Source organism: Lacerta agilis, chromosome 13, assembly GCF_009819535.1.
Source record: "Lacerta agilis isolate rLacAgi1 chromosome 13, rLacAgi1.pri, whole genome shotgun sequence".
Taxonomy (NCBI): domain Eukaryota; kingdom Metazoa; phylum Chordata; class Lepidosauria; order Squamata; family Lacertidae; genus Lacerta; species Lacerta agilis.
This window is the reverse complement of record NC_046324.1, coordinates 50732079-50803304: the sequence shown is the minus strand read 5'-3', so window position 1 is coordinate 50803304 and position 71226 is coordinate 50732079. Positions and strand designations below refer to the sequence as shown.

Here is a 71226-nt window from a genome sequence, read left to right as displayed (position 1 = left end):
TGCACTGGGTTTTGGCTTCAAAACAATGTGGCCTTAAAAATTATCCTATATATTCTTAAGTCAACAAGCAGCCTAAATTTTAAAGAAACAGTATCATTGGTTGCTGTGTGCGCACGCTGCCTTAACAGCCCAGTTCCACCCCGATTCTACGTCAAGACAAATATTCATCAAAAGTATTTATTAAATCCTGCTTTGCTAACAAATATTGAACTCTGTGGATGCTCACAACAGCTAGCAACGATTCTGAACAAGGAAGAAAAGTTCATCTATCCAGGACAATATATAAGCAAAAAGCAAGTTACCCTAAAGTCAGCACGTCAAAAGTTTGGGAATTTTTTAAGCTTTAAACTGGCTCCTAAAAAGCTACCACTGTTATGACCTACATGCCACTCAGTCATGCTCAGAACAGACCCACTGAAATCAATGGATGTGACAAACCTAAGACAACTGATTTAAATGCACCTGAGTATGGTTTAGTTCAGGGGTCCCCAAACTAAGGCCCGCGGGCTGGATACGGCCCGAACGAGCCAATTATCCGGCCCACGACAACCACCACCGCATGCCCTTACCGGCGTTGCTGCCCATCTCCGGGTCGGCAGAGCACCGGAAATATCTTGTGTGCATGCGTCATTTCCGGCGCACTTCCGGGTTGGAGGAGGCCCATGCGCACAAGCTATTTCCGGATCTCCACCGACCCGGAAGTGCGCCGGAAATAGCGCGTGCTCCCCCGCCCTCCGCGCGATTGGCGCCGGAGGAACCGGCCCAAGGCCGGGTAAGTTTGCCGACCCCTGGTTTAGTTGGACACACTTTAACATAGGGGCCTGATGAACAGTGGTGGTCAGGGAGAATATTTCGAAACGAGAGTAACGTGGCAAATTCCCCACTCCCCTTCCAAGCCACAATGAAAGCAAATTCCCCACTCCCCTTCCAAGCCACAATGAGAGATCAGAGCTGGGTTGCAGCCCACCCTGGATCCAAGTGGGCAGCTGTCAAAAGAAAGGTTTCCTTACTTCTCTTTCACAGTTTCTAATTTGAAAATGTGCACTGTCTCCGTGTTACTGGATGCGGACAGAAACATGCCGTCCATGCTGAAGGCCAAAGAGGAGATGCTCACACACCTGGAGGGAATAAGCAGAAAAGAAAACGGCCAGTCAGTTCCCACATCCCAACTCTGGAGCAAGAAGAGGTGCCAGCTAGACAGAGGCAGCTGCTCCCCATTCTCCAGTGGCCTAGGCAGGGTCCCACCCATTTAACTGCTGGGGAATTCTGAGGCACCCAAAAACTTGCTCACTGCTTCCTGCTGCAAAACAAAGGTTTCGCCCTTCTGCAGATTTTGGATTCCCCCCGCCATGAAGAAACACAGCTACCTATGACACAGGTTCAACTGCTGTGGAGTAGGGGGGAACTCCTGCAAAGAGCAAGCTTCTCAGACTGAGCATTTTACTTCACCTCTTCACACCCCTTCGGAATTCAAAGAGTTTCTGTCCCTCTGGAATGGAAAATACCCGGATCACCGTCCCCTGTTGGGAAAAAGGAGACTTCAGTGTCCAAATTAAAATAGCTGCTGCAGAGTCCCAATATAGTTCTAGAGCAAAGGGGCTGAACCTATCTGGCTCTGGGAGAGAGATCTTTGGCTGTCTCCACCCTGTGGGCCAGGTAGGTCAACCTCCCTGCCTGTCAAAATTCTCTTGTGTGGGGTTGTTCCCAACTGTGGCAAGCACAGTGGCATGGGGTGGTATGAGCCCTGTGCTCTGGAGGCCTCCCTACGCTTCTCCTTTCCATCCCCAATGTTGGAGATGGAAATGGAAGAAGGGGCTGGGAAGGCTTCAAATAGCAGTTTTGATTTAATGGAAACCGTTTCCTCCTCCTTGAGCAAGGCCTGCTTCTGCCTTGTTCCAACAGAAGGAACAATCCGGAGCCCACTTCCAGCTCCTGGGTGTTCCCTTGAAGTCCCAGCCTTGCCCCTCCCGCACCATCACCTTTGACATCAGGTACAGGGGTGTGTGGCTTCTCCACAATGGCCTGTCAAGCAAAATGGGGAGGTCTGGTATGCCACCTTTGACTCATAGCCCAGAAGTTCCCCATCCCGGTTATACAGGGAGGAACCAAAATGGCTGGGGTCGAAATAACAATTTTTAGATCCTTGACCGTGTCCACTGGGGTTTAAAACCTTCATGCAGAACACATTCACAGCGTTTTTTATTTATAAGACTAAAGCTGTGCACAGCGCAACGTAAGGATTGCCATAAGGATTGCCTGATCCCCTATTCCTTTTCCCCTTCCCTTTTTTTCTGAAGAAACCCTTCTGGGTCCCTACATTAAAATTCCTCCCTGGTCTCCCTACTGGCATAGCATGACTAACCTGGCCAGCTAGCCCTGGGGATCCCACTGATATTTGTTTTTTATGCTGTTTTTTAGCTGTTTTAAGTTGTTTTAATCATTGTCTTATATTTGTTGTTAGCTGCCCTGAGCCTGGTCTTTGGATTGGGAATGGCGGGGTAGAAATAAAAAAATTATTATTATTATTATTATTATTATGAAACCAACACCAATGGAATTAAAAACAAAACGGTAAATTAAAAGCAAACAGATTAAGAACAGACTGGTATTCATTGCCAGCAAAGACTTGGAACGATAAATGAGATTTACCCTAGAAGCCCCTGTCCCCACACCAGATCACAAGCTGCTTGCTTTGAGGAAGACTTATTCGTTCCCTAACAGTTTGCTCTGTGGCCCTGGAAGGTGGGGCTTCCTGCCCCAGACACACAAACCTTGAATGTGCAGGGCTGCTTATGGAGCGCTTTGGACTCAGGACAATAAATTGAATTGGAATCACATAAATGAAGTATCCTGGAAGACTGAATCAAATACATTTCAAGGTGTGATTTGAGATAAGGTTACCAGATTTTTTTTTCAATGAATCCGGGGACACTTTTCAACTTCAGCTGAATTCAGTGTATTTTGTCAGGAGACTGATTAAATCTGGGGACTGTCCCCGGGAAATGGGGACGTCTGGTAACCTTAATTTGAGAGGATAAGCAAGCTTGGAAAGTGTCGGACTGTCACCTTCTTTGGAGGTCTTTAAGCAGAGGCTTGACAGCCATCTGTCAAGAATGCTTTGATGGTGTTTCCTGCTTGGCAGGGGGTTGGACTAGATGGCCTTTGTGGTCTCTTCCAACTCTATGATTCTATGATTCATCAACGTCATACCACATCACAGAGTCTAATTCCAAGATACAGCACTGTACCTGCTGTGGGGTGGCACAGGGCAAACAGGAGGAGAGAATCTCAATTGCCTCTTTTGAGACATTTGTACGTGTTATGGATTATATCCCTTCCGGTTGTATGTATGTATGTATATATATATATATATATATACACACACGATTGAATACTTTCGCGGTTGCGATATTTGTATACATCCTGCAATTTTACCGTGTTGTCTGTTGTTTGTTGATACTTTAAAAGGTGGAGAGAACCCCACCCGATAAAAAGAACCAACGCACAGCTTAGCACGATAGGGTGTTAATAGCTTGGACAGCAGCTCAAGTCCTAGGTTGGAGGGTGAGAGGTTTGTGCTGACATTTTGGGTTATTCCCAAGCAGAAACACTGCAGGAGGCTTCTGGGCACTTCAACTCACTCTTTCAAAAAACCCACAGAAATGCTGCCTTTGTTCCCGTTCAAAACAGAAGTCGGTGTATCAGGCCCTCACCTTTTCTGACGCCGTGGCCAGTTTTGTGCCGCTGGCATCGAAAGCTATCGCAGCCAAAGGACTGTCATGAGCAGGGATCATGTTAGCAGCTCTCTGCAGAAGAAAAAAAAGGGGGGGCACAAGAGCTTAGCACAGGCGTAGCCAGCACCAGACAGGGAAGATCTCCTTGGGCACAGGAGCAGGAAAGAAATGCGCGGAACCTCACCAGATTGATGGTGTCAAAGACCTGGACTTCCCCAATGGTGGCACTGCCTGGGTAGGCCAGGTAGCAGTTGTCGTTGTTTATGGACAGCGCACACAAGCCTAGGGACAGAGAGAAAAGGAGGGCATTGCCTCAGGCTACAGACACGTCAAGGAGGATCGGGAAGGGAAAGCAGCCGTCACCGAGGCTTGCAGGACAGGGTTTGGAGTTCCTATGGGTGACAGGGAGCATTTTAAGGTGGCCTTGTGGTTGGGACTCAAGGCGGTTCTCACGGACAGCACAGGTGGTAATAATAAAAATATTATTATTATTATTATTATTATTATTATTATTATTATTATTATTATTATTATTATTATTATTATTATTTGTACCCCGCCCATTTGGCTGGGTCTCCCCAGCCACTCTGGGCGGCTTCCATCAAATATTAAAATACATTTAAAATATCACAGTTTAAAAACTTCCCTAAACAGGGCTGCCTTCAGGTATTTTCTGAATGTCAGGTAGTTGTTTATTCCTTGACCTCTGATGGGAGGGCATTCCACAGGGCGGGCGCCACTACCAAGAAGGCCCTCTGCCTGGTTCCCAATAATAATAATAAGAATACAAAATAATACAAAAAGCTAAAAACAACACAGCCTTTTCCTTAAAAAACAGTCAGTTCCCCAAGGCCTGTTGTAGCAACCACTTGCCAGCAGAAGGACAACGGGGAGGGAACCAGCACATTTATGTCTGCATTCATATGCTGCTGCCCCCGGAAGAATGTGCAACCAGGAGGGTCAACTATGCAAACAAAAATGTAATTCTTGATTGAGCTGCCCTCATAGCAAAGAATCACAGCTGGGTGGTGTTTTCACTGTGTCAAAGATTATCTGTGGGAAATAGAGAATGGCCTCCCTTACCTGCGGGGTTGGGGGGCGTCTCCCTGATGGTATGCAACACTTTCATGTCCCGGATGTTATGAATGTACAGAGATTCTTCTAAGCACACGATCAATCGCTGAGGAGGGAAATAAAAAAAAGGAGAGGGAAGAGAATGAAGAGAAAATCCTGAAGTAGCGTAAAGCCTTCAGAGTGAAGCTTCCTAGAGAAGGAAGTTAGCGACTAGTGAAGGCAGTTTTAAAATCTGCCAGCCTGGATTATATTGATTTAGGAGCACAAGGCAAAGCCTCCTTTCCCACAACGTAGGCGAGGCAATTGTGATCACCTGTTATTAGGAGGCCTCACCTGATCCTGACCTCAATCCAACAAAGATCCTGACTGTTCTTCGCCCTACAGGCAATGTGTGTTTGTGTTCTGGGACAGAAGGAAGTGCAATTATCACCTCGCCCTGCACAACGAAAATATCTGTGCTCAAAATAAATAAGGGTCAATGAGAATGTCCTGCAGTCAATCGAGGGACAAAATACTAAGCAAGATTCCAACAAAAATTCCATGATAATTCTTTATTGGATTGGATCAAGTGACTGACTACTCAACAGTCACCCTGTTAAGCTAGAGCTAGTGGTGCTATGTTCTAGTGTGAGAATGGAGGCCTGGAAAACAGGCACTTGCCTGGTTGCTATCAGCAAGCAAAGCCTGCCTCCAGGGAAATTTTACCAAAGTAGTCCCCCACCCCCCTTTCCAATGCCTCTGATGCTACAAAAATCACTAGACGAAACTATGCATGGCCAGTATGAGCATGTCACAGGGACAGGAGGAAATTCATCTGCATGAGCCTCTACCTGCAGCAGCCGAATCCAGAAACAAGGTCAACTCCTATTTTGCTGTCTTTCCTGTACACAGAAAACTAGTATATAATATTTCTCTTTCTATGCGATATATAGTTTTTTGTTTGTTTGGTGCAAGGAGAAGTGTTCAAGTCACAAGAGGCCCCTGTCAGCTGCATAAGTGTGTCCAGAGAAAGAAGTTTCACTGTCCCTTCTACTGTTAGAAAGAACCAGTGCCACAAAACCCACCCACTTGTGACCACAGTTTCAATCTTATTCCTAGACCAGGCTTCCCCAAACTCGGCCCTCCAGCTGTTTTGGGACTACAATTCCTATCATCCCTGACCACTGGTCCTGTTAGCTAGGGATGATGGGAGTTGTAGTCCCAAAACAGCTGGAGGGCCAAGTTTGGGGATGCCTCTCCTAGACACTGGAGTAATCACAAATAAATAGGCCTTTTGTCTTTTATGCTTTACATTTCTGATTCTTTGTTTTCTTTCTTTTTGTTACGGTTGCTCTTTTCTGTCGTTGCTGTGGTTTGTATCCCGCCTTTCCTCCAAGGAGTTCAAGGTCCCTGACATGGTTCTCCTGCCTATTTTATCCTCACCACAACCCTGCGAGGTAGGGTAGACTGAGAGCAAGTGAATGCCCCAAGGTCACCCAGTGAGCTTCATGACCAAGTGGGGATCTGAACTCTGGTTAACCAAATCAATAAAATACTAAATATGAATGAAAAACCAACAAAAGAGGCCCGAGATGACTCCAAAGCATCACAACTCACCTGCCTGTTAAGCTTGACAGCCAGGATTGTATTGGAATAGCTGTAGTTGCAAATCTCTGTCCCCTTCTTGAAGTGGCAAACTTTCAGCTTGCGGGGGGCTTTGAGGCTCACGATGGCCACCAAGCTACTGGAAAAGAGCCTCTCCACGATGCACACATCTTCTGTGTCAGCTGCAGGGGTGGAAAGGGGAGATGTAGGGAAAAGTGGGCAAAATGAAGGATGAAGGTGTGCGAAGGAGCTGTTCAGACAGCAATTTGAAATCAGAATTTCAAGTCACTCCTCTTACTGCTGACCTGCCCCATTCTCCTGCCTCATCTGCCTGCGCCTCCCACCCCAGAACCAGCAAAAGCAAAGACGCAACACGAATCAAAAGACAGTAATTAAGAGTCATAGCCCCTTCTTAATGTGTCTGGAGACGCTGTGGTTTCAAAACTGTGTTCAGGTGAACCTTAGGGTTCCCTGGAACCCTTTAAGGGTTTAGTCATTTTTGACAAGCTTTGCTGAAAGAACTTTGCAATTTGCAGTTGCTGGGGAGCGGAGCATGTTCTGGGTCACCTTCTCCATTCACAATGGAGATGCCCAATAAGCCTGGCTGTGGGCCTACATCTTCCAGTCATCCCCCCCCATATATATATATAGAATCCTCTGTGGCACAGACAGTGGCTGATCAGATGGGAAGTCTATATGTAAAGGATTCCCTGAGGGAAGGGAAATCTGAAAACCATTTGCTGACAAGAGGGCCAACCCTAAAACGCTCATATCAGATTGCTAGACTTACAAATAAACTCCATGGAAATCAAAGAAAGTGTGGCTAGGATCAAGGTGTTAAGATTGCTCCTAAAGGTCTCCCATCCAAAACTTTAGGCATGTATGGTCACAATTACCTTATTTTTTATTTAAAGAGGCACAGGGTTTGAGGGTTTGAACTGGGTGAGAACATGCAGGTGCTTGGCTAAACTACAGCTGGCTAGAGCTTTGCTCCTCCCTGAGGATCAATAGATTGACATATCTGAGGCTAGGCTGGCTGTAAATAGACCTTAATATTGCAGCAGGAAGAGCAAAGCTGCTAAGTGGGGGAAGACAACAGAACGGGAGGGAGCCCAACCTTCTGCTTGCTGAAGATGAGCAAGCTGTAAATAAAGAGCCTGCTAAAAGCATGTGTCACAGAACAGATTTCAAGCAGCTACGGAGGCTTCCTGGCCAGAACCATTAGTATAAATCTTAACTGTATCAAGCAGGGCAACGGTTGACATTTGCCAACTAGGAAAACTGCCAGAAGTTAAAGCCTGAAGGGGTTCTGGTTCATCTACTGGGTCTATCAAGCAAACGGCGCCATTTCCGTTACCAAGGACAATTCACTCCTTTCAGACTCTCTGCTCCAAAAGCGGAGCGAAAATGAAAAAAAGAAGACAAACTGTACTTGTGTGATTCAGTGGGTGGATTTCCCCACACTAAGCAGAGGTGTGAGTTGGGGGCGTGTGTGCGGGTGGGAGCTCATCAATTCCTAATCAATGGCTGCCCATCGAATGAGCCGAAACACACCCAATTTACCCAGCAGAGTGAAACACAAACAACAGCACCACACAGGCATTTTGTCCTTTAGGACAGTACCACACTTTTATGTGACAAGTTTGTTTTCTGCACAACACACACGTTGCAGGCTGTGATACAACCATGTCTCTTAGGTACATGTATATGGCCATTTGTCGTCATGGTTTGCGCTTGATCTGGGAAAAAAATCTGTGTACAAACAGCAAACATGTTTTCCCATGTAAATTACAAAGCCATCCTTGAACTTGGGTACCTTCGCACCCATGTTCAAAGAGCTGAGCATGATTCATCTCGCATTCCTGCACAACTACATAAAATGCTTGGTAATGTGAGAAGATTTCAATGCTCCAGCCAAGGCCACACCATGCAGCCAGATATCCTCTTTGTGCTGAAAATGGGTGGGGTAATGTCAAAAACACCTTGGGGGAGCAAACAGCATAAGACACCCAAAAGGTGGCAAGAAGGGACACCCTCCACCCTCTGTTCAGAATCAAAGCTTCCAAGTCAGAAAGAACTCAAGACTCACATTGCAAATAACTCAAGAGAGTCACATTTCTTCTGGTTTGATGCAAAGCATGATGTGAGTTGTGAAAAGGCAAATGAGACCTCCCAGTTAGAGAAAGGCTGGGTCTGGTGGCTGAGCCATATGGACACAAGCTAGGAACAAATTTGTGCCAGGAAAGGGGGAGTTGGGACTTAGGGAATTTGAGCTGTTCACATGGGGCCAGGGCAGCATGTAAATGGACCAACTGCAGATCATGGGAATGCAGAATGAAGGATCTGCTAAACCCATGTTGAGGCCAAGTCGATTTTTTTTAATGAAGGTGCAGAGTGGGGCAGAAGCAAGCCACCTTTGACCCCCATTAATCACAGATGCATTGTCTTCTTGGAAGTGGCAGAGCTGCCACAGGGACCCCAATAGACCACTTGTGGTTTATTATCTCTCACTGAAGTCATGAACCACAACCCTGTAGGACAGGTTCGCTGCTTGCCAGCAGTTCAACAGCAGCTGCCCCCAGCAGCTGGCACCAACTGGAAATCTGCCTGCAGTCAGCAACGCACTGCTGAAGATCTTGCATGTGCTGGGGCTAGAGACTACCATTTTAGGTGGCCCAAACACCTCTCTCCCCCTCTTTTGCTTTGGAGGCTTCTGGAATAAGAGATGCAAAGGGAACTTTTTAGAAAGAAGCTCCAAAAAAAATAATACCAAACATACAAGCTCGGAATTTGGGGTCAAGGAGTTGGCCGCTGTCCTTGCAGCTAGGAGGGCAAGCCCAGGGATCAAGTCAAATAGGTAGTAAGGTTACTAGAGCAGGGGGCAGCCAATTGGAGGAGAAGACGGGTTCCTCCCAGAAACTATCTGCTCAGTCCAAAATGTGACCACAACATAAAGATGGAAGGGGACATGGGGTGGGGTAGAAGGGGAATCAAAATGTACACTTACTGCATTCATAGATCTGCTCCAGTTTATCCACAGAAGAAAGGGAGAAGAATTTGTAACCTGATTTGCTGCCAACAGCTAAGGACCTGCAAAGCAAGACATGAGGTCAATGAAGCATGGGAACGGAACAAACTCGCCATTTCACACAGAAAACCAAGCAGCAACGTCCACCAACCTGATGCCCTCCCAGAAGTATTGGACTATATCAGCCCCAGTGAAAGTGGCTGTGCTTGCTGGGGCCGGTGAGATTCATGCCCAAATTATCCAGAGGGCACCAGGTTGGCAAAGATTGCAACAGAGCACCCCAAGCTCTCTCACTCTCTCACAAGCGAGTTCAACTTCACAGTTTGTCCTGGATCATCACGTGCTCACCAATTTCATCATCCAAGTACGTGGCTGCTTGCAAAACCAAAATAGCAGCCCCAGTCTTTTCTGTATTTGCCTTACTGCAGAAATAAATGCAGACCAAGGTTCAAAAAGAGCATGCTGCGAGGAGCAGTAAGAGCTGAACACAGAACTATGTGCATATTGATAATGGCTGTGTGATTTGTTTGCACCCGTAAGATAGTGCTTTCTTTGCATACTGCATTCCCGACTTGGGGCAAACTGTTTCTCTTTGAGTGGCCTGGGGAGGGGGGGGGTGAAACTTAAGTGCTTGCTTTTTCCAAAGTTATTGCTAAGGCATGTCCTCAAGAGAGAGTCAGATATTGACCAGACCAAATAACTGACGCATGAACACAAATCACATGACAATTCATTTCCCCTTAAGAGACACAACTCTTTGGGGAAGCTGAAATGCTTGGTTGTAATGTGGGCCATAGCGAAAGCCTTTATTTTTTAAGGCATTTGTTGTTCTGAGGTTTGTGCAACTTGCACTGCCCATTGTCAATTGTATCAGACGCTAAATCAAATGACCAAACCCCACAACAAGCTGTTGTGCTGATGACCTAGCAAAAAGGCCTGATTTTTGGAGAGTGGATCAGCGATAATCCTGTCATTTAGAAGCTGGGGATAGTAAGCAGAGAAGTACTGTGTCATTTTTATTACCTGCCGGGGAAATCACTCACTTCAATTTGGCATGCCTGTGCATTTTCTTGCACTGGAGGTCACACAAAATAGCTGCATGTTGTTTTGACAGGTAATTCAAATAGACATAACAATGTAAGTGTTTTCTGCAGCAAAAAAAGGGAGAATGGAAGGTGGACTACAGAATGTGTTGTGCACACAATGTGACAAAAGCACAACTGCCTCAATCTATATATAAGCCCTCATGTTGACACGGCAAACTGTTCAGGGGATTCTTTTTTTGGGGGGGGGGGAGGACAGAACTCCGGCCTTGCCCCTGCTCCCCAACAGAAGGCTGAACCTATCACTGAAAGCTGCTTCACACTATGTCAGACCTTTGGGTCTGTCTCGCTCAGTAATGTCTCCACTGACTGGCAGTGAGATTGCAGGGTTTCTGGCAGGGATGCCTCCCAGGAGATGCCACTGGGACTGAGCGAGGGACCGTCTGCATGCAAAGCAGATGCTCTGTCATTCAGCTGTGGCCCTTCCCTATTTAACCAAAAGGATGCACGTTCAATCCAGTCTGTAGCTCACGCTGGCATGCCCTGTTCCCTGTCCTGTTAGGGATGTGAACTTCCCTCTACAAGTATGTACCTAGGGGGATCGAGGCAAACATCTTGCTATGGCATTCTCCTAAAGCAGGCACGTCCAACTTCCAAGAGACTGCGATCTACTCTCACTATTAAAAAAAAAACTGGCAGTGATCTACCTGTTGGATTGACCAGAGTTGTTGAGGTTCGATCGACCGGGATCAACCAAGGACACCTCGCGATCGACCAGTAGATCGCGATCAACCGGTTGGACATCCCTGTCCTAAAGAACTAGGGATTCTGATGTTCATGGTATAATTCTGCCCACTTTCCATCTCTCCTCGCCCCTCCTTAGGATCTCTGAGCTAGCAAGGCCATCGTGCTGCCTGCGAGAACAGCAGCTACGAACAGAAAATGAAACAGGGAGAGGGGGAGATTATTCATGCAACACCCAGACCCCATTTTGAGGTCTGATCGGCAGAACTGGCTTGAAAGATAAACAGCCTCTTCCTGTGCACTCACACACCATTATCCTTCCAAACAGCACCAAAGATCGATTACTAACATGCTGTGATATGTGGTTGTAAATAATTAAGACTACACTTGTCAGAAGACAAAACACACACTGTGGTTGCAAAACTCTTCCTTTGAGCATCTTCCACAAGTCTCTCAACAGCAGGTACTCTGAGTATAAGGAGGAGGCTCAGGATCTGCTGGCAGATCTCTGGGTAATTTGTCGCAGGTGAGCAAAACTCCCAATGTTTTAAACGACAGCAATTTCCCCCACCTAATTAGGTTGCTGACCTGAGGAAAGCAAACAAAGAGTAGACTTTATAGATGAAAGGACTGAGAGTTTGGTCCTGTTCAGTTCTGGTACTAAATACAAATTCCTAGGCTCAGAAAGTGCTCAGAAGTATCATGTTGTAACTGAAAATCTTTTGCACCTAGCTCTGGTTGGTAAATATTGAGGTACTCATTTTAAAAAACATACACTAAGCAGATCTGACAAGCCTTAAATTATTATTATTATTATTATTACTATTATTAATGATGATGTGATAAGTGGGGCTGTGGCATTCTTCATACAAGACCAGAATACAAGAGACCACAACATCTCTTTCAAGATAACCCCTATATCCACCTGAAACACAACACTGTTCTTCATATCAAAACCCTTCTTTTTATTGTTGCTCAAGATGTACTCACTGCTGGGGAATTTATCAACAATAATCACATATATCAATTCTTTCACTCCACACACTTTTACACTTTTATTTCAGTGTGAACCTACAGCAAATGATATCCACAAACCTCTGTACCACAACAGGAAGACCTAGTTTCACATTCCTGTAATGAAAAGGGGGGGGGGGGGTAGAGCTCTGCCTAATCATAAATTCAGTGATTTTATTTAAATAAGTCCACACCACAGTGCTAAAATTCCCAAGTTTTGTCACTTCCACTTTCTGTAATTTAATTTTATCTCCAGTACTAGTGTGTTTTGTGCAGGGGTTAAGATGGTGCAACCATGCAAAAACACATATACCAGAACCCATAGAACTCCCTGCTCCTTGTGACCATCCTTACCTTCCAAGCCAGACAGCGTGTTTTTCAGCACCCAAGCTTCCTTACCAGGCTCTGGGATGCTCTCAAGAACTTGTGAGAGGACCCCAGCAAAAGCTCTTAAAAGCTCTTTCTCCAATGGAAAAACCCTACCCAAAAGGCGCCTTTAGGCTCTCCACTTTGTGTGCAATTTATCTGCAAGATTTCAACCAGCTGGCTTTCAGTCGCGTAAGGCTGAAATCACACAAGTCAATTGCGTGCAAGGTGCGATCATACTATATTTAATATCATTGTACTGGGCTGCAGAATTTCCTTCTCTCTAGGGATATGAACTCGGATCACTTTCTTTCACAGAGAGAGCGGTTTTCTATTACACACACTGACTAAAGAATTTCATACACTGGCCAAACTATCCAAGCCTATTTGTGGAAGGGTTGTGGTGGGAAGGAGTCAAGAGAGCCAAGCTTTTGAGGAAAGGATCAGGCTACTAGACCTTTGGGCCCTTCAATCTCAGCGAGTCACCCAGCATCAAGAAAAGGAATTCTGTGTGGCTTCCCTTGTACACAAAGGAAGCAGTCATTCCAAAAACAGCCCAACGGCACAGCTCTCCTGATCATTTCCTCTTATTCACTTCCCACGGGTGATGCTCCTCCCTGCAAAATGGCCTAGTTATCACTGCCCTGTCAATCGCCTCTTAAGCATTTCAAAACCCTCGCACTCTGACTACATACTCTGACTTCTTTCCCATGCACTTCAGTGTGAGCCCTACTTTGAATTCAAGAGGCAAGAACTCTGCAGTGTTTCAGCTTGCTGCTGCTCCCACTATAGCAAGTCCGTCCCCCCCCCCACACCAACGCCAGGCTATCTGGCCCAGAAAGCCACAAATTTGGGGACAAAGAGAGGGAAAGGGGACACACACACACACACACACACACACACACACTCCTTGATTTGGAGGTGGTTATACCAAATCTATATTTGCAAAGAATAAGAGCTTGATTACAGCAGGGATGTGGCCCTCCAGATGTTGCTGCATTCAGACTCCCATCAGCCCTAGGAAGCAGGGCCAATGGGAGCTGTGGACCAGCAACACCTGGAAAGCCACAGATGTCCCATTCCTGACTTACTCCAAAGACAGTTGCTTACAGGGTAAGGTTCATTAACAAAGCAGGGCTTACTTTTGAGTAAGCATTAGGACCCTCTCTCCCCCCTGAAGGCAAATTGCATCATGGCAGTGGGCGTCTTCCAGGAAAAACTACTGCGTATCCACTGACTTCAATGCACCTAATGTTTGAGCACCATCCACACAAGAGAGGTGTGATAACTCTGCTGCAGTCCAAAAACATCTGGAGGGCCCCAGGCTGGCAAAGGTTGCCTTGAAAGGCACAGAGCATCTCTTACACTGTTCATACCAAAGGCCTTCATACTATGTTCCAGGAAACCCTGAGGTTCCTGGGAAGCTCAGTGTAGGTTCCTCAGTGAGTGGATCAGAGAGGCCGCTCTGAAACAGAAAAGGCTTGCCCCCTGCAACACCCACCCCCACATTCCTTACCCTGTGCAGCAGCAGCAGCAGGAAAGCAAAGGGCATATTCTAGGTCACACACTCATGGGACTGTGGGGAAGTCCAACAAGCCTAGGACCCCACCCCCACGCCCTAACACAAGACTGCAAAGGGTAGACAAGTCAGGGCTAAATGGATCAAACCTCTGACTCAGTATAAAAAGCGGTTTCATGTGCCCAAGAAAGGGTGCTTTGGGGATTGCAGCTGCATCCAAATTGGGATTGCTCAGAACTGTGCCTGAAGTGCTTGCCAAGGACTTCAAACCCCTCCTCAAAGCCTTCCCAGTGAAGTCTTCACACTGCAATTAAACTGAACCTAGGTATGCGTAAGTGCAACATGGTATATTCTGCCTACCCTTCCTCTGGGAATTATTAGTTTACAACTCAACTTTTCTCCAAGGAGCACAAGGCAACATACACAGTTTGCCTCTCCCCCCCCCCCCCACTTTTATCCTTACAACAATCCTGTGAGATAAGACTGAGAGGTAGTGACTGACCTGATGCCACCTGGTAAGCTCTATAGCCAAGTGAGGCTTTAAACTTGGCTCTCTCCAGTCCGTCCCAGCCCAAAACTTTAACCACTACACACAGTGGCCCTTGTGTTATCCTCTATATTGTAAGCTCCTTGAGGCACAGACCCGTCCTTTCATTCTTTCCGAAGTGCTAGAACCCACTAGGTTCTATGGGATTTGCTCTCATTGCAGGCATCAAGAAAGAGTTCCACTACACCACCCCCAACCCCTTGTTCTACACCTGCCCAGGCCATCAGTTGTGATCTTTTCTCCACCAATGCCTTTCCGAAGCCTTCTTCAGTGAGACACACTGGAGATTTAGCAGTCTCCCTCTTATGATCCCCAGCAACTTGCTTCTAAGGAAGTGTGCCTAGAACTGCAGATATGGTGCATGCTTACTCAGCAGTTAAGTCCCACTTTTCCCAACCCTCAAGGTGCTCTAAGCTCAGGAAGAAGGGTGTGCGCGCGAGGTTCTAACCCTCATCAAAGCACCTCCACAATGGACAAAGAATTGCCGGTTAAATAGTTCCCTGCCAATAACCTGTTTAAAAACACAAGTGTCTCACGGCACATACACCTTCCAGACAGGTAGCGTGTTAAGTCTGTTGTAGCAAAAAACAAAAACGAGATTTGTGATATCTTAAATGCTAACCAATATATACCATAAGCTTTTGTTCATCTTGTCAGATGGATGAATTGTAATGCTGAACTGGCAAGTACACACAAGTGTGTGTGCGCACACACAACACATGGTTGGGAAAGGTAGTTAAAGTGAGTTCAGAGGGAAATGAAATGAAAAAGGACATACAGGGACAATTACAACATAGCTACAGTCACCAATTAACAAGGCAGGTTTGGCAACAGCATGAACAGCTTGGCAGTGGTTATCTCTCACCCACCTGAGATCCCTAAATAAAACAGTGGCCATCTGAATAACTTGGCAAACTCACAGTCACTCATAGAATTGGCCAGATTCAGATTTATTTGTGTCCGGCCATCAGAATGTTACTAAACAAAGGGAGCAATACACTTGTATGAAAGTAACACAGCAACATGTATAAAAAAATAAAAATGACAGAGACAGAGACACAAACCTAACAACATACCATATGAACATTATTAATCTCTCTGGCAAACCACAACATTTATCTGTTTGGCTAGGATTTTAACACACATTTAAAAAGATAATCTGAATCTCCCAGGCAAGACACAGCAACCTCCTTTAAAAGAAAAGAAAGGAGTTATCCAGAACTCTTCAATATGCTAGATCAGCCTTTCCCCCTACCTGGTGCCCTCCAGATGTTGGCCGATGGGACTTGCAGTCAAAAACATCTGGAGAGAATCAAGGCACCAGCAGCAGACATCTTTGAAGGCAATGATTACAAAATCCAATATACCATGTGAATTCTTACTTCACTCAAAATATGAACACTGCATATGGACACTGGTGCAATGGTTGAGCACTGGTCCAGGACAGGGGAGAAACTGGGGTTTGAATCCCCAGTCATCATGAAGCCGGCTGGGTGTGACCATGGAAGCCAGTCAACTGCCTCTCAGCCTGAACTACCTCATAAGGCTTTTGTGGGGATTAAATGAGGACAGGGAGAACCATGAATGTTGCCACCTTGAGCTCCATGGAGAAAAACGTGGGATATAGATTAAATGAATTAATAATAATAATAATAATAATAATAATAAACAGGGTCAGATGAGAACCTGGGAAAGAGTGGGTTTGAATCCTCATTCAGCCATGAAGCTCACTGGGAGCGACCTTGGAAGCCAGCCAACTGTCCCCCCTCCTTTGTCCAACCTACTCACAACTAGATAGCTCAGCTGGTTAGAGCCTGGTGCTGATAACACCAAGGTCGCAGGTTCAATCCCCACACAGGGCGCCTGCGAATACCTGCATTGCAGTGGGTTAAAGTACTAGATGATCCCTACAATTCTACTTCCCAGGGGTGTTGTGAGGATAAAAAGGAGAGGCAGTGGGAACCATAATATACCTGACTTGAGCTCCTTGGATTTTTTTTAAAAAAGAAAGCAATAAAAATAAACTAAGAAATCCTGGGTGTGCGTGCCTTCTCTTCCACCCGCCCCTCTTCTGCCTCATTTAGGGGCATTTCTTCTGCAAACTCTCCCTCTTTCAAAGGAATATACATTGCACATTTAAAAGAAGCATAATTAACAAGATATAACATATTACCATAAGCATAGGACATATCTGCTGTCACTGCCAATCCCCGTCTGTGGATTGCTCTCCCCAGGGAAGTCCGCTTGGCGCCTTCATTATACACCTTTAGGCGCAGGGCAAAAACGTTCCTTTTTAACCAGGCCTTTGGTTGACCTGACTGACATTCTATATATCCTTTTAAAATGTGGCTCTTTTGGAGGGGGGGAAGGGGTGTTACTGGGTTATTGTTCTTATTTTGATTTTATATACTGTATTGCGATCTTTTTTTGTGAACCGCCCAGAGACCTCTGGGTATAAGGCGGTATACAAATTCAAAAAGACAAACAAACAAACAAACAAAAACAACAATAGTAGTAGTAGTAGTAGTAGTAATGCGCGCAGGATCTCAGGTATAGCCACTCAGGCACGCGCACGCGCACTACCGGGGCTGCAGGTGGGGCATCCTCCCCCGCCCCACCCCCGTTTTCGAACGTTCGTCTCCCCCCTCCTTCCGCCCCCCCCCGCGCGTTCTCTCTCGGCCACGCCCCCTCCTCCCCCTTTGGCCTTACGTGTTGTCCTGGTTGAAGTTGGCGAAGAGCAGTTGGCCGGCGCCGGCCTCGCCGCTCTGGCTGGCCAAGTTCATGGCTCTCCCTGGAGGCGGCTGCGCCCCCCACCCCCGTCCCCGGCCGGCCGGCGGGAGGGCAGCGGAAAGAGGCCTGTCAGCCTCGACGGCTCCCGGCCCCGCTCTGCTCCGGCCGCCTCTTCATCCCTCTCAGCGGCGCCTTGTTTACGCTCCGGTAGTGGCCCGGAGCCTTCAGCGCGCCTGCGCTACCCCGCCTACTTCCCTCCTCGCCGCGGCGAAAGCGGCCCGCCATTGGCGGCGCTTCCCGACCGGCCACCGTAGCGCCCGTGCGCCTGCGCGATTTCCGGAGATAGTGGAGGGGACGAGGGCGCGCGCGTGCCTTGCGCGTGCGCCGTATGATGCGGGAGTTTGGGGGGTTCTGCGCGAGCGCAGTGCGGCTTCCCGCGACAGTTGGGTTTTGGCGCGAAAGGGTCTCTGTCTCGAGGCGCGTGAGGGGGATTTTTAGAAACACACAAGACGAGGCAGAAAAAAGAAAAGAAAAGATAGAAGTTTGAGGAAGAAGTCAGCTTAGGGAGCCCCACATAATAAAATAATGGCATTTCAAATCAGCAACTATTTATTACTCAGTATTTCTTTAAAAAGCACTGCTTTAAGAGAGAGAGAGAGAAGTAATGAATATATGCATAACCACAAACATTTCATTGAACCAACAGGGTATTCCTTTTATTTATTTATTTTATAAATAGGCACCAGTGGGAAATATATAATCACAGGCAATTTCGTAAAATACCATATTCTGACATCGTTCAAGATGAGATTTCTTCCTTTTTTTTAATATATAATTTTTATTATTTTTACACTAAAATACTACAAAAATCCTTAACAAACATTTTCATATATTTTCCATTTGGCTGCCAAGCCATGACTTCCGTCAGTCCCTTCAAATGGTTTTCTAATTTTTAACTTGATATTATACTTCTTTAATCAACTATTGCTTACATTTCAAAAAAAAGAATTTCCCTTACTTTACTATCCTACTTACAATAATAGTTCTACACATTCACTACAAAACTTCTTGAAATCCTATTAACGTATTCAAATGTAAATTGTCTTTCAAATAGTTCGTAAACTTTAACCAGTCTTTGATGAATTTCTGGTCCCGCTGCTCTCGGATTCTTCCCGTTAGTTTGTCCATTTCTGCGTATTCAGTCAATTTCACTGTCCATTCCTCTTTCGTCGGTAGTTCTTCTTGTTTCCATTTTTGTGCTAGAAGGATTCTAGCTGCCGCCGTTGCGTATTGGAAAAGTCTAATGTCCTTTTTTTCAATGTCTGTACCTACAATACCTAACAAAAATGCTTCGGGTTTCTTAACAAAATTATATCTCAACATTTTTCTTAACTCATGATATATCATATCCCAGGATGAGATTTCTTCCAATGTGTATTTGATTTTCTTCTGTAACATTTTATCCCTGAATTTTTTGCCTGACGTTTGAATGTGGTTTGCAAACTCCTTAATGGACCCCCCCCTTAAAAGTATAGATGGATAACAACAACAACAACAAGCACAGTATTCCTATAATTTTTTATGAATCAGTAATCAGTATATAACTGTAAACATTTAATAAAACTAACACCGTTGATTTTGCTGTTTTTATATTGACGCATCAGGACTGAATAGACCCCCATTAACATTTAACAAAACACTGATTTTATGGAACGTGACTCATAGACCCAAGGGTCTCTGGGGGTCTCCATGCACTTTCCTTTTTTATGCTTTTACAGTAAATTGGTACATCCATTTCACAATATTCTTCATTCTTCTTCATTATTTGACTTCCCCTCGCCTCCCTCCATGGGTTCTTTTAAGTGCTGCATATCTTTCTACACCTAATTAATTTAGGTGCTCTTCCTATATCATCTAGTCCTACTTGGAGATTTATGCAACTGTTATAATCCTTGAAATATTCTCCAAAGTTTTCCCACTCCTCTCTTACAGTTATGTCCGTCGTGGTTTCTTATCCTTGCAGTCAGCACAGCTAACTCCACATATATAAAGTAGGGAGTGTCTTATACATGGAGTTGCCTTACACTAGGAAAAATACGGTATATGCTGTTTGCAAAGAAACGCAGTCGACTCTCTGCTCTCATGGGGGCTAACTTCTGCGGAATACTGCAAGGGCTCCTTAAGATTTGGAGATGACACTGACTATAATCCATTTCTTTCTCACCATTTTTCCTCAGCTTACCCTGCTGCAGAAAATATACCTTCCAACATTTCTCCGATGAAAATCGGGACATCCTAAGGAAAAGTGGGACGTTCCGGGATCAAATCAGAAACCGGGACGGCTTCTGTAAATTCGGGAGTGTCCCTGGAAAACGGGGACACTTGGAGGGTCTGAAAAAAGTTCAAAGCGGCTTATTCGAGAAAAGGGAAGGCAGCCACATTGGGTTGGTTCACAAGAAAACTCCCCAAATCCCTATTAGGGCAATACAGAAGATTACAGCAGTGCATCTTGTTATGTATTGAAGTTCTCACCCTAGGCCGCTAGGGGTGTGTGTATATAGTTCATTCTGCTGCAGTTTTCACTCAGGTCCGCATATGCAAAAGAAGGATTGTAAAGTGATGTTCAGGGATTGGTTAACTGCGGAAAGTTGTTACTGTTGCTTTGTAGCTGAGTTCTATATAAGCAGGCTGCTGAGACCTTCAGCTCAGTTCTGTTCCAGCCTGAGAATAAAAAAGAGCTGTTTGAAAATCACTGTGTCGTCTGCTGTGTCCACCCACGACTTAACACATCTGATGCTTGAGTGTTTACAACCCTCTTTTTTAAAGATGCAATTCCTCCATGGCAAAGGGGTTCCTGGACAAGCAGTGCTGTCTTTAGCATATGCACCGCCGGGGTGCAAAGATCCACCCAGTGCCCCCAAATTAGTTTGACCCCCAACTTAACTTTTATTATGCTTATGTCAGACACCATGCTTACGCCTTATCTCTTGTTTACGAAAGAAGGGAGGAAAAAGAAGCAAACTTTTTTATTTGCTCATTTATTTACAATACACTTATACTTAAGTATACAACACCACCACCACACTTAAACTTATAAGTATTGTTTAGGCACCTACTTAGGAGAAGCATCAGTCGTGTCAAAGGTGCAACTGACCCCGCAACTGCATAGCAGCACAATACAATACGTAACATAATATTTTGATGTAAGAGTTAATTTTGCGTGCACAGCGCCATTGTGAATGACAAGCACCGTTTTTGAGTCTGACAGGCGCCACCGTTGTGAATGACAATCACCACCGCTGGTGCGGCGCGTCTTTGGTAATTGAATGCACGAAGTCGAAAGTCCTCTAGTGAAACAGTAGGTATACATTTTGGTAATACCTAGGTATATATTGTGTATTTTGTTTTTCTAGCTTGATCAAAATTATTTATTATTTCATAACAGGTAGATAAGAGCTTAGGCGGCTTTAGTGGCGGGTGGCGGGCGCCCCCCAGAATTCAGCACCTGGGTGCCCCACATCCCTTGCACCTCCTGGTAAAGACAGCCCTGTGGACAAGATTAAATGTTCATGTAACCCCCCCAAAAAATCACAAAGGGTAGGAGGAAGCTATTTTGTTCCTTGGGGCCATTTCTAACTTCATCAATTGTTGAGGCAAATTTGATTATCCAGGAGACAGAGGAGGAGAGGATGAGGCAAGGGGAAGGCGGAGTGATGGAAAACAGCCTCTCATCTCGGCCTTGGGAAGGGTGGCCTCAATGGACTTCTTCATTAGCTGCTAAGGAGAGCGGTCTGCTGGCCCGAGAGCCTCTTCCGAGGATGCCAGGATCGGTTTGCATGAAGAACAACAGACGGCAGCGGCGGGGAAGAGTGGCCATTAAAGAGCCGCAAAATTTAATTGAGAGCCTCGCTGGAGGAAAAGCATCGCTCGGGGCCTGTTAATTTCCCCAGCTCCTGGTTGGACTTCAGCGGCTGGGCTTGATTTCGCTGTTCACCGAGGTTGTGTCTGAAAGCTCCAGCTCTAAGCACACTTCTCCTGAGTAATCCTCATTGAAGAAGAAGAAGAGTTTGGATTTGATATCCCGCTTTTCACTACCCGAAGGAGTTTCACAGTGGCTAACATTCTCCTTTTCCCTTCCTCCCCCACAACAAACCCTCTGTGAGGTGAGTGGGGCTGAGAGACTTCAAAGAAGTGTGACTAGCCCAAGGTCACCCAGCAGCTGCATGTAGAGGAGCGGGGAATTGAACCCGGTTCACCAGATTACGAGTCTACTGCTTTTAACCACTACAACACACTGGCTCTCTTGAGCACCATGGGACTTACTTCCCAGTAAACGTGCACATTAAGTATGAGCTGCACTTCTGTGCTAAAAAAAAAAAAAAGGAAATCAAGGTAAATCTGAATATCACAAGTCAAAGAGCACCGATGCTCAACTCCTACTACAAGACCACCCTGATTACAGAGTAAGGGAGACACACTGCAGCTCAGTGGTAGAACACATGGAGAAGGTCTCAGGTTCTAATTTTGGCATCTCCAGTTAAATAGGATCAGGTAGCATTGGGAATTTCAGCTGTATGAGACAATGGAGAGCTGCTGCCAATTAAAGCAGACGGTACTGGAGTACTGAACTGGTTATAAGGCAATTTCTTATTTCAAAGGTCCTCGGGTACTGAAACAGAAACCATTTAGGGGTGAGATATTTGGGGAGTAACCACACTAATGGCATGTTTGGAGGGGAGTGATAGACCTGCGACAGATGATGAGGTAACTATGTCCCTTTCTGATCAGATGAGTACAAGAGCCAGGACTACTTTTTGAGAAGCTATTGGAGGACATTGGTAAAAAAAGAAAAGAAAAATCCTTTAACCAGCTTCATGTTGTACAGACTCCATTCCCTTCCCTGTCTTAATTTTTTTAATTAAAATTTTCAACAAAAATAACAAAAACAACAGAAAAACCAATAAACAATAACAAATACAACAACAAACATAGAAAAAACCCACACAAACCCAATATCAAATCCATAAAATGGGATTCTCCGAATCCCGTGACTTCCCCCCCCCCTCCCCCTGGTTCTTTAAGTTTTCTTTTCAACTGCATCTTATTTCTACTCCAAAATATTTTTAATCTCAAATTTCCTGCACTCTCTCTTAAGATTACAAGTGTTCTTAAAATTCTGCCAGTGTATTAACCTGTTTGCAGTACTTTTGTAAATACATAATAAACATTTCCCATTCTTTTTTAAATTTCTTGTCATCTTGATTTCTGAGCTTTCCAGTTAGTTTTGCCATTTCAGCGTAGTCCATTAACTTGGTTTGCCAGTCTTCTTTAGTTGGGACTAATAATATTTAGTCTTTGGGCTAATAGTATCCGGGCTGTTCCCTTCTCGGACAGGGCTGATTGTGCTCTTATTTATTAAGAAACATTCTCCACTGCTTTATAATTAAAAAGATATATTCTAACTTCCAGGCTTGACTACTATAATGTGCTTCATGTTGGACTACCCTTGAACACAACTCAGAGCAAAACGCAGCTGCCCACATTTTCAGCAGATGTATGCAGGATGCGCTGCTATCCCTTTTGCACTGGTTGCCTCTATGCTCAACAATTAAAAAGCTCAACAACTTTCACATTGTCCTAGACCCCACATACCTAAGAAACTGCCTCTCTCCCTATCAGGTATATGCCCATGAGTGTCATGCATCTTATATAACACACAATTCTTGGGTACAATTCCAGACATCTTTGCTCTTAGGCAGATACTCTCCCCATATTTGTTCATACTTGCCCTATGTTAGGATTTTGTACTACAATTTGCACCACTGGAGGGCACTAAAATGTAACTAAAAAACTTAAATCAAAGTTGCAACCAGCAGCCCCAAAGACCATCCTTTATGGACGGACTCTTTACATGCCTTAGGGCAGATATTCTCAGACCATAGTCTGTGGCCACTCGTGGACTGTGTGTGCCATTCAGGTAGTCTGTGGAAAGGTTGCAGTACAACTGACAAGCTCTGTCTTTGGTTCTGCCCTTAGTTTATTCCCCTCCCCCCCCGACAGTAACAGAGGCCAGGGCTGGATTACCAAGCATGCTTCCAGGTCCTGCTCTAGGGACTGTGGTATTTCCAACACGGCATTAGTGCCATTTACTTTTCTTTCTCTAAAATGGTACTTCTTAAAGAGGCACTTTTCAGTGGCCTGGCCTACTGCCATCTTCAAAATATGGGAATATATAGCCTTCAAGAAGAGATGGGTCACCCAGAACCTATAGTTTTGTGTAATATATGTGGTGCCTTCATCTCTTATATTTAAGTGCCAGGTGAAATGTTCATCTTCTTCCAGACCTTTGGCTAATTAAACAATCGACGACCTTTTTAACTGGGTGTGTGTGTCTTGTTTCGTTTGTTTTTTCGTTATGTATTTTTATGTTATTGTATTGTAAGCTGCCTTTTGACCCTCAGATGCAGGGCAGTAAAGAAATTTAATCATAATCAACAACAATGAAGTAAAGGATACACCTGCATTTTGGATAATGTTGTGTGAACATGGATTTTTTTTAAAAGAAAAAACAGTTCTGGAAACACAGTGAGTGCACAGCCAACGGGAGTGTGAACACAGCTCAAATGTCCTGGGGGCCTGCTCAGTCTGCTGTCCTGGTACTTACTGTGGATGGCCACTTCCAAGGCAGCTCTCCCTTCTGATAGTTCCTTATCTTTAAAAGGGGCTTAAACTAGACATACCAGATGCCTTGCAGGACACCTTTGGGAGAAGAAAAGCCTCAGGAGGAAATCCTTCACAAATCCGGAGTGGAGTCCCTAAGACGGATGGGTTCTTGCACACCTCCGTCCGGCAACTCCTGCAGCCATGCTGGTGCGAAACATATTGCTCTGCTTTCCTTTGGACCACATCAGTGAAGCCAAGAAGAAGAAGAAGAAGAAGAAGAAGAGTTTGGATTTGATATCCCGCTTTTCACTACCCGAAGGAGTCTCAAAGCGGCTAACATTGTGGGGTCTTGTCATCTGGGCAGCCTGGGACCTCCAGAAGCACTGCCCAGGCTTGCACCCTGGAAAGGCCACATCAGTGTGCTGCTAACACAGCAAAAACAAACCGGGAGGCAGCAGTTACAAATTGCCAATCTCTGCAGCCGCAGCTGGTGCTGTGATTCTCCAACAGTTTGGCTTCATCCCCAGAGATGCATTCCATTGTCTCTTGAGACAGAAGGATGCCAGCAGACTGGAGAACGCTACAAATAGACTACTGTCATTTGCAAAGTACAAGGGTACCCCAGAATATGGAAGTGGGTGGGAGGTTAGGAAACAGTCCCTGATGCAAGAATAAGAATTGTTGCAGATTCCCCATTCTCTGAGCAGCAAGAGACTCCAGGGATGCCTGTGCTTTCCAAGGGTCAGGTTTCCTTGGAATGAAGGCCGGAGGAAACTGTGATGCCTTTAGAATATCTTCTTCTTCTTTGGCGATCTCTCGTAGCCAAGTAAGGCTGTCTTCCATAAACACGGTTTTAACAATGAGTCCAGAAGTGACTGTGGAGGCTGATTCTGGATCCACATGTCCGTGCACAGTGGGGACATAGGTTTCTGGGCAGAAGTTGATAATGGTGTGTGTGGATTTGCCAAGCGTGCCTTCCTCTTAGCACATTTCTCCCTTGCGTCCCGAGTTCGAGTGTCTTCAAAGCCCATGACACCTTTGGTAGAGGCTGTTCTCCAACTGGAGCACTCGCAGGCAAGTGTTTCCCAATTGTTGGTGTTTATACTACATTTTTTAAGATTTGCCTTGAGACAGTCTTTAAACCTCTTTTGTTGAACACCAGCATTACGCTTTCCTTTTTTAAGTTCGGAATAGACTAGTTGCTTTGGAAGACGATAATCAGGCATCCACACAACAGGACCAGTCCAACGAAGTTGATGTTGAAGAGTCATTGCTTCAACACCGGTGATCTTTGCTTCTTCCATTACACTGGTATTAGTTCGCCTGTCTTCCCAAGTGATGTGTAATTCCCCCCCCCCCCGAGACACAGTTGATGGAATCTTTCGAGAAGTTGGGGATGGCGTTTGTAAGTGGTCCATGTTTCACAAGCATACAGTAAGGTTGGTAGTACAATAGCTTTGTAAACAAGCATATTGGTTTCCCTGTGAATGTCCCAGTCCTCAAACACTCTGCACTTCAGTCGGGAGAAAGCCGCACTCAGAGAGCTCAGGCGATGCTGGATTTCGGCATCAATGTCGGCCCGTGTGGAAAGATAACTGCGCAGGTAGGAGAAGTGATCGACATTTTCCAACGTTACACCATCACTCATGATGCACAGAGTTTCTTTAAAGCCACAAAGACCATCCATGGGCCAATAACTCATGGCATATGCCCCCTACACTCAGCAGAGGGTTGTTGTTGTTCAGTCGTTCAGTCGTGTCCGACTCATTGTGACCCCATGGACCAGAGCACGCCAGGCACGCCTATCCTTCACTGCTTCCCTCAGTTTGGCCAAACTCATGTTAGTAGCTTCGAGAACACTGTCCAACCATCTCATCCTCTGTCGTCCCCTTCTCCTTGTGCCCTCCATCTTTCCCAACATCAGGGTCTTTTCTAAGGAGTCTTCTCTTCTCATGAGGTGGCCAAAGTACTGGAGCCTCAACTTCAGGATCTGTCCTTCTAGTGAGCACTCAGGGCTGATTTCTTTGAGAATGGATAGGTTTAATCTTCTTGCAGTCCATGGGACTCTCAAGAGTCTCCTCCAGCACCAGAATTCAAAAGCATCAATTCTTCGGCGATCAGCCTTCTTGATGGTCCAGCTCTCACTTCCGTACATTACTACTGGGAAAACCATAGCTTTAACTATACAGACCTTTGTCGGCAAGGTGATGTCTTTGCTTTTTAAGATGCTGTCTAGGTTTGTCATTGCTTTTCTCCCAAGAAGCAGGCGTCTTCTAATTTCGTGACTGCTGTCAGCATCTGCAGTGATCATGGAACCCAAGAAAGTGAAATCTCTCACTGCCTCCATTTCTTCCCCTTCTATTTGCCAGGAGGTGATGGGACCAGTGGCCATGATCTTTGTTTTTTTGATGTTGAGCTTCAGACCATATTTTGCGCTCTCCTCTTTCACCCTCATTAAAAGGTTTTTTAATTCCTCCTCACTAAAAGATAAGGAAGCTATTGCACTGTGCTGCAAAGAACAGTACCAGCATCTCCTTAACTGCAACTCCCCTGTAGCCTTTAGGATATATGGTTTTATTTACACATATATTCAATCTGAGCATAGGGTGGAGGGGCTCACAGCATTAATACTCCCATAGAGCTTGTGTCCCCTTTAGGTTTCCATGGAAGCCCCAAAACACAGCTTTGGGCCCAGCACAGAGCAAAGATGTCTCTCTGACTCCAGCTTCCAGCAACTGTCCAACTTGCACTTGCAACTCTCACATGCTCAGCCCCACGTAGCCTGTTGTTTCCGGTCAGTTGAGTTGGGAAAGGGAGCCATCAACTTGCCTCTATGGCAGCCTTATTTGTGCTTGTAAATAGCAGTACTCGGCTGCCCAGCTAAGGCCAAAGGAACTCATTTGACTAGTTCACCAGGTTCCCTCTTATACATTCTACGCTGACAGATACAGGATTGCAGGTTTGGAAGGGGCCCGGGGGTATCATCCAGGCTGACCTTAACCCCCCCCCAAAAAAACCCTATACAGTAGCAGAATATTAAAAGCACAGAAATTCTACATTTCACCCATAAAATGGCCTTTGTTTGGAAAAAGCTGGGCTCAAGCCCGTGAACATATAGCGAAAGTCTGTGTGAGTTGGCCACTTAAGAGTCACCATCAATTGACTGAGAATTTTTCTCCCACGAGACGGTCCGTGACTCAGTAGGATTGCTCTGTTGGAAGCCTGTGAGATCCTCGCAGTTCTGTGGTTGTTCTGCTGCCTGCTTCAATAGACACTCGTTTCCATAACAACCACATCCAGGCTTTAAAAATAGTAACTTATTTTTCATTCAGCTCGTCTCCTGCCCTTAGGACCAGGTCTATTTTTGTCCTGGTGGTTTATTTCAGGTGTCCCTCCCTCCATCTCTTTCTCTCTCATCCCAAATGAACTCTATGGCCCCCCCCCTCATGCTGAGGAGATGGGTTCACAAAGGGACAGAGTGTGTGCATTTCCTTCGTCTAGGGTTTCCACCCAGCCAGAATGATTGCACACCTCTGTATATATTTGCACCAAAGAAAGTCCTACGGGATCCAATGGGACTTATTCTGAATAAATCTGCTTATGATGTAGCCCCTTATGACCAGGGGCATAGGAAGGGGGGCAAGGGGCAGTCCGCCCCAGGTGCCATCATGGAGGGGGGTGACAAATTATCAAGGAATAATTACTGCCCTACTAGGGAGGTTCATAAAAAAAACTTTTTTAAAAAATGCCTGCTCCAAAGGTCTTATCTTACTACACTAGGGATTATATAGCTATATCTGAAATTTCATGCATATCAGTTAATATCTTGACCCTCCTGCACAAAATAACTGTTTACTTGGCCGTTTTCATATGTCATGTAGGCTGAAATTTCAGTTCAGTGGAGCCAAAACACAATCCATCCTGTAGATTTAAGTATCTGTCCACAGTCGCCTGCTTGTTACCAGGGGCCCAGAATCCACATTCCTTTGTAAGAAAATATGAAATACCATAAACCCATTTTTGCAGACAAATAAATAAATAACTAAATAAATGTGGGTGTGGTTGTATGTGACAAGACCTGGCCTTCCTACGCCTCTGCTTATGACCCTTTGTGCTGCTCTGAATTCTGCACATGCTCAGAGCTGCTCAGCAGAATCTTTCAACGTAAAGATGGCAGACACACTCTTCTTCCCAGTTTTCCCTCCAATGTCTTTTCCGCCTGTTTCTTCAGTGTCATCTGCCAAGGATTGCGTGAATGCTGGGTGGCTGCTGGGGGTTCCCACAATGGGAATAGCTGGAACCCCAATATTTTGCTGCTCTGACCAGTTTTCAGACTGTCTGCTGCTTGATAACCAGTACTTAGATATGAAAAACCAGCAAACTCCAGATGGCTCCAGGTTTCACCCCTGCCTGAGTGGACAGATCCTGCTCTGACTCCACCCCTGCTTGCTGGCTTCCCACCTGCCTCCTTTTCTTCCTTCACAGGTTCTGTCCTCCTCCTTCTATGATTTGCAAGCTTTTACCCTAGCTCCATCTGTGAACTGCAGGTATTCAATATAATTTTGTCTCTTGACTTCACAGCACATGATATGACTCCTAGTTCCTGACCCAGTTCCACCTGTACCTTGCTGGTTTCTGACCGGATTCTGTTCCTACTGATCTGACCAAGATGATCAAGGGTCTGGAAACCAAGCCTTATGAGGAATGGTTGAGGGAGTTGGGTGTGTTTAGCCTGGAAAACAGGAGACTGAGAGAAGATATGCTGGTCATTTCAAATATCCAAGAAGCAGCCACATGGAATACGGAGCAAGATTGTTCTCTACTGTTCTCTACTGCTCCAGAGGGGAGGACCAAAACCAAGTTACAAGAAAGGAGGAAGAACTTTCTGATGGCAAGAGCTATTTGGCAGTGGAACAGAGTCCCTTGGAATGTTGTGGACTCTCCTTCCTTGGAGGTCTTAAAGCAGATGTTGGATGGCCACCTGCCAGGGGGTGGCCAGTTGTGATTCCTGCACAGCAGGGTGGTTGGACTAGAAGAGCCTTGGTATCCCTTCCTGCTCTACAATTCTGTGACGCTCCTGACTTCCCAGCTTCTGATCCAGTTCTACCTTGGACTTCTCAGCTTCTGATCTGACTCAGTCCCTGACTTCTCAGCTTCTGAGGTAGGTCCACCTTTGCCTTGTTGGCTTTCCCCCTGCTTGCTCCCATTCCAGCTCCCTTGGCCCCCCAGATCCTGTTCCCAATCTCCTTGCTGTGGCTTTTCCTGCAGCCCAATCATAGCCCTATAAATGTATACACATACACATACACAACCATGCACAAGCAACTGCTCAACTGTGGAGGTATAAGATAGAGAGAGAAATATTATATGTACAGATATACATATGCTATCATATACAATCATTTCAATAATCTTTTTTTTTAATCTGCAAGCTATGCAAGGACCAAAGGTGTTGTTCAGCTACCCAGGAGTGGTTTTAGCAGGATGCAAGAGGTATTTCTGGGTTTAGCAGTACAGGCTCACAGCCTTATTTCTGGTTCCTAGGCAGATTAGTGCCACATACCTCAGCAAAAGTGATTAAGAACACAATAATCAGAACAGCCTAATCAGCACCGCCTCTAAATTGGGTGGTTGCAGAGCTGTTGTTCTCCATTCTTATTGATTACCAAAACACTTGTCATTAGGACAATTGAGGGGTTCAGGTGTGGGAGAGAGGGCTCTTTGTGGTCTCTTTGGGGTGCTGTTAGCTTGTCCATTAAAAAAAATATGTTCCATATCTGTGACGTCCAGGCTTCAAAAAAGATCCATATTGAGAATTCTCCAGTATTGGGGTATAAAAAGTTTTGTTAGACAACTCTGGAGCTCTTCGCAAAATGTAGGAAAGTAAAGCCATTCCAGGATCTGGTGAGACAGATTGTTTGGTGATCTGACTTATCATCTGGAAGATTAGATCAAGAAGGGGATTAGATCAGATGGCACAGTTGAGGGTTAGGAGGAAACTGATTTCAACTCATTGTCAGCTATGATTTCCTTAACTGAGTAACGGCTTGTCATGGCTCATGATCTGCATGGTGAGGGACTCTGAAAGAGGAAAAGGTCAAGGCTGCTTCCTTGGGTGGAGAATAACCAGCATCTTTCTAAGGACCCTCCCAGCTGGAGGACACAGCCCTGCCACCATCCACTGACTAAGGTGGCAGTACCAATGGCAGCACCTCTGTCCTCTCAGTACTGTGAATGCCTGCAAAATAAGGTGAGGGTCCTTCAACCAGCCAACCAGCTTCTCCAGGGAGGTGGTAACTACCAGGCTCCAGGTCTTGTCTGCCTATATTAGGCTTTGGCTGCCTCTAGCTCCTTGCTGAGACAACATCTCTCTACAGTCTTCTTAGAAGGAGAACCCTTCAGCTTTCTGCAGGCGCTTGTCGCTGTCCAAGGTGCTGTTCTCCGCACTGACTTACAGTATCAAAGAGTTGCAAGAAGAAGAAGAAGAGTTTGGATTTGATATCCCGCTTTATCACTACCCGAAGGAGTCTCAAAGCGGCTCACATTCTCCTTCCCCTTCCTCCCCCACAACAAACACTCTGTGAGGTGAGTGGGGCTGAGAGACTTCAGAGAAGTTTGACTAGCCCAAGGTCACCCAGCAGCTGCATGCGGAGGAGCGAAGAGGCGAACCCGGTTCACCAGATTACGAGTCTACCGCTCTTAACCACTACACCACATTGGCTCCAAAGGGTCATTTAGTTCAACCCCCTGCAATGAAGGAATCACAACTAACCACAGCTTTCACTAGACTTCCCCTGCTTCCCCCGTGAACCTCAAGTGCCCACAGAACTGGGCGCAGTGTCCCACCGCACGTGTTTGTTCAGGCCAGAAGCACTTTTATTCATTCCACCGTAAATACATAAAGAGAACCTGCTGGATGAAGCCAGTGGCCCATCTCGTCCAGCGTCCTGTTCTCACAGTGGCCACTAATGTGCCCCAGTGGGAAACCTGCAAGCATGAGAGTCCTCTCCTCTCCTGCCGTTTCCAGCAACTGGCATTCAGAGGCATTGCTGCCTCTGACCGTGGCTAGGAGCCATCGAAAGCCTTGCACTCTGTGAATTTGTCCAATCCTCTTTTACAACCATCCAAGTTGGTGGCCATCACGGCCTCCTCTGGCAGTGAGTTCCATGGTTTAATTCTAAGGGCTGGGGTTGCCATAACAGGAGCACTTGGGAGAGATTATTTTCTGCTTGCTCTGAAGCTCATAAAGGAGTTTCTTCCCTGCCCTGCCGCCCCGGGTTGTTGCTGCAGCTGAATAATACTGATTCCCAAAGACACGTCCACAAACTAAGGAGACTGTATTTAATAAGGCATCTCAGGAAACAGAAACCTGAAGAGTCCTCATCCCACCTGCCACAGCTACACTGAGCTGCAGCCAAGATTTCTGCTGTGGTGTTGATCAAAACGGAGAGGCATTTCGCGCTGGAAATTCCTGCTCGAAGGAGCAAGTCGAGTCATGCTAGCAGGCCAGGGGAACCCAGGGCTTAAATCCTGCCGATGCCAAGAGTTAAATTAATTTGGAAGTCTTAGCAGTGTGCTTAACACTCAACACAGAACCGCACCGCAAAAACCAACATAAGATTTAGTGTCATTAAGGAACTCGGCAGGGAAGAAGGAGGTCATGTTGGTAGAAGAGTAGCCAAAGGAGCAGGGGTTGGTTTTAAAAAATAATAATAACAAGCACAGCATTAAGAAAGCTGCTGCTGCTGCTCAGGGCGTCTTATCAGAACACTGCTGGCTGCCTTGTACTGAGTCTTGGGCAGTTGCTCCTTCAAACTCTATATTGATTACACTGGCAAGCAGCACCTCTCCAGGGTTTCCCGCAGGGCCTTTGTGAAGATGCTGCGGGTTGAGCCCTGGGACCTTTTTCATTAAAAAAATCCCTCTCACTGAGCTGTGGCCCTATTGGACAAGGGTTAAGGGTTAGAGAGACTCGGGTCCAAATGCCCCACCCAGTTGTATACCTCCTTGGGTGGCCTTAAGCCAGGCATGCCATCAGGGCCGGATTTAGGTTTGATGAGGCCCTAAGCTACTGAAGGTAATGGGGCCCTTTATATGTCCAGCTGTCCTTTGTCAACAGGAAATTGTCGCTGTTTTTTGTGTTGAATAGGTATATGCTATATGGTAATTGATGGACCTGCTGTGGTCTAAACCACAGAGCCTAGGGCTTGCTGATTGGAAGGTTGGCAGTTCAAATCCCCATGACGGGGTGTTCGGTCCCAGCTCCTGCCAACCTAGCAGTTCGAAAGCACATCAAAGTGCAAGTACATAAATAGGTACTGCTCCGGCGGGAAGGTAAACGGTGTTTCCGTGCGCTGCTCTGGTTTGCCAGAAGCGACTTAGTCATGCTGGCCACATGAGCCGGAAGCTGTCTGCGGACAAACGCCGGCTCCCTCGGCCAGTGAAGTGAGATGAGCGCCACAACCACAGAGTAGTCCGTGACTGGACCTGATGGTCAGGGGTACCTTTACCTTTAATAGGTATCTCAAGCCATTTGCACATGTTGCCATGCAACCAGTCCATGCAGAATGCAGGCACCCTATATATAGAAAGGAACAAACCAGGGATATTTTAGGGAGCAGGCTAGCAGGCAGAGCCATTACTTACACCATAGGAGCCTGAAGAAGTGTGCATGCACACAAAAGCTCATACCAAGAACAAACTTAGTTGGTCTCTAAGGTGCTACTGGGAGGAATTTTTTATTTTATTTTGTTTTTACACAACACAAAACACTGTTGCTGTATGTAGGTTTTATTTTATTTGTTTTTTCATCTTATATTTTGGAAATGTACGTCCTGTTTTTTTCCTTTAAAATTTTTTTGTGGGCCCCCAAGAGAGTGGGGCCCTAAGCCAAAGCTTGTTTAGCTTATATGTAAATCTGGCACTCCGTGCCCTCCATGGAGGCAGCAAATGCTTCTGTTGCTGGAAGCCACAGCAGCGGAGAGGGCTCTGGGGCTTGGATCTTGCTTGAGGGTTTCACACAGACATCTGGTTGGCCACTGTAAAAAGAGGGTGTTGGATGAAATGGGCCCATTGGAGGTTTTTAAGCAGATTGTGGGTGGCCATCTGCCATGGGTGCTTTAGCTGAGATTCCTGCGTTGCAGGGGTGTGTGTGTGTGTGTGGGTCCCTTCCAACTCTACAATTCTTTAGCTCCATAATTCTCACAACAACCTAATCAAAGATCTAAGAGCCAGAGACCTGAGGAGGGATTTCATCCTTGAAGAAGGACCACTGGGACAACTAGGGAAGAACACATCTCTTCAATCCCATTCTCCCGCTATTCTCCTCATTTGCACATCAGTTTGTGATTTATTTATTTTTAACGTCCTGCTGACAAATTAATTATATTTGAGGGGGCATTGTTCTCAACACACCCATTTTGTCTGCCTTTCTGCCTAATATCCACACACACACACACACCCCAGTAAGTTTTCCTAATATGGTGCATTTTACGTTATTTTTCACAAATAAAAGTGTATTTATACACACTTCCCCCTTATTTAGGTTTAAGTTATCACCGATCTTAACCATTTGAACATTTTAAATAGTTGTCCCCAACCATGATTTTAACCTTTTACTCCTTTCGCCAATCCCTTTGAGGTTCTGTACAATCAAGCTGTATATGCATTTTATGAAATAAAATAACTTACAAACCAGATACGTTTTTGTATTCCGTTCTTAGTTGGAGAGCCCCATCACAAGATTAGGAAGCGCATATTTTGCAGGATTACTGTGGGTCTCCCCCTCCCTGTATTGTTTTGGGATTGCAATTTTTTTTGCTGTTGTTGGCAAATTAGGTGAGCTGGATTCCTCCCCGCCCCCTTGCCTTGCTGAAGCAGGAACTCAGACCAACAAAGCATTAACAGTGAAGGAAAAAAGGTAGGGACACAGGATGACTTGCAAGGGATCAAAAACTAGGAGCTGTCTTTGCTAAAGAGCAACTATTGGAGCCTATGTGATCTGCAACCCTGTTTTCCTTTGACAGCAGAAGCCCTCGCCTGGGAAAGTGGTTGCTGTCGAATGTGCCAAGAGGAAGCTGTCCTGTTTTCGTTGGTTTTTTGTTTTGCTCAATGAATGGAAACGGCTTTCTCCTCCTCTCCTCTCTCACCACTATGTTCTCAGCCATTCTGTATTGTGCTGTTTTTTTCCCGGGATGGATCACGCACTGCTGAGCAGCCTGGAAGGAGGCTGAGAGAGCCAGGCTGTTTTGCTCCCAGAAGTGATGGATCCCAAAAAAGTGGGGTGGGGGGGGGAGAGGGGAGGGAGGAAGCTTTCTGAGCTTCATACACTGAATGCTTTGCTTCACAGCCCACCCTTGGAAGGGTACTGGAGCAAAAGGAGAGAGCAAGCTGGAGTGCAAAACCTCCAGTGGATTCAACTGGAATGCATCCACCACTATGTAAGGGTAGAATATAAACTGGCAGGTAAAGACAGGATAGAGGAAAGGTTGCTTCAAGTGCAGAACTATGAGCATTCTGCACTCTGGTGCTCAGGCCAGAGGGGTGGTTTTTTTGGAAGTAGGCAGGAAAACTGGGTCCAAATGCCCTCACTAGACCCCATCTTCCCTTGGAGGAAAGGCAGGATATACGTAAATGTACTACTACTACTACTACTACTACTAATAATAATAATAATAATTTATTTATACCCCGCCCTTCCCCACCAAACCGGGCTCAGGGCGGCTAACACCAATAAAATCACAACAAAAACATAAAACAGTTCATTAAAATACAGATTAAAATACAATTTAAAACTAAATCTAAACTGCAGCCTCATTTTTAAGTAGCCCACCAATCACACCAAAAGAACGAAACATCAGGGTTAAACTGAAACCAACCCAAAGGCTAGGTGGAACAGCTCCGTCTTGCAGGCCCTGTGGAAAGATGCCAAATCCCGCAGGGCCCTGGTCTCTTGTGACAGACTGTTCCACCAAGTCGGGGCCAGTACTGAGAAGGCCCTGGCCCTAGTTGAAGCCAACCTAGCATCCTTGTGGCTCAGGACCTCCAACAAATTATTATTTGAGGACCTTAAGATCCTACCTGGGACATACCAGGAGAGGCGGTCCCTTAGGTACGAGGGTCCTAAGCCGCATAGGGCTTTAAAGGTCAAAACCTTTAAAGGTCAAAACCTAGTAGTAGTAATAGCAGTAATAATTTTATTATTTATACCCCGCCAACCTGGCTGGGTTGCCCCAGCCACTCTAATACTAATAAAATTTAAAAGATGCACATGTGTGACGAAGGAAAACAAACAACCAATGCATACTGCACAAGCCTTTTAAGGCTTTCTGATGCACTGTCCACATCGGTGAAAGCCAAGCCAAATCCAGAACAGCCAGAATTTCAGAGAGTCGCAAAGAGGCCTTCCAACTCCTCCACCCCCGAGAGACAGCTATCCAGCTTCTGCTTCTGTATCTCCAGAGAAGGAGAGCTCATTGCCGCCACCCAAAGCAGCCCGTGCTCCACTGTTGGGCAGCCCAGATCACTAGGCCAAAATGATCCGTTCCATAAGAAGATGAGAAGGTGCTGCTGGATCAGGCCGATGGCCTGTCTTGTCCAGCATCCTGTTCTCACAGTGGCTGAACAGCTGCTTGTGGGAAACCAGCATGCAGGATTTGAGCACAAGAGCAAGTGTGGTGTAGTGGTTAAGAGTGGTAGACTCGTAATCTGGGGAACCGGGTTCGTGTCTCCACTCCTCCACATGCAGCTGCTGGGTGACCTTGGGCTAGTCACACTTGTCTGAAGTCTCCCAGCCCCACTCACCTCACAGAGTGTTTCTTGTGGGGGAGGAAGGGAAAGGAGAATGTGAGCCGCTTTAAGACTCCTTCGGGTAGTGAAAAGCGGGATATCAAATCCAAACTCTTCTTCTTCTTCTTCTTCCCTTCCTGTGGCTTCCAGCAACTGGCGTTCAGAAAGAGGGGTACCACCTCTGGTGGAGGAAACATCATGCTCCTCCTGGGGTGGTTTGTCCGCCTTTGGTCCCCAAACTGCACTCAGCTCTCACCTGTGGCTCCTAGAAGCTGTCAGCATGTGACAGCTGCTGCCACACCCAGATAAACAATTTTGGCTGGTTTTGACAGGCGAGGGTGGCCGATGGGTCTTAAACCCTCAGTGAGTTAGGGACTGTAGCTTGCTTCCACAGAACTACAACTCCCAACATCCCCAACAAGCCACAGTTTCCAGGAATTTTTTGTTGGGGGGGGGGGGGACGACGACTGTGTGCTTTAAAAGCAGACACTCACTTTATATTTAAAGCACACCAAAGACTCGGCTTCTCCCCAGATAATCCTAGGAAATGCAGTTTGTTGGGAGTTGTAGTTCTGGGGGAGGAATCCCCCAGAGAATCCTGGGAACTGTGGCTTGTTAAGGATATAGGGAGTAAGGACCCCCCCCCCCACTAGAACTTCCAACACCCATAACAAACCATGGTTCCCAGGATTCTTGGTGAGGCGGGGCAAAACCCGGCGCTTTCAACTGTACGTCGGACGAGCTGCAAGCGCGCGCAGTTCGGCTCTGCCCTTATTAATCCAAATCCGCTGCTATTTGATCCGCGGGCGCGCACTGTATCACCGGGGCTGCCTTTATTTATAGCTCCCTGGCTCATGCAGATTGGGATCCAACAGGCGGCTGGGGACCGGTTGCTCCGGCCACTTGGAGCCCCGGGGGTCCCTCCTTCCTCTCCTCCCTCCCCTCCATCTCCCACCCATCCACCCATCTATCTTTCCTCCCTCTCTCCTCCTCCTCCTCCTCCAGAGCGCTAATCATCTTGTTATTTCGCGATCACGACTCAGCGCGCGGCTCCTTCGCTCGCCTCCTCCTCGCTCCAACTGTGCCTGTTGGATGCGCTCTTTGGCTCCTGACCCTCCAGACGGGGTGCCGGCTGCTTCTTCCCCCTGCGCAACAGGGCTGCCTGCAAGAGAGAGGGACCCAGAATGGCCAGGATTTTTGCCCCCCTTCCTCCTCTTTTTTTAATTATAAAAAATTAAAGCCCCTCTGAAAATCAAGATCGCCTGCCTGCTTGCCTGCCTGCCTGCCACTGGGAGACGCGAAGAAGTGGGGTTTCAATCGTGGGGGGCATTTCTTTTTTTGCTCCCGACCAGCTCAGGCAGAGGAGCGGATGAAGTTCCTTGGGCTGCCTGCTCCGGAGGGAGGCTGCCTCTTCGTGGCCGAGACGACCCGGGACCCCTTCGCGGGACACCGAGGATCCGAGGACGGGGGTCTCTCCCTATCGCCTCCTCCATCACCCCTGCCCTGGGCCGCCATCCTCCTCCTCTTCTTCCAACACCACCCAAGCTGGATTCTGATGGAATTAAAAAGATGTTCGTGTCCAGCCTCCTGGATTTCCAGAAGACCAGATACGCCAGGTAAACGTCTCCTCGGGAGTAAGCCCTGCTAGGTGCAAGGCGCTGGCTCCCCTGTAAGGGAGGAATGCGCTCTTAGCCTTGACTTCTCGGTGATGTCTCTCTTGCAATCGCAAGAACCTTTGCTCAGAAGTAAGTCACCCTTCCCTCAATTTCTTACCAATTATTAATAATTTTTTAAAAATTATATACCGCTATTTATTTTTTAAAAAATCAACAACAAAACAACCACAGCGGTTTACAATAATAGTATATCAAGCAATACATAAACTCAGCAGGACTTCCTGGTAGATACGCTTAGGATGGCTGCCTTAGAGAGCATTAGAGGAACATCGGGTTATATTGATGGGGTTGTTTTCCTCAGAACAGCCTTAAAAGGTAGCATATGTCCTTGATGACACAGGTGAGCTGAGAGAAGGGCTTGGATAAAGGTACCTGGTAGGGGGACTAGATGATGCTAAGTCAGGGGCGACACTAGGCTTTATTTCAAAGGGGTCAAAGACCCGGTTTGACACCCCCTCCAGCCGTATCCGCATACATACACAACACAGGCTGGGAGCCTCAGTGGTACACGTCTGGAGGCTTCACGGGGCAAAAATCCCAGCTAGCCTCCCCCCCCACACACCCCCGCAGCTCTAGCTTTGGCTAAGTGTATGTGTTTGGGGGGTTGCAGAGCTTCTGCAACTTTTAATAGTTCTGTAACAGGGAGTGTTGCTAGGCACAGCATCCAACAGCTCCTTAAAAGCTGGCGGCAAAGGAGAGCTGATTGCCTCCAAAGGCAAGGCCCTTCTACCATCAAACAGTAGTAGTAGTAGTAGTAGTAGTAATAATAATAATAATTTATTTATACCCCGCCCATCTGGCTGGGTTTCCCCAGCCATTCTGGGCAGCTCCCAACATAATAATAATAATAATAATAATAATAATAATAATAATAATAATGTGATAAAACATCAAACATTAAAAACTTCCCTAAACAGGGCTTCCCTAAACAGTACATGCCATTCGCAAGTGTCCCCCGGTGTTTAGGTAAAATCTGCTTCCCAGCGATTTCCGCCTCTCGGTTCTAGGCCTGTCCTCTGGAGCGACAGAGAACAAGCCTGCTTCGTCCTCCGTGTACATCTGTAAAGGTGAATCAGACGTGGCATGTTGAAAGTTTATTTTTAAAAATTGCATGGCATGGAGAAAGCGGATAGAGAAAAGTTTCCCCCCTCTCTCATATAACACTGGAACTCGTAGGCATCCAATGTAGCCGAAAATTGGAAGACTCAGGACAGATAAAAAGAAAGCCCTTCTTTATGCAGCACAGTGTTAAACTGTGGAACTCATTGCTGCAGGAGGCAGCGATGAACTTGGATGGATTTAAAAGACATTGGGGGGCGGGCGGTAAAACAATCAATGACTGCTAGCTATAACTATGCCCTGGAAGCAGCAATGCTTCCAAATACCAGCTGGTGGAAACCACAGCTGAGGAGAGGGGCTGTTGCTCTCAGGTCCTGCTTGTGGGTTTCTCACTGGGCTATCTGATTGGCCACAGGTTCATAGAATCGTAGAGTTGGAAAGGATCCTGCGAGTCATTGAGCCCAACCCCTGCCATGCAGGAATCTCAACCAAAGCATCCAGGACAGGTGACCATCTGACCTCTCCTTAAAAACCTCCAGTGATGCTGCAGTAGATGGGCTCTGTTGGCCGGATCCTGCAGGTGCTGTTTGCATGTTCTTTGGGGGAAACACTTGGGCTCATAGTAGCCATCATTCGTGTGACTTGTGAGGCTGAATACTACCAGTCATTGTAACGTCTACCAGATAGTTCTGCTGGGGATTTGGGTGTGCAGATCTGACACAAGCTCTGTGGCTTGTAGAGATGGTTCGCGTGGCTTAGAAAGTGTGGACAGAAGCTGGTGGCCACAAGCCCCACTGGGCAAACTGCCCTCTCCACTTCAAGAGAAGAGAAGAGATGCCTTGCTGATCCCACCCTGCCTTGGGAAACAGAAGGGCCCTTTGGGCTGATCCAGCAGGTTTTGATCTCACGTAGGAGTAGTGATGCATGGAAGTGAGAACTGGACCATAAAGAAGGCTGATCGCCGAAGAATTGATGCTTTTGAATTCTGGTGCTGGAGGAGACTCTTGAGAGTCCCATGGACTGCAAGAAGATCAAACCTACCCATTCTGAAGGAAATCAGCCCCGAGTGCTCACTGGAAGGACTGATCCTGAAGTTGAGGCTCCAAGACTTTGGCCACTTCATGAGAAGAGAAGACTCCCTAGAAAGGACCCTGATGTTGGGAAAGATGGAGGGCACAAGGAGAAGGGGACAGCAGAGGACGAGATGGTTGGACAGTGTTCTTGAAGCTACCAACATGAGTCTGACCAAACTGCGGGAGGCAGTGGAAGACAGGAGTGCCTGGCGTCGTGCTCTGGTCCATGGGGTCACAAAGAGTCGGAAAAGAGAATTTTGGTGAAGTGTAGCTTTGATGGAGCAGGAAGTTGCTGCTCTTCCTGGGCTCTTGCACCACAGTTGAACAGAAAGTGATCTGAGGCACCCGAGATAGACCCACGCAGATTTCTGACTCAGTTTTCAAACAATGACATACCCACCCTACCATGCAAGTATATGGCTGAAATGAAGAAACCTGCAGGGCAGGGCTTCACCAGGTGTAAGTTTACATGCAAAAGGACTATGAGCTCTGTTTGGTCCTGCTATTCATTGCAACAAATTCCTGGGCTCATAATTACGTAATTTTAAGTTTGGCTCCGGTTGCTGGATGTCAAGACTTCTGGTGAAAAACAAATGAGTTCTCAGAAGCCCAGATCCCGGAAATCTTGCACCCTCCTCCCCACCCCACAAAAGACCCAGGATGCCTCATTTCCACTTGTTCAGCTCAACCCCCAAATCTCCCTCTTCTGAGCACAGGCTGCTTCCAGGGAGCACCTCTTGGCACTAAGTTGCATTTTCTCTATGGTGCTTTGTAGCTGGTGAACTGTGATTCAATAGCCAGAAACGTGATTGATTATCCAGGCAGCACCCTGATGGCTCTGTGGGGTGGGGTGCCTTCCACACACCCCTTGGAAGTTGTTTCATCATATCACTTGCGGGAAGTAGCTTTGCATGAACTTACAGAATCATTAAGAGCTCATGCGATATTTGAAAGATTATTGTAAGCAATTAACATCACTAGCAGGCTTTGTCTGAAGACTTGTAATGAGAAATTTTCTATCTTTCCATATATTTATTTAAATTTTGAGCCATTCTGTAATGAGTGTAATTAGAATGGGGAAACGTATAACTTGCAATGATATAAAGGTTAATTTCAAAAGCCATGAGGCGGGAGGGAAGGAAGTCAATGGGCTCTAAAGCAGGGGTAGGCAACCTAAGGCCCGGGGGCCGGATGCGGCCCAATTGCCTTCTCAATCTGGCCCATGGACAGTCCGGGAATCAGCGTGTTTTTACATGAGTAGAATGTGTCCTTTTATTTAAAATGCATCTCTGGGTTATTTGTGGGGCCTCCCTGGTGTTTTTACATGAGTAGAACGTGTGCTTTTCTTTGAAATGCATCTCTGGGTTATTTGTGGGGCATAGGAATTCGTTCATTCACCCCCCCCCCAAAAAAAAATAGTCCAGCCCACCACATGGTCTGAGGCACAGTGGACTGGCCCCCTGCTGGAAAAGTTTGCTGACCCCTGCTCTAAAGTGTTAGGGTGGTAAAGTGAATGATGATGATGATGTGAATGTATAATATTAAATGGAAAACAAATAAAAATTGTGTGTGTGTGTGTGTGTGTTGGAAGGGACCCCAAGGGCCATCTAGTCCAACCCTCTGCAATGCAGGAATATTTTTTTAAAAAATTCCTTCCAGTAGCACCTTAGAGACCAACTAAGTTTGTTCTTGGTATGAGCTTTCACGTGCATGCACACTTCTTCAGATACCTCTGCATGCATGCACACGAAAGCTCATACCAAGAACAAACTTAGTTGGTCTCTAAGGTGCTACTGGAAGGAATTTTTTATTTTTTATTTTGTTTTGACTATGGCAAACCAACATGGCTACCTACCTGTAACTTTAAAAATATATATCATTATGAGTCAACTGCAAGCTAATCACCCTACCCTAGTCCTCAGCCGATGGTCATCTTAGTTTCTGCTGCAGAGTTGAGGCAAGGTGGCCCCCATCCTCCACCCTTGCCATGGTCAGCAGTGCCCATTTGCCTGCTCCTTCCTGGCCAGTTGCCCAGTTTTGTCGGAGTCCCATTGTTGAGCAACAGTGTTCAGAGCCTGGTGGAGTGTGAGGCCAAACAAGCAGAAGATAAGAGTCTTTGAGACAGGCTTGGCAGAGTCCATATCCAAAGTCAGGTTTGTTCTGAGGGTCAGGCAAACAGCAATGTACGTAGCCAGGTGGTCAGGGAATCCGATGATCATGAAGCCAGAGGTCCAAATGAAGAACAGGAAGCAGCAAGGTCTGATCGGGAACCACAGGCGTTGTTTCCATCATCTGACTGCTGCTGAGAGCTCTGTTTAAGAAGGCTGGAGCCAGTTGGTTCTCATTTCCTCCATGTCACTGAAGGGTGGCGAGCTGCAGGTGGAGTCGGTCTGTCTTTCCCCTCTTCATGCCAGGCTGACTCTTGGCCCACGACAAGTTTGCTCCCAGCAGGAGTGGGCGAGTGTCCTGGCTCCTTCTCCAGCCTCTTGCAATCAGGGCTGCCAGCTCACGATCCTCCCAGACTCTGAGACTTCAGGGCTCAAACCTGAGACCTAGGGGCAGACCCTGGTGATCTCACAGGGATGCGCCCTGGAGACGGAGGTTAATTGGGAGCAGGGCATGGCAGGGCAGGTACCCGCACCCTGAGTGCCTGTGCTATAATTTGCAGCCAGATGCTTCTGGACTGTAGTTTGCAAGCTACATACACAGTCTTCTTAATTATTTGGTGATGATAGAAGGCACTCTTGCCCACCCGGAGATTCAAGCCCTCCCTGTAAAGGGTCAGGCAAACCTGGAGGCTTCGGGTCAGGCTCAAAGGTCTGGCAACCACCCTTGCCATTCCTCTGTTACTTGAAGAGGGCAGCTGAACAGGTGCTGAAATATGAACCTTGGCAGCTGCCCAGCAATGCCGACTTCTGGCCCTGGTTTCTGGGTAATCCCCTTTCAGGAGTGGAAGAAATATTAAGCTGGTTCCTCCCAGCCTTGAAGTGCAGTTTCTGAGTTGCAAGTCGTCACATTCCCATTTTACGTTGCACTTCCCAGCCTTGAAAAGACTCCGCATTCAAGTGATTACTGGGGGAGGAAATGCACGTGCGTATTATGGGGGAGCCAGTGAAGTAGTTTGCAATCTCTCTCTCTCTCTCTCTCTCTCTCTCTCTCACACACACACACACACACACACACACACACAGTTTTCTTGCCTGGCAATGGACTGGATGCGAGCCAACAAACTGTAGCTCAATCCAGATAAGACTGAGACACTCTAGTGGGCGGTTCCCTAAATCAGATGGACAGGAGGTTGCCTGCTCTTGAGGAGGGTCTTCTTTGGCAATCCCTCATAGCCGAGTAAGATTGTCTTCCATAAAAAATTTTTTAACAGTGAGTCCGTAAGTGACTGTGGAGGTCAATTCTGGATCCACACGTCCTTCCACAGTGGGGACATTGGTTTCTGGGCGGGTGTTGATCCCAGTAAGGGTTTGCCAAGCGTGCCTTCCTCTTAGCATGTTTCTCCCTTGCGTCCTGAGTTCAAGTGTCTTCAAAGCCCATGACACCTTAGGTAAAGGCTGTTCTCCAACTGGAGCGCTCACAGGCAAGTGTTTCCCAATTGTTGGTGTTTATACAACATTTTTTAAGATTTGCCTTGAGACAGTCTTTAAACCTCTTTTGTTGACCACCAGCATTACGCTTTCCTTTTTAAAGTTTGGAATAGAGTAGTTGCTTTGGAAGACGAGAATCAGGCATCCGCACAACATGACCAGTCCAACGAAGTGGATGTTGAAGAATCATTGCTTCAACGCTGGCAATCTTTGCTTCTTCCAGTACGCTGATATTAGTTCGCCTGTCTTCCCAAGTGATGTGTAAAAATTTTCGGAGACACTGTTGATGGAATCTTTCAAGGAGTTGGAGATGGTGTTTATAAGTGGTCCATGTTTCACAAGCGTACAGTAAGGTTGGTAGTACAATAGCTTTGTAAACAAGCATTTTGCTTCCCCTGCAAATGTCCTGGTCCTCAAACACTGCACTTCAATCAGGAGAAAGCCGCACTTGCAGAGCTCAGGCAATTACCTCTGGAGGAGTGGGTTCATAGCTTGCGGGTACCTCTATGCTGCCGCCTGAGGCACAGGTAGCCTCGGAGGTGCACAGTGCCTTCCATCAGCTTGAGCTGGTGGCCCAGCTGCACCCCTCTCTGGACAGAGATAAATAGTTTTACTTCTGTTGCCTGTGTCCTGGTAACCTCTAGGTTGGATTACTGCGACACATGTGGGCAGGCCCGTCTTAGAGGGATCCGCCGCCCTGGCGCAGCGATCCCTCGGCGCCCCCAGCCTGCCGCCTCTCCGCCCGCCTCCCGCGCTGGCCGCCCCTCGGGAGGGGGGGTGGGCGAGCGGGGGATGAGGGGCGTGGCGTTGGAGCGGGCGCCCGCGCTCCGGCGGACGGAGGATGAGGGGCGGGTGGACGGGCGCTCGCGCACCGGCGGGCGGGCAGGCTGCAAGCCGGCGGGCAGGCGGGCTGCAAGCCGCCGCCCTCGCCTCCCAGAGCCCCAGCTGGAGTGCTGGAAGGTCGCGCTCCAGCTGGGGCTCCGGGAGGCGAGGGCGGGCGGCTTACAGCCCGCCCGCCCGCCGGCGCGCGAGTGTCCGCCTGCCCGTGGGGGCGGGGGCGGGTTGGGGAGGGGGAGCCCGGTATGCCGGCGGGCTCGCGGGGGCGCCCCTGGGGTGCCCGGCGCTCTGGCGCGCCGCGCCACCGGCCTCTATGGATGAGACGGCTCTGCATGTGGGGCTGCTTCTGAAGATGGTTCTGCTGGTGCAGAATTCGGCAGCCTGGTTCCTCACTGAGGCAAGATGGTTTGAGCATATTACATCCATCCTGGCCCAACCACATTGGCTGCAATCAGTTTCTGGGCCCGGTTCAAAGCCTTAAACGGCTCAGGACCATAACACCTCAAGGGCTCTCTCTCCCCATATGCTGATTCTGTGATCACCATCTGAGGCCCTTCTTTGTGTGTGTCCTCCGCAGGAGGTCCGGAGAGTGGCAACACGAGAACAGAGCCTTTTCTGCAGTGGCTCCCCATTTGTGGAACGCTCTCGCCAGGGAGGTTCTTTAACCAGGCCTTGGGCTGGTTAACACTGTGTCCTTTTAAATATTAATCTATATTTATATAGATACAATATATTAGCAGCAGTTCAGGATATACCTCAGCAACCAGTTGCTGGAGACTGCGGGAGGTGAGACAGTGCTCTTGAACTCGAGTCCTGCTTGTGCGTTTCCCACTAGGGCATCTGTTTGGCTATAAGAGGATGCTGGACTAGATGGACTGTTGGCTTGATCCAGCAGTCTCTTCTTATGATTTGTTTTCACTTCTTGAGTCTGTTCTCCTTCAGCTACCTCCTTCTCAAAATGCTGTGTCTGGAACTGGACCCATAAGAGCTGAAATGAAAATGCAACTCCTTGCAACTTGGAAACTGCAGCTCTGCTTTCCAAGGAGAGGGAGCAGGAAATGGGTCTGTCTGTCCCTGGGAAATGGGGGCAGTTGGGGAACAAGTAAAAGCGCCTGTTTGTCCAGATCATGTAACTTGGTGCCCTCTGACGAAGCTTATCTCCCGATTAAGGCAGAGGGAGCTTTGGGGTTAAACGGGGTCAGGTTATTCTCGGCTGGCATTGGTATGAGTGACCTGAAAACTTGACCCGACCAGGTTTCCTGTGAGCCTCTGGACTCAATTCTCTGGACTCATTCTATGCCTACTGTGAAGGTGCAGCCAAGTGGATTATAACCAGGTCACCAGGCGAATGCCGCTAGAGTGAGAAGGCTGAAGTCATGCCAGGATGCGTGCAGGTCTCCCAGGACTAAAATGATGGTGCCACAGTATGTGATTGGAGCACCACACCTCTGGGTAACAGCAGTCAAGCTTAGGGGGTGTAGGGCTTCCTCGCCGATTTTCCGTACACACCTCCCACTTTTGCAGCAAAAGGCATGAAGGCCTGCCAAAATTTTCAACAGTCTCATAGGTGATAATAAAGAACGAGTGCCAAATGTAACAGTCTCTATTTTGACATTCAGTTTGGCTGTGTGCGACTTTCAAACAAACTGCAGAACAAAATACTGTAGAGCTCTTACTATATAATAATAAAGCAAGGATGCCATCACGTTGCAATTCACATTGCCTCCAACAGGTGCTGCTGCAACTCACAGCAAGATGACAGAACAGCAGCAGTGCAGGGCGATGAGGAGGGAGATGGAGATGGGGCAGAGGGCAGGCAGGGCAGGGGGCCTAGAAGAGCAGGTGAGCAGGTGGGTGACGCAGGCAGGCAGGCAAGTGAACATGCAAGTGGGCAGCTTAGGTGAGCAGTCTAGGGGGTGGGCAGCCCAGGTGAGCTGCGGAGAAACAGCCAGGACAGGACAGGACAGCTCACCAGCATCTATCCTGCCCTACTGCTGCTCCATCCCTTCTCCTCACCCTCTGCTGCTGAGGCTGAAACGGTTGCATTGATGAGACACAGGTGATATGCAGAGGGGAGCAGGGGGCATGATTTGGGCGAGCTGTAAGGTGAGGTCCAGTGGGAGGCAGGGATGGCCCAGGACATTTTGCTGCTTGAGGGAAAACAGTTAATGGTGCTCCCCTGCCGCTTCTGCCACAATTCCCTCGCCACCGGTGGAGGTGACTGAAGGCAGCCCAGAGAAGTGTCGGAGCACTGAAAGCAGTGAGGGGGAAAGGAGGCCAGAGAGGAGAAGAAGGAGGAGGAAGAGGAGGAGAAGGAGGAAAAGGAAGAGGGCAACAAGCAAAGGAGGCCACCCCTTTCAGCTACCCCCAGCCTGCGACCTGAGGCAACTGCCTCACTACATCTCATGGGTTGACTGGCCCCAATAGAAGGGGGTTGACGAGGGGGTGGAAATGGTAAGGGGGGGGTTGGTGAGCAAAGTCAGCAAGAATGCAGCCCCCCCATGCACTTAAGAGGCAAACAGCATCAGCTCAGCTGCCTTGAAGCTCCCACGTTTGTAACCATGACGTTTGCCACATTCCTCTCTGACGGGGGATTATGGATTTACCTCCTGGACCATGGCCCCAAATTCAGCTGTGACGTAAATAGCAGGCAGTGTCAGTTATGCGGCCGGCATGAAGCGATCGGGTTCCCCTCCGGGGATTATCTTACTGCCTCTCACCAGCCGTTTTTCCGCTTGTTTCCTCCTCCTGGTCTTTGCCACCTTGGAGGGATGGGTTACATTTGTTTTGCGTGACCCAAGGATGCCCAGCCGGGTATGAATTGCACTTCCTTGCCACTTTACACTTGTTGAGTGTAAGTGGGTCACGGGAGGGTGGACTCGTCGGCGCAGCTCTGTTCCCACCTCCCTTGCAGCAGAATTGGGGTTTATTATTAGTATTATTCTTATTATTAGATCAACTTTCTCCTTGCTTTCAGGGTTTTGGAACTAAGCACCAACTTTGAACTTTAAGCTGACTACTATTAACCAATTAAGCAGGATTGCTTCCTCTACTTCTTTTTTTAAAGAAAGGGACCTGCACAAAACAAAATTCTAGCCAGTGGCTGTGCTTTCTGCTAGGTCACTTAAAGTGTGGGTGTTTGGTAATTTGGATAACTTCTCTGCCATCAAGGAGACATTCGGGGTTCAGGTTGTAGTCTGTTACTTTGGCCTCGAGGCTGCTCCTAAATAGAGGGTTTCACTGGAGAGCAAAGGTGTGTTCTGGAGAAGAGAGGTGCATGAACTGTGACATGGCAGGAGCTTATAAAATTAGACATGGCATGGAGGAAAGGTTTTTGCCCCTCTCTGTGGGTTAAACCACAGAAGCTAGGGCTTGCCGATCAGAAGGTTGGCGGTTTGAATCCCCGCAACGGGGTGAGCTCCCGTTGCTCGGTCCCTGCTCCTGCCAACCTAGCAGTTCGAAAGCACGTCAAAGTGCAAGTAGATAAATAGGTACCACTCTGGCGGGAAAGTAAACGGTGTTTCTGTGCGCTGCTCTGGTTTCGTCAGAAGCGGCTTAGTCATGCTGGCCACATGACCCGGAAGCTGTACGCAGAGTTTCACCCAGGGCTGTCTTAACCGTTGGCACTAGGGGTGCATGGCACCCGGGCGCCGGGCTCTCGGGGGCGCCAGGCCGAGCGTCTCGGGCCGAACGTTGGAGTCCCGGGAAGAACTGCTGACAGCTGAGTGGAGCAGAGCCCCTTGGAGTGCCGCGGGCTCTTATGCTGCAGGCAGCTCTTCCCCAGACTCCAATGCTCACCCCCAAACTCGTGCCGAGCCCCCCACAGCGCCCCAGCAGGCTCTACTCCGCTTGGCTGTCGGCTCTTGCCCCAGCTGCATGGTGGCTAACTGTTTGGCGCTGCCCCCAGAGCGCCATGTAACTGTGAGCGCTGCACGACGCATCCTGTTGCATGTGCCAAGCTGTGGGTTTCTTTGCTGGCTTTTCCGCTGTCGGCACACACTCCCAGCGCCACCCAACATGGGGTGCCAGCGCAGAATGACAGGGAATGCAAGTGGCAGCGGAGGAAACATCTCTAGACAGGGTCCGCCGTGCCCCGACAGCGCCGACGGCAGCAACAAAACCCAACAAATAGGAGCATGTGGATCCCGTCCGGAGATCTTTCCTCTGCTGCCGCTTGCATTCCCTGTCGTTCTGCGCTGGCACCCCACATTGGGCAGCGCTGGGAGCATGCGCCAACAGCGGAAAAGCCAGCAAAGGAACCTGCAGCTTGGTGCATGCAGCAGGATGCATCGTACAGCACCCACAACGTTACACGGTGCTTTGGGCGCTGTGCGCACAGCTGAAATAGTTAGCCGTCATGCAGCGCGCGGGGGGGGGGCAGCAGGTGAACAGCACGTGACTGTGCCGCCTGACATTAAACCCCCCCAGCATAGAACCCACACCCATGTGGTCAACAACTTTGGGGTCCTCCCCTAAAAAAGGTTGACAACTCGGGGCAACCTAGAGGCGCCAGGGATCTTTGCACCAAGGCACCACATATGCTTAAGATGGCCCTGGTTTTCACATTCCCCTCTAAAGCGAACAGTGGGTAGCTGGTTGCAGGCTTGTTTAAGCCTCTCAATATTAGTGACCTGGCAAGTTCCCTTATATCCCTTTGAAAACAATGAACATGCCACAATCTTGTGTGAAGTATATAAAAGTAGTTTACTCACATTCTGTTCACACTTGGATCCCAGAAGACAGACTTAGTTACAAAGTATATGCATGTGGATCTACCCCATATGGGGGTGTTAATCCCAGTGACTGCAGACTGGCAGTCACTGCGACAACAGGAAGATGGAAAAGAAAGGAGGGCTGTGTGCCTTGTGTTTTTTTTTTACCTGCACAGGTAAGGTAACACCCACCTCTAGTCACATGCAAGAGGAAGGATGCTCCAGTCCAGGAGGAAACAGGAAGTTATTGACTGGCTGGACCAAACATCCCCTTGCATGTCCACTCTAGGAAAACAAGGAATGTTGTATTTGACTGCTATGTATGTATCACATCACACAAACCCAGCCTCTCCTGGGGAGTAGGGGTAAAATTTAGCCATACCACCTGCCCCTTCCACCTGAGCTCCCCTTTTCAGGAATCACCAAGGCCTTGTGGGATACCTGGCCATATGAACTGGCAACCACAGTCCAGGGAAGATGGAACGAGCCTTCCTGCAGTTGTCTGTCCTGCGAAGCAAACCTCCCTTTAGCAGAAGTGCCTGTGTTTTTTTTTTCATTTTAAAGGTTGTGTTTCTTCCGGAGGGGCGAGGGAGGAGGGGAACCCCATGAAAGCCAGAAGCTGTGTGGCGCTGTCCTTTCAACACCTGGCGCTCCATATGGGTGCGTAGGAGGTGCATTTGGTTGTTCAAAAACAGGGGACAGGACATGCGCGCTTGAGCACATGCGTAGGTGTTTTGGCAGGGATGGGATCATTTCCACCCATCTCTCTTCCTCCTTGGTGCTGGAAATCCTTTCCGTTTTGTCGATTGATGGGGTATGTTCAACCTGGAAAAGAGGAGAATGAGAGGAGACGTGGCAGCCATCTTCAGATATCTGAAGGGCTCCTACATGGCAGATGGAGCAAGCCTGTTTTCTCCTGTTCTGGAGGGTAGGACTCGAACCCATGGCTTCACACGGCAAGAAAGGAGATTCCTACTAAATGTTAGGAAGAACGTTTTGATGTAAGAGCTGCCTGACATTGCAACAGACCTCCTCGGGAGGCGGCGAACTCTCCTTCCTTAGAGGTTTTTAAGCAGAGGTTGACTTGTCATGGATGCTTTAGCTGTGATTTCTGCATTGTAGGGGGTTGGACTAGATGACCCTTGGCGTTCCTTCAAACTCAACAATAATATGATTCTATTATATCTCCACTGCACTGATTTATGTTGGTTAATATGAAACCACCCGTATTTGGGGAATTCTCCCCTCCCTTTTTGGATCTGCAGTTTCTTTTTTACTGTTTCACAAAACAAAAAAGTTACCGGTAAAATATATAATAGAGTCTGTGCCACACTCTACTGGCAAAGAACTCCATGCTGCCACGAATGGGACGGATCTTTTCCATGCTCATTTCCAGCCCTCTAAGGGGTGTGTGGCATGCATTTTGTGCTGGTTTAGAATGTAATTCACTACCCAGAAGTGGCCTGTTTATAAGCGCAAGAGGGAAGGAAGACGGAAAATCCTATTTTCAAAGCTTGTAGCGAGAGCATTATCAGATTACAGATCGAAAGGATAAAGAGACCCGGAGTCCAGCCAAGGGGAATTAGCAAAAGGCTGACTACTGGCTGCAAGCAGATGAACAAAAGTACGAGGAGGTCTTCGCTGAAATCAAGGTTTCATTACCTGGAGTGCAACACTTAGTGGAGTTTCTTACCCAGCTGTGCAAATCTAAGTGGCAGCTTCAGATTTTAAGCAAGCAAGTGCTATTGTGACAATTATTATTAACAGCTGCAGTATTTAGCACTCACAAAGCATGCAAGATTTTCTGAGCACCATTAAAAGTCTCTGCCTGCATGCTTGATATCCGAAAGACATGATACAAAAGGAGAAAGGATTGCGGAGGGATGAGGAAAGCAAACACTGGGGCAGCTGCTCCTTCAGTGGCTAAAGGATGGGGACAGGATGTTCTCCCTCTCGCCACGACGATCTTCCTTCTTGTCTTGATGCCCTGATAATTTAAAATATTTTTTAAGAGGGTATAAACATTCCTAAGCTCCCTAAACACCACTGGAGTTTGTTAAAATGAATACAGGAGGGGAGTGGGCTCCTGTGTTCGCATCCTGCCTGCAGGTTTTCTTTTTTCTTTTTAAACAAATTTTATTGGATATTTACAATTTAATATTCAACCAAATAACACAATATAACATGTGTCATATAAACAAAACAAAACAAAACCTTCCCAGTGACTTCCTTCAACTTCCCCTTCTAGTACTTTAAATATTTATTATTTCAGCGTAACTTTTGTCTTATTTTTATGATCTTATACCTCAATACACTTAAATTCTTGCCATTTTTATACCAAATTTTCTTTCATAATTACATCTTGCACTCAGTTACATCCCATAATATTATTTCTTGACCTTCCAACTTATTTTCTTACTTGCAAGTGTTTACTCAAACCCCTGCTTGCAGGTTTCCCACGGGGTCATCTGGTCAGCCACTGTGAGAACAAGATGCTGGACGAGACTGATGCCAATGGAGATTACAAAGAGAACAGGCTAGCATGAAAGCTATCCCTGGTCTCGAGTCCCCAGGGACTCAGCAGTGAAGGGAAGGTTCTCTGCACACCCTCAGAGGCATCCTTGCAGGGATGAGCCTCGGCATTTGGAAGGAGCTCAGGGGACAGCATCTTAAAAAGCAGAGACATCACCTTGCCGACAAAGGTCCATATAGTTAAAGCTATGGTTTTCCCAGTGGTGATGTATGGAAGTGAGAGCTGGACCATAAAGAAGGCTGATCGCCGAAGAATTGATGCTTTTGAATTATGGGGCTGGAGGAGACTCTTGAGAGTCCCATGGACTGCAAGAAGATCAAACCTATCCATTCTCAAAGAAATCAGCCCTGAGTGCTCACTAGAAGGACAGATCCTGAAGTTGAGGCTCCAGTACTTTGGCCACCTCATGAGAAGAGAAGACTCCCTGGAAAAGACCCTGATGTTGGGAAAGATGGAGGGCACAAGGAGAAGGGGACAGCAGAGGACGAGATGGTTGGACAGTGTTCTCGAAGCTACCAACATGAGTCTGACCAAACTGCGGGAGGCAGTGGAGGATAGGGGTGCCTGGCGTGCTCTGGTCCATGGGGTCACGAAGAGTCGGACACGACTAAACGACTAAACAACAACAGGGGACGGACTTTTACTGAGTCCACCGCTCCGTCTAGCTCTCAGTTGTCTGCACTGACGGGCAGCAGCCCTGCAGGGTCTCAGAGAGAGGATGTTGCCAGTCAGAGATGGAAGGAGGAACCTTCTACCTACCATTGAGCATTGACGCTGGAAAGTAGGCTCCAAAGGTTGCTCTCAGGCGTGGGACTGAACATACATCCATTTGTTGTGCCTCCCAGTTTCCTTCTGTGGCACAGCCTTCCTAGTTTTAGCTTCCTCGGTCCTCGGTTTCCCTGACAACTCCTTCCACCGAGAGATGCCAGAACACTCAGAGCCTATCCGTGCTGTTGTTTCCCTTCCTTGTGGTATTACCCCACATCCTCATTTTCCTAGGCCCCAGCAAGCTGTTTTTTCTTCTTGCTGGCGTTCCTTTCATCCCAAAGGCATGAAAATCACACCCCCAATTGGCATACTGCTTCCAGCCAGTGGAGCTTTTATGATATGAACCACCCTGAGATCTATGGCAGTAAATCGAGGGCAGTATGCAAATTATAAAATTATTATTATTATTATTATTATTATTATTATTATTATTATTATTATTATAATTAATTAATTAATTTATTTATTTATTTATTTATTTATTTATTTATTTATTTATTTATGCATGCCCATTCTGTTGGAAGCTGCCCACTCTGGGCAGCTTCCAACAGAATATTAAAATGCAATAGTCTATTAAACATTAAAAGCTTCCCTAAACAGGGCTGCCTTCAGATGTGGCTGGGGAGACCCAGCCAGATGGACGGGGTACAAATAATAAAATTATTAATTATTAAATTATTATATGTCTTCTGAATTTAATAAAGGACAACAGTAATAGAGCTCTGCTCCAGCAGAGCTCTGCTGGCAAAACAGGATCAAATCTGCAGGTACCAGTCTCTCCCTAATGTCTCAACAACAACCACCGATTTGTAAAAATGTTATATGGAAGAATACGAGAGAGACATTGCATTACCCCTGTAAATCAAGAAAATCTTTAATAAAAATATTTTTTTAAAAAAACAGTATTCTAGCCGCCTTGGTGGCGTATAGGAAAAAAAAAAACTGGCTGCCCTAACCCAACTTCTTTCTGCACAAAGGAACAGTGGAATTCTGCCACCTGCACGAATTAAACTGAGACAGGAATCATAAGAACATATGTAGTCCCATCTCGTCCAGCACTCTGTTCTCACAATGGCCAGCTAGACGCCTGTGGGAAACCTGCAAGCAGGATTCGAACACAAGAGCAGCTCTCCGCTCCTGTGTTTTCCAGCAACTGGCACCCAGACCCATTTACTGGTGGGGATGGAGGGTTTGTGGCACTGCAAACCGGCTCCCATCCGCTCCAGGCAGGACAGCCAATGACCAGGGATACTGGGAGCATGTGGATAGCAGAGGTTCCCCACGTCTGCTCTCTGGGGTCTCGGGAGTCAGCTCCCGAGGCCAGATCCTTTCTCTAAGTGGAGATGGCCTTGAACCTGGGGCCTTCTGCATGCAGAGCAGGTGTCCCGCTCCTAAGCAATGGTGTCTTGCCAGGGGACCATTCATCCCCCCTTGAATGCAACAGCTAGAAAAGGGGGGAAATACCCCCCACCATCCACTGGCTGGCATTCAGCGCAAGATATTTCCTCCCAAATCCTTGCGAGCAAACACACACACACAAAGGAAGGGAATGTGGGAGGCTGGTGTTGGACCTGTCTTTGATTTTGAGGGACAAGAGGCCCTTTGTTTCTGAGCCCAGAAAGCTGGGAACTCGAGGCAATTCTTTTTAAATCTCTCCCTCCCTCTCTTTTGGGGAAGCAGGAGAAGAGAAGGGGGCGAACAGGGTTGTGAGAAGCCTTCAGCCGCCTGAGCAAGCCTCCCATGTTAATTTCGGCAAGATGTTTGCCCGTCTCTCGGCAATCTTTGACGTCGGGGAGGGTTGCCAACTGTCCAGCTGCTTGCTGCGAGTGCAGCTTTTAAATCAGCTCAATTAGTAGAGGGCCTTGTTTCTCTCCACACTCTGAACGAGTTTCATTTTTCTTCTGCTAATTATTATTATTATTATTATTATTATTATTATTATTATTATTATTATTATTAAATGCTTGAAAGCACAAGAGCTGGCGAACCACTGTGCTGTCTACAGGGCTGAATCAATACCTTAGGGGCCCTAAGCACCGAGAAGATTTTACTGGCACCCATATTTACAGTGGTACCTTGGTTCTCAAACGCCTTGGTACCCAAACAACTTGGAACCTGAACACTGGAAACCTGGAAGTAAGTGTTCCGGTTTGCAAACTTTTCCCGGAACCCGAACCTGCTCCGTTTTGAGTGCTGCACTTTCCATTTTGAGTGTTACACTGAGGTCTGTCTGTTTTTGCTATTTGTTTTGCGTTTTAGTTTTTGCACCTGTGTGGAACCCAGTTCAGCTACTGATTGATTGATTCTGTGACTGCAGTACATTGTTGATTGCTTTCATTTTATGGATCAATGGTCTTGTTAGATAGTAAGATCCATGTTAAATTGCTGTTTTAGGAGTTGTTTTTAAAAGTCTGGAACGGATCAATCCATTTTGCATTGCTTTCTATGGGAAAGCGTGCCTTAGTTTTGGAACGGACTTCCGGAACGGATTAAGTTTGAGAACCAAGGTACCACTGTAATTCAAAACCAAATTATATATATGTTATGTATTGAAGTTCTGACCCTAGGCCACTAGGGGTGTGTGTATATAGTTCATTCTGCTGCAGTTTTCACTCAGGTCCGCATATGCAAATGAAGGATTGTAAACTGACGTTCAGGGATTGGGTAACTGCAGAAAGTTGTTACTGTTGCTTTGTAGCTGAGTTCTATATAAGCAGGCTGCTGAGGCCTTCAGCTCAGTTCTGTTCCAGCCTGAGAATAAACAAGAGCTGTTTGGAAATCACTGTGTCGTCTCAAGGTGACTTACAATTAAATAGGAACAGCTAATACATTTAAAAAAGAATCAGTGAAAGCTCAGGGGTCACATAATGCAATGCACAATATTTGTTCAGTCGTTCAGTTGTGTCCGCCTCTTCGTGACCCCATGGACCAGAGCACGCCAGGCACGCCTATCCTCCACTGCCTCTCGCAGTTTGGCCAAACTCATGCCAGTCGCTTCAAGAACACTGTCCAACCATCTCCTCCTCTGTCGTCTCCTTCTCCTTGTGCCCTCCATCTTTCCCAACACCAGGGTCTTTTCCAGGGAGTCTTCTCCATTCTCCAAAGAGAGAGAGAGAGAGATTTCAGCAGTTCCAGGCACTTACCCAGGGTTTGGTTAACACTAGAATGTGTGGACGTTCCCTGAAGCTGAATGTTGGAAGATTCAGGACAGATGAAAGCAAGTCCTTCTTTGTGAAGTACAGAGTTAAACTCCTTCCCACAGGAGGAAGGGATGGCCTGCAAATCGGATGGTTTTAAAAGAGGATTAGACACATTGAGGAGGAGGAGGAGGAGGAGGAGGAGGAGGAGGAGGAGGAGGAGGAGGAGGAGGAGGAGGAGGAGAGGGCTATCGGTGGTTACTAGCCAGGGTGGGTATGCTCTGCAGCAGTGCTTCTGAATGCCAGTTGCTGGAAACCGCAGGAAGGTGGAGAGCGCTCTTGTGTTCAAATCCTGCTTGAAGTATCTGGCTGGCCACTGTGAGAACAGGATGCTGGGTGAGATGGGCCATTGGCCTGACCCAGCAGGCTTTTCTCATGTTCCCTGCAGCAATTTAATTCATGCAGGTGGCAAAATTCCCCTCTTTGTATGTTCTTCTGAAATGCAACAGGTTTGTCCCCTCCCTGGCACCAGAGTTGCCTAATTCTTTGCCTCAGTATATCCAGCTGGCCTCTCACTATGTCCCTTTAGTTACCAGGTAGAGACATTTTCACCAGATTGCTGATACGGAAAGAAATGAAGGGAACAAAAACAGGCCCCTTTGACCTCCACAACTGAGAGCTGCTCTCTGCGTGTGTTTCGACCCCCTTGCCCCCGGCCTCGTGTGCCTTTCTTGCTCTCCCTGCCAAATCATGTTGAATTTTGCTGATGGGGGTTTTATTCACCACCCCAAAGACTGCATTGCGTTTCTTTTCCAAGTGTGGGTTTGAAACGATTGATCGATAAGCTGCCTTGAGGGTCCCGTCTGCGTCCAGGAATCCATCAATAAACTGGAGAGCTGGCTCCCCCAGGCTTGGGGAAACGGATTGACACTGATGGAACTCAAAAGCCTCTTTCTTAATCCCATTCCGCGCCCCACATCTCCCTCAGATCCAGGTTCTCGGTTCACAAAGAGACCTCCAGGCTGCCTGCCCTCAAAGCATTTCTCCTCCATGCAGCGCAGCAAATAGCTCTGAGACAACAGCGCATTATTCTCCTGTTGTGGTTGCCCAGCAACCTTGGGCACCTCGCTGGAACCCCCCATTTGGGTGATTGGGGGGGGGGAATGAAATCCTTTCTGTGTCTCCTGGGCGTCCAGGGCTTCAGAGTGATGTCACGGTTTCCACAGAAACATACAGGAGGTTTTTTTTCTTTTTAATTAAAAAAAGCCCTAAACACCGTTCTGTTATTTATATGCATTGAATCTCCCCTTTCCCCAAGGGGTCCTAGGGTGGGTTACAGCACAGTTTATCGATGCAATGAATCAAACCACAGGGGAAGGTCTTGCCCAGGTAAACAGGGGACAGGTCACAGACTTGTAAGGTACCTCCAAGGGTTATCTAGTCCAACCCCCTGCAATCCAGGAATCTCAGCTAAAGCATCCATGACAGATGGCCATCCAACCTCTGCTTAAAAACCTCCAAGGAAGGAGAGTCCACCACCTCCCGAGGGAGATTGTTCCATTTTTGAGTGGCTCTTTTTCCATATGTTTAGTTGGAAACTCCTTTCTTGTAACAATTACCGCCCAGTCGGCCTGACATCAATACCAGGAAAGATTCTAGAGCAGATCCTTAAGCAAACGGTCTGTGAGCACCTAGAAAGGAACGCTGTGATCACTAAAAGTCAGCATGGGTTTCTGAAAAATAAGTCATGTCAGACCAATCTGATCTCATTTTTCGACAGAATTACAAGCCTGGTAGATGAAGGGAACACTGTGGATGTAGCCTATCTTGATTTCAGCAAGGCCTTTGACAAGGTGCCCCATGATATTCTTGTAAAGAAGATGGTAAAATGTGGGCTAGACAATGCTACCATTCAGTGGATTTGTAACTGGCTGACTGACCGAACCCAAAGGGTGCTCATCAATGGCTCCTCTTCATCCTGGAGAGAAGTGACTAGTGGGGTGCCACAGGGTTCTGTCTTGGGCCCAGTCTTATTCAACATCTTCATCAATGACTTGGATGATGGGCTTGAGGGTATCCTGATCAAGTTTGCAGATGACACCAAATTGGGAGGGGTGGCTAATACCCCAGAGGACAGGATCACACTTCAAAATGACCTTAACAGATTAGACAACTGGGCCAGAGCAAACAAGATGAATTTTAACAGGGAGAAATGCAAAGTACTACACTTGGGCAAAAAAATGAAAGGCACAAATACAGGATAGGTGACACCTGGCTTGAGAGCAGTACATGTGGAATGGATCTAGGAGTCTTGGTAGACCATAAACTTGACATGAGTCAACAGTGTGATGCAGCAGCTAATAAAGCCAATGCAATTCTGGGCTGCATCAATAGGAGTATAGCGTCTAGATCAAGGGAGGTAATAGTACCACTATATTCTGCTCTGGTCAGACCTCACCTGGAATACTGTGTCCCGTTCTGGGCACCACAGTTCAAGAAGGATACTGACAAGCTGGAACGTGTCCAGAGGAGGGCAACCAAAATGGTCCAAGGCCTGGAAACGATGCCTTATGAGGAACGGCTTAGGGAGCTGGGTATGTTTAGCCTGGAGAAGAGAAGGTTAAGGGGTGATATGATAGCCATGTTCAAATATATAAAAGGATGTCATATAGAGGAACGTGAAAGGTTGTTTTCCTCTGCTCCAGAGAAGCGGACACGGAGCAATGGATTCAAACTACAAGAAAGAAGATTCCACCTAAACATTAGGAAGAACTTCCTGACAGTAAGAGCTGTTTGGCAGTGGAATTTGCTACCAAGGAGTGTGGTGGAGTCTCCTTCTTTGGAGGTCTTTAAGCGGAGGCTTGACAGCCATCTGTCAGGAATGCTTTGATGGTATTTCCTGCTTGGCAGGGGGTTGGACTGGATGGCCCTGGTGGTCTCTTCCAACTCTAGGATTCTATGATTCTATGATCATCTTGGTCTCCCTCCTCTGCCCACCTCTCCCTCCCAAGATAAAAATGGTCTATTATACCCAATGTCCATTTCCATATTTATGAAATCTATCAGTTGCTCTCTCTTTGCCACAGCAACGCAAAGCAACTTACAATATTTTAAGCAAAAAACCAAACACATACATAAAAATTTATTAAGTCTATTTATGTATGTGTTTGGTTTCTTTGCTTAAAATATTGTAAGTTAATTAATGCAAAATGATTACAAACAACTAAAGATATGAGATCAAATAAACTGTATAGTGGTCGAAGAAAGTCAACTTTTTCTATTTTCCTTTTGACTTTTTTACAAATAAAATTCCTTTTCTTTTCAATATGTATCATTTTCTTATTTTTGTATTTTTTTCTTATTAGTAGCTTTTTGGTATTCGGTGACTTGTATTATTTGTATAACTGTACTCTTTTTTGGCATGTATGTAATATTTATATAGAAAATAAAAATTTAGGGAAGCTTTCAAAACAACAACACATACATAAATTACAACTGGCAAATTTAGCAATAAACAAAATACGAATGATAAGAACTAACTTAAATATAATTGGTATTTTATTACTATTATTATTATTATTATTATTATTATTTAAAAGATTTACAATTAGCTTGCATTCTTATTAAGCCAGTTGATGTGTTCCAATCTTACATGGTGGAGGGCCGTATACCAGTAAGTCAGGGGCCAGTTCACATCTCTTCCTCCTCCCGCCCAACTCATACTGAGAAGAGAAGAGCTTTATATGAACTACTACTACTATTAATATTATTAGTGATTGTTTCTCACAAGGGTGGGGGGCAGAGGATCCATTCCAGTGTGATTTGGGCTGTTACTGGGAAGATCCCATTGCTCTCACAGACCAGCCTGTTTGCTGAATTCTTCCTCTCTTCTCTCCTCCTTCAAGGTTTATGAACCACAGAGTGCCGCCCAACCGGAGATACCAGCCCACAGAATATGAACATGCAGCCAATTGCGCAACACATGCTGTGAGTTGATTATTATTATTATATTAAATTTCTTTGTTGTTGTTGTTGTTCAGTCGTTCAGTCGTGTCTGACTCTTCGTGACCCCATGGACCAGAGCACGCCAGGCACGCCTATCCTTCACTGCCTCTTGCAGTTTGGCCAAACTCATGTTAGTAGCTTCGAGAACACTGTCCAACCATCTCATCCTCTGTCGTCCCCTTCTCCTTGTGCCCTCCATCTTTCCCAACATCAGGGTCTTTTCCAGGGAGTCTTCTCTTCTCAAGAGGTGGCCAAAGTACTGGAGCCTCAACTTCAGGACCTGTCCTTCTAGTGAGCACTCAGGGCTGATTTCTTTGAGAATTGATATGTTTGATCTTTTTGCAGTCCATGGGACTCTCAAGAGTCTCCTCCAGCACCATAATTCAAAAGCATCAATTCTAAATTTCTTTACCGCTCTTCATCCATAGATCTCAGGGCAGTTCAAAGCATAAAATTACAATATAAGTGTAAAGAAAAAGAAGGCACGGTTTTTCATATGTGGTGGAACTGTAAAATAATCAAAAGTTTTTGGGAAATGATTTATAATAAAATGAAAAAAATGTTTAATATACAGGTGAAACTCAAAAAATTAGAATATCGTGGAAATGTCCATTTATGTAAGCAATTGTTTTCATTAGCTACTGGAGTTTAATATATGAGATAGACTCATGACATGCAAAGTGAGATATATGTCAAGCCTTTGCTTGTTGTAATTGTGATGATTATGGCGTGAAGCTGATGAAAACCCCAAAGTTGAGATTGTGAATTTGGGGTTCTCATCAGCTGTACGTCATAATCATCACGATTATAACAAATCAATTATAACAGAGGACGAGATGGTTGGACAGTGTTCTCGAAGCGACTGGCATGAGTCTGACCAAACTGTGGGAGGCAGTGGAAGACAGGAGTGCCTGGCGTGCTCTGGTCCATGGGGTCACGAAGAGTCGGACATGACTAAACGACTAAACACTACTGAGTTCAGTATAGGATTTACTCTCCCACTACATTTAAGTTAAAGATTTCAATATTAAGGAAGAACAAAACAAGCAGGGGGAGCAAATACTTAAAGAACCAGAAAAAGAAGTTGAGGGAAGTTATGGGGATTGGGGATTTACCATATTTTCCAGTGTATAAGACAACTGGGTGTATAAGACGACCCCCAACTTTTCCAGTTAAAATATAGAATTTGAGATATACTCGATCGCAGATTCTCCACCTGGCGTATAAGACGACCCCCGACTTTTGCGAAGATTTTCCTGGATCAAAAAGTAGTTTTATACACCAGAATATACAGTATATTCTCTTTTGCCTTTGAAATAATGTTAATTGTGAAGATTATAAAATTGTAAAACTCAATCAAAAATTATTTAAAGAATAAAAATAAAAATACAATATAAAATACACGAAATGCATGATAAAAATAAGAACAGATACAAACCAGTAGCATAGCCTCCATCATTTCACAGAGAACAGTAGGGACATTCTATTCTCCACCAGGAAGCTCCTCCCACGTTTGATGACACAGGCGTCATCTACATATCGTCATTGGTCACCTTGAGCCAATGACAACCCTCTCTGCCTCGCCTACCTCGCAGGGTTGTTGTAAAAGAAAAATTGGCGAGGGAAGGGATTGTGTGCAACACCTTCCGCAGATAAATGGAATGGGATAAAATTTTAGCAGTAAGGTTCTTTGAGTCTCTGTCAGGGATAAAGGTAGAGTTGTCATATTTCAAAAAGTAAAAAAACCAGGATGACCCCCGGAGACCCCCAAAATTGTTGAGCTTTTTTCTTTCTTTTTTTGGACAAACCCCAAAGTTCTTGAGAGTAAGTCCTATACTGAACTCATTAGTGGGACTGAGTAGATCGCAGTGTAAGGCTGCCTCGTCTTGACCAAGTTACCTGGGAGTAAGCTCCATGGAATACAGTGGGACCTACTTCTGAGTAGACAGTGTAAAGCTCCGTTGACAATAAAGGAATAAACACTGTCTGCGTTTCCTAAGAAATGGCTGGCTGTGGAAGCATTGCAACAAAAGGATTTCAAGTGGACCGGTGACCTTCAAAATGATAGGAAAGGCTCCGTATGCCAGCTTCACCATTTCCTTAAATTGGGGCAGGGATTTCATTTTCAGTATAAAGAGGACTCTGCTCTTGCACCTACACAAACACACACTCCACTTTTAATTGTTCTCCGAGATGTGGAGGGGAGGTTAAAGGAAAAGCAGGACATTCTGGGGTCGAATCAGAAATCGGGACGGCTTCTGTAATTCCGGGACTCTCCCTGGAGAACCGGGACACTTGGAGGGCATGAGCTGTGAATGGCCTGCAGAATCTAAGTCCCTAACGGGAAAACAATTTGAAAAACAAAACATTGGGGAAAGGGTTACATGAGAAATCTGCTAGTTATGGCCAGATCAAGGGGGCATGAAGACCTTTTGTTCCATCTCCTTCCCTCCCAGTTCTGGATCATTCCCAGCATCCTGGGCAGCTCCATCCTCCACGTCCTTTCGGACAACCCCTGGGAGACCATCTCCGCCTGGATCTACGGCTTTGGGCTGTCTGGGTTGTTCATCGTCTCCACCATCTTCCACACCATCTCCTGGAAGAAGAGCCACTTGAGGTAACTCGGACGTCTGCTGCACAAGGGTGGGCGATGATGGCAATGGAGATCGCTGCTCTTCAGCTTCCGGCAGCAAGCAGAGAGCCCACCTTGGCCTCTTGTTCTCCATCCTAGGATGGCATACCAGGTTGTGGGAAGGTTCAGGGAGGCAGGAGAGGATATATTGTTTATTAATATCTTTCCTAACTTGCGCTAGCAAGTTCTATAACAGGAGTCAGCTAGGTTTACCGGCCACGGGCCGTATCACTTCCACGGAGACCGTCGGTGGGCCGGGCTGGCGCAGCGCGGTGCCGGAAATCGCTTCTGCACATGCCCAGACACAGAAAATTCCGCATGCGCAGATGCAATTTTCGGCATCTGGACATGTGCAGACACTGTTTCTGGTATCTGTGCATACGCAGATGCCATTTCCGACACCACTCAGCGAGTCCCCGCACCGCGCTGTGCTGGTTTAACGCAGTATGCGGAAGACTTACCGAGCGGGCGGCTCAATTTGCGGGCAGCTTGTGGGCCAGTAAAACGGTCCCGCATTTGGCCCATGGGCTGCAGGTTGTCAACCCCTGTTCTATAACTTAGCAGAGTTTTACATTCCCCTGTTAAACGCACAGCAGATAGCTGCTTGCAGGCTTGTTTAAGCATCTCACTATTACATTCCTGGTAAGTCCCCTTCTATCCCTCTTAAAAGAATGAACACGCCACAATCTTGTGTAAAGTATATAAAAGAAGTTTACTCACATCATCAGTTCACAGTTGGATCCCTGAAGGCAGACTTAGTTACAAAGTATATACAGTGGACGCTCGGGTTGCGAACGCGATCCGTGCGGGAGGCACGTTGGCAACCCCCAGCATCCGCAACCTGTGGCGCCACATCTGCTCACGTGCGGGATGTGATTTGGCGCTTCTGCGCATGTGCGAGTGCTGAAAACCCGGAATTAACCCATTCCGGTACTTCCGGCTTTGGCGTGGAGCGCAACCTGTAAATGCGTAACCCGCAGCATTCGCAACATGAGGTATGACTGTACATGTGGATCTATCCCATGTGGGGATAATCCCAGTGTACTCTGTTGACTGGAAGCCAACAGAGCATCTCTACCTAAAAAGCTGCTCCAATGACGGAGGAAGTCAAAGAGAGAGTGTGTGGCAGCATGCCTTGTCCTTTTGTTACCTGGACAGGTAAGGTCACGCCCACCTCTAGTCACATGCAAGAGGAAGGGTGCTCCAGGCTAGGAGGAAACTAGAAGTTTTCGACTGGCTGGACCAAACATTCCCCCGCATGTCCACTCTAGGAAAACAAGGAATGTTGTACTTGACTGCTGCTTATGTATCACATCACATACAGGTGAGGTGGGGAAAGGCCAGCCCATTTGTCTCCATGGCAACTCATTTGGACATGCAAATGGTGGCACTTGACTGCCTGGCTAAGGAACATGTCTGGCTGGTTTCCTCTTAACATAGCCTCAACTACACAGGATCAGAGGTTTGGAAGGGACCCCTAGGTATCATCCAGACTGACCCCACCACACCTGTATGAAACTGTGTTCTTTCTCTCTCTCTCTTTCTCTTCTGCAGGACTGTGGAGCATTGCCTGCACATGTTTGACAGAATGGTCATCTACTTCTTCATAGCTGCCTCCTACGCCCCTTGGTGAGTTCTCGCGAGCTGTCTACCCAGCCTTTCAGAAACTTGTAGAGGGGCAGTGTGGTGTAGTGGTTAGAGTACTGGACTAGGAGACCAAGGTTCATGCCCTGAAGTTTGTTGAGTGAACCCAGGGCAAGTCACTGCCTCACAGCCTAACCTACCTCGCAGGGTTGTTGTGGGGGGTTAAATGGAGAGGGAAGAGAACCAGGTAGAACCACCTTGTGCTCCTTGGAGGATAAATGGCCTATACATGTGTAATTAGAATAAATATACCGGTAATATGATCCTCATCCCACATGATCATCATCCTATGTGGGACACCCACACCCCCCCCATAAGCCTTTGAAGATGGTTCGGAAACATCAGCTGGTGCATAAATTTGGTGGCCAGGTTGCTCACCAGAGCAAGACGGTTTGAGCAACCAAAATGGTCCAAGGCCTGGAAACGATGCCTTATGAGGAACGGCTTAGGGAGCTGGGTATGTTTAGCCTGGAGAAGAGAAGGCTAAGGGGTGATATGATAGCCATGTTCAAATATATCAAAGGATGTCATATAGAGGAGGGAGAAAGGTTGTTTTCTGCTGCTCCAGAGAAGCGGACACGGGGCAATGGATTCAAACTACAAGAAAGAAGATTCCACCTAAACATTAGGAAGAACTTCCTGACAGTAAGAGCTGTTCGGCAGTGGAATTTGCTGCCAAGGAGTGTGGTGGAGTCTCCTTCTTTGGAGGTCTTTAAGCGGAGGCTTGACAGCCATCTGTCAGGAATGCTTTGATGGTGTTTCCTGCTTGGCAGGGGGTTGGACTGGATGGCCCTTGGGGTCTCTTCCAACTCTAGGATTCTAGGATTCTATACTCTGCACTGGCTGCCAATCAGTTTTTGGGCCCAATTCAAAGTGCTGGATTTGACCCATAAATCCTTAAATGGCTCAGGACGGCAACACCTCAAGGATTGCCTCTCCCCATATGAACCTACCCGGACCCTGAGATCATCTTCTGAGGCCCTCCTTCATGTGCCCCCTCCTCAAGAGGTCCGGAGGGTGGCAACATGAGAACGGGGCCTTCTCTGCAGTGGCTCCCCATCTGTGGAATGCTCTCCCCACGGAGGTTCGCCTGGTGCCTTCACTATACACCTTTAGGCGCCAGGCAAAAATGTCCCTTTTCAACCAGGCCCTTGGTTGACCTGAATGACATCCTTTTAAAATGGGTGTGTGTGTGTTATTGGGCTGTTGTTTATATTTTGATTATCTCTTTTGTGGTTTTATATTTTGATTTTATTCTGTGAACTGCCCTGAGACCTCCAGGAGTAGGGCAGTATAATAATAATAATAATAATAATAATAATAATAATAATAATAATAATAATAATGTCCATAGCTGAGCATAGCAGTCCCCCCTCCCTCCTCCTTTGCTGTCCTGGAATTGTGTGTTTCCTTGTCTGTGTTTGTCTCTTTCTCTTCCCCTTTCCAGGCTCCTGTTTCTCTCAAGCACTCAATGGTCTCTGTTCTTCTCCCAGGCTGAATCTGCGGGAGTTGGGACCCTGGGCTTCCCACATGCGCTGGATCATTTGGATCATGGCCTCCGTCGGGACCATCTATGTTTTCTTTTTCCATGAACGGTGAGTCGAAACCTCGATATGCCCCTGAGCGCGCTGAGCTCCGACAGGAAGGGCGGAGGCGGCACAGCAGCAGGGCAGAAGTCCTTTGCACGCAGAAGGTCCCAGGTTTCTTCGCGGGGCGCAGAGTTAGTCTGCGGAACTCCTTCCCACATGAGGCAATGATGGCCACCACCTTAGATGGCTTTGAAAGAAGATTCATGGATTAGGCTATTGATGGCTTCTGAATAATAATAATAATAATAATAATAATAATAATAATAATAATAATATTTATTTATATCCTACCCTTCCCGGCCAGAACCGGGCTCAGGGTGGCTAACATCAAAATATATAATACATTAAGACATAAAATTCAACAATCGACTAAAATACAGCTTAAAATAGGATTGAAAGCAAAATGAGATCAGATGGCTACCCGCAAATTATAACTATAGGGGTTGGGAACCTTAAGTACTCACCAAACTCAGCTATTTGTATGAGCCGGTGAGAAGAGTTAGAGAAGCCACTTAAATGCAGGGTCTTGTAAAAGGAGAGGGGTCAGACTGAGCCCTGACCAAAGGCCTGGCGGTACAGCTCCGTCTTGCAGGCCCTGCGGAAAGGTGCCAAGTCCCACAGGGCCCTGGTCCCTTGCGACAGAGCATTCCACTAGACTGGGGCCAAGGCTGAAAAGGCCCTGGCTCTGGTCGAGGCCAGTCTAACCTCCTTGAGGCCTGGAACCCACTGGCGTACGAAGGGGGGGGTGGAGGAGTTCCCCCTCCCCAGGCACCATTTGGGGAAAGGGTGCCATCGCAGCCGCCCTCTCCCAAGATGTGCTCCGCATGCCCTGCCCTCCCGGGATGCACGCCACACGCCGTGCAACCCCAGATGTGTGCCAGGCACCAGCCACGCCGCCTGTTCTCCGCTCCGGGGGCTGCAGCATGTTGCTCCGCCACTTCCGGAACCTTCAAGATGTTATTGTTTGCGGACTGTAAGGTCCTTCACAGGACATACCAGGGGAGGTGGTCCCATAGGTACAAGGGTCCCAGGTCATAAACTTGGAGAGCCTGTTATTATATAAGTAAATAATAATATTAAATTGTGAAACAGCAAACACCCGGCATGTAAGCATTTCGGAATACCTTTTCACGTTACTAGCTGAAAAGCAGAATTTAGCTTTTGGGAAATCGACGTGTCACCCAGTCAGTAGGACTGTACTGTCATCCCTACTCCCAAAACGAAGGAACTAGCCATCTAACAAGGCAAACCACGTGTGGCTAAGTCCTTACGATGATCTACGACTGGCGCAAAGCTGGCTTACAGCACCCCCTCGTGGAATGAAATGCTTTTCACAAGCCCAGATTTTTGTCCCTTATGTACGCCTCCTGTTTTTAATTGCGGGGAAAATAATGGGAAATTGAACCCGGATTTCTTGTAAACGAATCCAGCCTGCCTGGTGCTTCATTTGCATATCAAAAGAAGTTGCTTTCCTTTCTTGCAGGTACAAGTTGGTGGAGCTGGTGTGCTACGTCATCATGGGGTTCCTCCCTGCAGTTGTCATTCTCTCCATGGTACGTTACGCGAGTCCCGGGCAGGATGGAGTGCAGGGCACTGATTTTGCAAATAATAATAATAATAATAATAATAATAATAATAATAATAATAATAAATTATTTATACCACGCTCACCTGGCTGGGTTTCCCCAGCCGCTCTGCGCGGCTCCCAACAGAATACTAAAAACACGATAAAACATCAAACATTAAAAACTTCCCCAAACAGGTCTGCCTTCAGATATCTTCTAAACGTCAGATAGTTGTTTCCTTGACATCTGGTGGGAGGGTGTTCCACAGGGCAGGTGCCACCACCGAGATGGCCCTCTGCCTGGTTCCCTGTAACCTCACTTCTCGCAGGGAGGGAACCGCCAGAAGGCCTTCGGAGCTGGACCTCAGTGTCCGGGCTGCACAATGGGGGTGGAGACGCTCCTTCAGGTATACTGGGCCTTTGAGGCCGTTTTGGGTTTTCAAGGTCAGACCAAAACTTTGAATTGTGCTCGGAAACGTAGGGAGAATGGCGGGATATAAAAGCATTAAATGAATAAGATCCACGTTTCGTGGGGCTGAGAGTACTGCGTTTTTCCTCGTAACGTCTAGCACCCAGAGAAGGTGCTCAGAGGTGCTCGTGCCCAGGGGCGGCCCGTTCTGTTTCGCCGCCTGAGGCAAAATGGGAAAGTGTCACTCTACATCATGGCAACAGCCTCACTCGCCAGCATCACATGACTGTGCTGGTAGCTTCCATGACAAGATCTCATAAGAGTTCCCCAAAATTTCATGGGGTTCTCGCAGGATCTTGCCTGAACCCTGAAGCAGATGCCACTTCTCATTTCTCCATATCCTCCAACATTTATCTGATGAAAACAGGGACGTCCTATTCCATAATAATAATAATAATAATAATAATAATAATAATAATATTTATACCCTGCCCATCTGACTGGGTTGTACAGTTGTACCTTGGAATTTGAACGGAATCTGTTCCAGAAGTCTGTTCGACTTCCAAAACGTTCGGAAAGCAAAGCGCAGCTTCTGATTGGCTGCAGGAAGCCAACCGGAAGCCGCGGAAGCCCCTCCGGACGTTTGGCTTCCAAAAATAGTTTGCAAACCGGAACAGTCACTTCCGGGTTTGCGGCATCCAGGAGCCAAAACGTTTGAGAACTAAGCAGTTCGAAAACCAAGGTGCGACTGTATATAAAAACATTTTTAAAACTAAGCATTAAAAAAAACAACTTCCCTATACAGGGCTGCCTTCAGATGTCTTCTAAAGGCCATGACTTTTTTCCTTGGGTCAGGGGAGGGGGGGGGTCACATAACTCCGTACCCTCTGATGAAAATAGGGACGTCCTAAGGAAAAGTGGGAGATTCTGGGGTCAAATCAGAAACTGGGATGGCTTCTGTAAATCTGGGTCTGTCCCTGGAAAATAGGGACACTTGGAGGGGCTCGTGGCTGTGCTTCTGGATTCCGCCACCTGACCACTGATCGCAGGCCTTCCTTTCTGCTTGCCTGCCGCAGCCCAACACAGACGGCCTTTCGGAGCTGGTGACTGGTGGGTTTTTCTACTGCTTGGGCACTGTCTTCTTCAAGAGCGACGGGCGCATCCCCTTCGCCCACGCCATCTGGCACCTTTTCGTGGCGCTCGGAGCTGGCACCCACTATTACGCCATCTGGAGGTACCTCTATCGGCCGGGCGATGTCGAGGCAGAATCCTCCAGGTAGACAGGTGCCTTAAGAAGAAGGATTTGGAGGCGCCAGGGATTTTGGGGGAGCCTTCCAACAGATTCTCGTCCTTCGGTTCGCCCTTGGGAGGCATGGACCCTGTGCTGGTTCCTCCTTCTCCTGATGGGAAGTGGTGGTCCTTAGTATTATTTCCTTGGCCAAACTTGCCCAAGCCCCAAGGGTTGGTTTTTTTCTATTCTTATTTTTATAAATCAGTGTTTTTAGGCAAGGGTTTTGTAATGAAGCGAACAATTCATGGATATTCTTGAAAAGGCAAGAGGGGAGGGAGATAAACAGACCTCTGTCTGGAGGAACTTGGAAGTGGTCCTAAGTGTTCGTTGACACAAACTAGTATCATGGTAACCGAATAGGAAGCTGGCAGGAGATTTACATTAATACCAGTCAGAAGAGGGCCCATCATAATTGACTGGTTGTATTCTCATTTCCTACAAACACACAAAAAAAATCTGCCCCTCCCTCGCTGGCTGCAATTGGCTTAGCTGCTGTGATGTCACAGCACAGACAATCAAGGGCCAGGCGGTCAAATGCTTAGGCTAGTTTTTTTGGAAGCCACAGGATCTGAATCCTCCAACTTTTGTCTGGACGTTGTGGACTTTGAAATGACATCTTCAGCTGAGCCGTTTCCGCATCTTTCGATGGAAACAGGAGTGTTTCCATTGGCGACTTCTGAATGTGACGAGTGACCACAGGAAAAGATGCGAACGGGCTAAGAATCTGTTGCCCGTCAGTTGCAGGATACAGTCATAAATACATTGCCTGTTGGTCCCCGCAGTGTCCTAAAATGCTAAACCTGCTTCTAATAGGCAGGGGATGGAATGATATGCCCTTTTGGATTGCATGAACTCAGACGACAGGACCATCTGAAAAAGCCATCTGTACATAGAAAATGAGTTTGTCAGGAGGAAAAGTGCTGTGCCTGGCTTTCTCCTTGACGGACTTTGTTTCTATGTGCAGGGAGATGGAGGAACATTCCATCACTGGAAGCAGCACAGCCCTGACCTGCTTCCCACCACTATGAAAACTAAGCCTTAGTTTTAACGTTTTACAAAAATGAAAAAGTCATCATCATTCTATATAGCCTTTGTGCAGAGGGTTCCTGGCTCAGTTCCCTGTTTCAACCTCCAGTTAGAAAAAGGATGCCAGCTGATGGGAAAGACAGCCAGACTGGGCAATACTGGGGTAGATGAACTGAGAGTCCAATGAGATAGAAAGAAGCTTGGGGTAGCAGGAGCAATTTCTACAAAAGGCTGTCTGGGATAGAAGCAGAACTTCCCGGGACTTTAATCCTGCAAGGATTGAAACTGAGAAACTGAGGTTCAGGTAGGTAGCCGTGTTGGTCTGACGCAGTCGAAAGAAATTAAAAAATTGTCCAGTAGCACCTTAGAGACCAACTACTGTATATTCTGGTGTATAAGACTACTTCTTAATCCAGGAAAATCTTCTCAAAAGTCGGGGGTCGTCTTATACGCCGGGTGGAGAATCTGCAGTCAAGTATATCTCAAACTCTAAATTTTAACTGGGAAAGTTAGGGGTCGTCTTCAGGGCTGGCGCGTCCATTTGGGCGAACTAGGCAATTGCCTAGGGCACCAAAATGGAGGGGGCGCTGGCCAGGCTTGGGCGGAATGGGCTAGGCTAGCAGCAGCTTCTCCACTCTAGCGGAGAGGTGCAGCTTGCCCCCTACACCACCCCCAGGCTCCCGCTAAAGCAGGCTTTGGCGGGGGGGGCAGGGGGCAGGACGGGCGAGCAGCAGCTCCCAACTACAGCGGAGAAACTGCTGCTTGTCTCTCCACCCCCCCACCTCCCGCTAAAGCAGGCTTTGGCGGGAGGGGGGGGCACCAGAAGGTGTTTCGCCTAGGGCGCAAGAAGCCCTAGCACTGGTCCTGGTTGTCTTATACGCCCAGTCGCCTTATACGCCGGAAAATACGGTAAGTTTGTTCTGGATATAAGCTTCCATGTGCATGCACACTTCTTCCGAAATTGAGAGTTTGGCTTGGCAGCTGTTAAAAGCACCAGCGCTGTGCCGTTAGTTCCTACCAGCCAAAGTTAGGGTGGGATCTTGAAGCCATCAAATCTCAGGTGCTCTTGCCATTCCTTTCAATTCCTTGTGGAAGAGCTAACAGAATATCTGGCAGGCAAAGGAAGGAAGGAAGGAAGGAAGGAAGGAAGGAAGGAAGGAAGGAAGACCTAATGCATTTCAGTGCATTTAAGGTATTTTGAATCAAGCCATGTAAACTGCAGGGCACTGTGTTAAAAGCTTCTGGGGTCCAGAAGGCATCTGCCCTCCATCACTGCAAAAGGGAGAGAGAGATCCTGTCTCATAGTCATCTCAGCCCATTTTAACTGACCTGTATCTAATCTTAGGCCCCATCCGCACTATTCTTTTAAAGCAGTATTATCCCGCTTTAAGCAGTCATGGCTTTTCCCAGAGAATCCTGGGAACTCTAGTTTGTTAAGGGTGCTGAGAACTGTTGGGCGACCCCTGTTCCCCTCCGAGAGCTACAATTCCCAGAGTTCCCTTGAATGGATTGTTAAACCAGCTCTGGGAATTGGAACTCCAGGAGGAGAACAAGGGTCGCCCAACAATTCTCAGCACCCTTAACAAACTACAACTCCCAGGATGTTTTGGGTGAAGCCATGGCTGCTTAAAACGTCACGTTTGGTGCAGAGGGGGCCTTCGTCAGATGGCGCTGAAATTCCACAGGAAATTCAGCAAAACGGCAACTTTCCATGTTCTTTAAAATTCAGGTCTTTTCAAATTCTGCTTCCAAAATATTAGAGGAATACCTTTTTTATAATGCCAATAACTTATACTTTTAACTCTTACTGACTAAATGGAAGGCAATAATGTTATAAGTGTA

The 71226-nt window shown here is 47.1% G+C and overlaps 2 protein-coding genes across 3 annotated transcripts in view; one reads left to right on the top strand and one right to left on the bottom strand.

Annotated features, from left to right (window-relative positions):
- The window catches only part of WIPI2 (WD repeat domain, phosphoinositide interacting 2), a 22255-nt gene extending 4559 nt beyond the window's left edge, over positions 1 to 17696 (bottom strand). For both annotated transcript variants that reach the window (XM_033166825.1, XM_033166826.1), the window contains exons 1-8: positions 17363 to 17696; positions 9400 to 9482; positions 6405 to 6574; positions 4818 to 4914; positions 3919 to 4016; positions 3714 to 3806; positions 1450 to 1520; positions 1011 to 1118 (exon numbers count right to left, since the gene is read on the bottom strand). In XM_033166825.1, the coding sequence (XP_033022716.1) occupies positions 1011 to 1118; positions 1450 to 1520; positions 3714 to 3806; positions 3919 to 4016; positions 4818 to 4914; positions 6405 to 6574; positions 9400 to 9482; positions 17363 to 17436 (794 nt within the window). In that variant the 5' untranslated portion in view covers positions 17437 to 17696. The remainder of the gene's footprint in view (positions 1 to 1010; positions 1119 to 1449; positions 1521 to 3713; positions 3807 to 3918; positions 4017 to 4817; positions 4915 to 6404; positions 6575 to 9399; positions 9483 to 17362) is intronic.
- A 19422-nt stretch (positions 17697 to 37118) lies between these two features.
- On the top strand, positions 37119 to 69721 carry MMD2 (monocyte to macrophage differentiation associated 2). Its single transcript, XM_033167795.1, has 7 exons — positions 37119 to 37449; positions 59130 to 59211; positions 61686 to 61846; positions 63416 to 63490; positions 64999 to 65100; positions 66578 to 66647; positions 68144 to 69721. The coding sequence occupies exons 1-7, from the start codon at positions 37403 to 37405 to the stop codon at positions 68345 to 68347; spliced, it is 741 nt and encodes a 246-aa protein (XP_033023686.1). The 5' UTR covers positions 37119 to 37402; the 3' UTR covers positions 68348 to 69721.
- The last annotated feature ends 1505 nt before the right edge of the window (positions 69722 to 71226 follow it).

Coding starts and splice junctions, on each gene's coding strand:
- MMD2 (XM_033167795.1), top strand. CDS start 37,403: ATGTTCGTGTCCAGCCTCCTGGATTTCCAGAAGACCAGATACGCCAG. Junction 59,212..61,685: donor CCAATTGCGCAACACATGCT/GTGAGTTGATTA, acceptor CTTCCCTCCCAG/TTCTGGATCATTCCCAGCAT. Junction 61,847..63,415: donor TGGAAGAAGAGCCACTTGAG/GTAACTCGGACG, acceptor TCTCTTCTGCAG/GACTGTGGAGCATTGCCTGC.